A 64,532-nucleotide genomic window follows, 5' to 3' on the forward strand; every position below is an offset into this window, starting at 1 on the left:
GATGCAGCCAGTCCGTCGATGGTGCTATTTTGAAGTGAGACAAGGACTTTCTGCACCTGTTGCGGAGGCTTAGACATGAAAGGCTACCCGAACAGGCTTTCGTCAAATTTCCGCTAACCAACGAGCTATTGCAAACACAGCAACACTTCTGTTGCTGAGCCATGTTGCAACTAGATAGTCGGGAAAGTTGGTCAAATCTTTGTCGGCCGGTTAGGTCTCTAAGTTTAAGGAAAGCCTTCTTAAAAGTGTCGTAAGGCCCCCCGATATCGCTTGTAAATATAATAGGTGTGAATTATCTGTTAAAATCTCGCGGTAGTGTCTCCATTACTGCTATGAATTGTTCACGCGTATCTGCACCGCCGTGCTCGTGGGAGTCGGCCTTTGTGTAGCAAAACCAGGATTCTATATTGTCGAGCAAGAGCGGCATGAGTTAGATAGTGGGAAACGAAAGAGTTTCAATCACAAATAGCTTACGTGCCTGTTCCTTCATGGTGAGAACAAATATCTGAGAAAATGAGAACAATACCAATATATATGTAAAATGAAAACCAAAAATTATATATAATGTTCCAACAGGGAGCAGACTAACAGTTTATTGTTTGGTGTACAAGAACACGTAGAGATCACCACTAAATATGCCACAGGTATTCGGAGTTTATCAAAGCTTTTACACATAACGCCTCTATGATCAAAGGATACCAACAGTCATACTAAATGTCAGGGACGAAGGGGGTTCGAAGATGTTTTAGGAAAGTTGTCAATATATATCGAGGAGCGTTTGGTCTTAGCTGGTCAGTAGTTGTAAGGAGTGCGCAGCACGACGTACCCACTTGTGACCCGGTGTAGATGCGTGACCGAGCACTTTCAGCTTCTGTGTGCCCAGTGAAACAAATGAAGTCAGCACTGATGTCGAGGACTTAGAGAACTATTTAATTAAGGATTCATTTACCGCCACACCTTTGTAAGATTGGGCTTCGGAATGTAATCACGTGTTTTCTGATTTTTTCTTAAAAATAAACGTAACCGATGTTACTTTTACCCTCTTATGGATAAGTTCTGACGAAATGAATAGAATAATCCACTGAACAATATGGCATGCTGTCCAAACGCCTTAATATTGTTTGTTTAAGTATTTGGATTTAGAGGGTATTTGGTATTTTGTGAACATTAAGAAAAGTTGGTGGTAACACTTGTCTGCTCCATATTGAATGGTTTTGGATACTTTTATACCCCACATTTTTGCATTAATTTCTTGACTGCTGGAAATTCTCGGATTATTCACTGAAACAACACTATAATCTAGTAATCTTGAAATGGGTGTGTATGGCATCTACGAACAAATGTAAATTATAGTCCTTTTCTATAAGAATCAGTAGCAATTGCATTTTTCAAACCTTTGACTGTTGAGTAGTGTTACTATCCAGCTCCCGAAATTAGTAGATGTCATCATGCCTTATTTGAATGGTGAACCTTTCGTTAAACGACAGCCACCAAGTGATCTTTCGTTGGACGAAGAGTTATTTTTTCTTCCCACTACATTGGAAGTTTTCCGTGACTACGAGTAAGTTGATATCTCCTGTGCATTATTTCATTAAACCCCAGTGTTTTGAAGAGCATTAGTATTGTTACTTTCGTGTCTTGTATTTTTTAATGCATCTCACAGGATTTGTATGCAGTATTTAAAACGAATAATTAGAAATAAGTACCTAAGCATTTAACCACTCCAGTTGTAACCAATAATAGTATGTGCATTTAGGTGTTTAGAATATTCTAAGTCTCATTCTCAGTTAGCAGTATTTATTATTACATTATTATTATTGTTATTATTATTATTATTGAGTCAGTCAGTCAGCTACAACGTAGGACCAGGCACATATATTCATCGGTCCAAGTTTCCATACCTCATTAGCACAAGATGAATACCGAATTCATTGTAGTTAATTTAGTGGTGGCAATGTATAAAAGAAATATTGTATATGAGGATATAGTACAGGAAGGAAGACAGATATAAAGCAATCTTAATCTCACTGTTTAAGGGAAGATAAAGAGTGTGTACACCTGCGCCATTGTGATTGATTCCGAGCCATGTCACCTAGAGTCTCCAACCATTGGTTACGATAGTCACGCGGATCTCAACCAGGTAGTCTGTATCTACCGACATGACTCAAACTAGAAGTTAGTGACTTCAAGCACTGATGCCATGTTTTGGTTTGGCGGCCCTAACTCTTTTCCAACCATCCCCTACATTAGTCAGCATAGCGCATCGTGGTAATCGGTGTTCAGGCATACGTAACACGTGGCCCAACCATCTCAGTTGATGAAGATTCATCACCTCGCCAACTGATTTACCATCATTCCCTAATACCCTGCGTCTAACCTCGCTATTACTTACCCGGTTATCCCAGCAGATGCGAGCAATATTTCTAAGGCATCTGTGGTCAAATACTAGTAACAACCTTCGAGTATCTTCTACTCTTAATAGTCACGTTTCTCAGCCGTAAAGTAGAACAGAGCGAACTGCTGTGCAGTATACTCGTCCTTTTGTTGATAGACGGATATCTCGTTTTCTCCAAAGGTGACGTAAGTTGGCAAAAGTCAAACGAGCTTTTTGAATCTGTGCAATGATTTCGTCAGACACCAACCTATCGGGGTTGACCAGACTTCCAAGATAAGTGAAGTTGTCGACGCGTTCGACTACTTCACTTCCTATCCTTAGTTCAGGTGTTGACGCAGGCCAGTCCTGGAGCAACAACTTGCATTTAGAGGGGGAGAAGCGCATCCCAAACATCCTTGCATTGTTACTCAGTGCTACCAAAAGACTCCTCATTTTATCAGCGTCTTCAATTATTGAGTAGCTACAGTAGTTAGTGTCAATTCAAAATATTCATTCGTCTCGTTTTACTGTGCCGGATGTGATTTCGTGTGTGTGACTGTTTGTCTAACATTCGAGGTATTTCGAATGTTTCTGAGATTAATTAGGTTTTTGAACACGAAGCGTTTTACTACGATTCGACTCTTTTTAAAAAATGGATTTGGTCATGTATTAGAGGACGTGATTACGATTACTATTTAGAATCCGACGTGTGTGGAGTTTTAACGAGCCTCTTGCAAATCTGTTAGGTGATGTCTTACAACTTCTTATCCACGAAAGGCTGTTCGTTACTCATTATGACTCCATCAATCAGGTATTCTGTGAACTACTGGACCGTTAGCTCAAACCTCTCCATACTAACCATATACGTCGAGATAGTGTCATTTAGAAGTCCTTAGAAGCACTGAAGTAGTCCTAGAAGGGTGTATAAAGGGTATTAGCCCCCTATCAGGTTTACTAATAGGATACTATGAACTCGTCCGAGGTTGCTTTCTAATTAGCCAGTTCACAAGTTGGTTTGAGTGTTTTGGGCTTTCTGTTACGGCTTACATAGTCCTGGTTATTTGATTAACAGCATAGTGTCTCAAATCCAAATAAGCTTTTACTTGGTGGGAGTCCTATTGAAACTAAACCACAATATTGAGTGTCGTGTAATGATGTTATATTCTATCCTCAATGCTTTTAAACTGCTCTTAAACATGTAGCTTATTGATAATTATACGGCACTCACCAAGTATAGGTTTGTGTACTTGGCTTTGAACCACTTCGATGAGGGCTAGTTATTCTAAACGGATGCCTATACTGAAGAAGGGGCGGGGCTCGGGCTTGCAGCCCGTTGGATAAAACCTGAGCCCTTTATCCATTAAACCACTTCTCTGGAGGAGGTTTCTAGTGTTTTGTTCCTTGAACTGGATAGTGTAGTCGTTACCCAGAAAGGCAGTGAAAGTTTCACAATTGGGCCACCTAGCTCATAGAACATATCACCTTTCTACTTGTCTTGTTAGAGCTTACCGTTTTGGCTTTTGATTTTCGTAAAACTACTTTTTATCTTTAATTCTGCTGTCTTCTCATAGTATGATATTCTATTACACCTATAAATTGATATGTAGACCTTATCTAGTTTGAATAAATATGAATTTGGAAATTTTTATAGAGTAGTAATATTAATAAGTTAATGGTTACTATTTGTTTACATTGGTTATGACCTTTATTCAGTGATTATGACTACTATTTGGATTTATCAGTCTATGTTTGAAATTTCGAACTTTTCAGTGACTACTTCGAACGTACAATTCTTGTAAATAGTCTAACATGGACTTGTTCAGTGTGTAATAGAGGACCTTCCACTTACAAAGAAGCATTAGCATGTGAGCGTGGAGACTATCGGCAATTGAGCGCTTTTGATAATGCTCTGGCTTCTGCATTGCTGTATATTATCGGAGGTGCACGGAAACGGAGGCTCCCAGAACTTGTTGAACTAATATGTGGATTTGCAAGTAGTCGATTTTTTGTTGGTGAAGAGATTGAATTTCAGACTGCAGATTCAAAGTAAGTTTTATGGTGTCTATGGATACTTCGTAATATGCCCAATATTTTTCTCAGGATTTTTGAATGTAGCAGCAATCATTCGAAACTTTAAAGGTAGAGCGAACGATCCCAATATCATGTTTGATCCCTTGTCTAATATAACACACATCTAGATGTACTTTAGATGGTGATTTATAGCTCAAGGGGACGACTTCAATAGTGTTTAATTCTCTCATATATATAGTACAAATATTGAAATATTTATACCATCTGCTCGAGATCCGACAGCAAAATGACTGAGTCCTTATTCGTGTTTTATTGATCAGCTGTCTACATTAATGCATTAAAATTTTGTGGTTCATGTCATACTTCCACTCAGTTTTTTACTGAGGATAGACAACCTATAACAACTCACCAAATATGTGGCCTACAACCACATAACGCCTATATTAGTCAGTTTTCGGTTTTAGAGGTCAGAGACAGGTTCCTCGTTTATTAACTCTCACTTATTGTGTCATGTTACTTAATTTAGCATATGATTAGTTATCAGTCAGTCAGTTACAACGTAGAACTTCGTACGTACGTACATCAGTTCGAGTTGCCATACCACATTAGCACAGAGATGAAGTTGTCGATTCAAATACCATATTGGTAGAAGTAGTAAGAGTATAAGTATTATGTGAAAGATAAGGGTTTGAAGATGTTATTGAAAAAGTATAATACTGTGAAATAAATTTGGAAAAAGAGAAAAAGGATAGGGACATGATGAATTCAGAAGATTAGAATTTGGTAGAACACAAAGAGTGTATGCACCTTCGCCATTGCAAACGATTTTGAGCCATGTCATTCAAGGTCTCTAACCATCGGTTGCTATCATCTCGCGAATCCCAACCAGGTAGTCTACACGTTCCAACACGGCCCAGTCCACTTGTCAGCGACTTCATAGATTTATGCCATGTTGTGGTCTGGCCGCCCCTAGCTTTCTTCCAACCTGCTCCTACACCATAAAACATTGCACGTCGGGGCAGTCGGTGGTTGGGCATACGTAACACATGTCCCAGCCATCTCAACTGATGAAGTTTCACTACTTCATCAATCGATTTGCCATCCCTACCTAGTACCCGTTTCCTAACATCTGCATTACTTACCCGGTGGTCCCAGGATATACGAGCAATGAGTCGAAGACATCTATGATCGAACACTAGTAGCCTACGAATATCCTCTACTCTTATCGGCCATGTTTCACTGCCATAAAGTAGGATGGAACGAACTGCTGCACAGTAAACCCGTCCTTTTGTTGCTAGACGGATATCTCGCCTACGCCATAAATGGCGCAAGTTGGCGAAAGCTAGACGAGCCTTTTGTATCCGTGCTGAGATTTCGTCATACACCAGACCACAAGGGTTGATGAGACTCCCAAGATAAGTGAAACAGCCAACACGCTCAACTACTTCACTCCCTATCATTAGTTCAGGTGTCGATGCAACCCAATCCTGAAGTAACATTTTGCACTTCGAGGGAGAGAATCACATCCCGAACATGCCTGTATTGTTGCTTATGGTGGTCAGAAGACTCTGCATTTTGTCAGCGTCTTCACCAAATAAAACTATGTCGTCGGCGTATTCTAAGTCAACAAGTGAGCCTCCTGGTAAAAGTTCAACTCCTGGAGATTGAGATGATGAAAGTGTTATCTCCAAAAGCATGTCGACGACAAAGTTAAACGAGAATGGGGAGAGTGGACAGCCCTGACGAACACCACTTGAGGTAACCAATTCTGATGACAGTTCGCCATAGGCTCTAACTCGACCAGTTGTGTTCGAGTAGAGAGCCTTTATGAAGTTAATGTACTTCTTTGGTACGCCTTTGACTGACAAACACTGCCATAGAACCTAACGATCAACTGAGTCAAATGCCGCCTTAAGGTCAAGAAATACTACTATTGTGGGACGTATGAATGTATGTCTATGTCCTAGGACCTGACGTAGAGTGAATATCTGGTCTATGCAACCACGTCCAGGTCGGAAACCAGCCTGGTTTTCTCTAGTCTGCTCTTCGCGAGCTTTGGTTAGGCGTCGAAGTATTATTGAAGCTAATATTTTAGACACTATATTAGTCAAACTGATTCCTCTGTGATTGTCACAGGAGGACTTTTGTCCTTTCTTATAGACTGGCACAATCAATGATTGGGACCAGTCAGATGGAATTACGTCCAGTTCCCAGATTCTACCTAAGACCTCAGTCAATCTCGTTGCTAGTACTGGACCACCATCCTTAAAAATCTCAGGGGTAAACCTGTCAGGGCCTGCGGCTCTCCCTCGCTTTAGATTTCTTATAGCTTTTTCAACCTCGTAGAGAGTTGGAGGACTTACCTCAATTTGCCATTCAGGACGACTGGGGATCGTGGGTAACTGAAGTGTGGCTGAAGGCCAGTTGAACTGATCCCTAAAGTGTTCTGCCCATCGATCCAATTTCCTGGATTGAGAATGAATGATATGCTCATCTTTATCTGACATAGTTTCACTGATACTTGGGTTCGTAATACTGGTTTCTTTAATAAGTCTGAATAGCTGTCTGCTGTTACCTATTGCCGCTGCCTTTTCCATCTTTCTTGCTTTCGCTACCCACCACTGTTCACGATCATTGCGTAGGCTTCTTACTAGCCTTCGCTTAAGCTGACTCCGCTCTTCGTTATGTTCAGAGCCAGGTGGGATGAGTTTTCGAGCATCTATCAGTGCGGTAGATGCTGCTGAGATCCATTGTTTCTCCCTAACCTTATGGCTTATCTTACTAGCGGATATCACTGCTGTTTCCACAGCTTTTCGGATGTCATTCCACGCTGCTTCGGTGTGGGCACAACTTACATGTCTGTCTAACTGTTTTTCCAGTTGTTCCTGAAATATATTCTTAGTTTGCCTATCATTAAGTAGAACCCTAAGAGGTTTCCTTGCAGTGTCTTTCCTACGTCCAGTAAGACGCAAACAGATACGTGCTCGCATTAGAGCATGATCTGAGTCTAAACATGTGCCCCAGAATGATCGACAGTCTTCTATCGAGCCCCTCCATCGGTGGCTGATAGCGATGTGATCTAATTGAGTCCAACGTTGGAACGAATTCGGGGGTCGCCATGTCAAAAGATGTTTTTCCTTATGCTTAAAGTTAGTATTTGCAAGAAATAGGCGGTTATCTGAGCACAGCTGCAACAGACGGTCGCCATTATCTGTTCTTTTAGCCACGACACCATAAGATCCTCCCAGGTGTCTTTCCCTTTCACTTAGTTTACCTACTTGAGCATTAAAGTCACCAGCCATTATTACTACATCAGAACGCCTAGCTTTTCGGAGGTCAGAAAGTTTCCTGTAGAACTCATCTTTTATATCGTCTGAGCTGCAGTCAGTGGGAGAGTAGGCAGAGACGACGAAGAGGCAACGACGAGTTTCCCTATCTTTCCGAGTCCTTACTGATCCGTTTAGTCGGACAGCGCATAGACGACTGTCTACTGGGATCCAGTCTAAAAGAGCTAGTTCTGCCTTACGACTTAATGCTATACCTACTCCAGCGAGGCCACGGGAAGCAGCATCAGGGCTTCCAGATACACGAAGCGTGTATCGAGATGGTTCTTTATTTTGATTAGGTGAGGTCAAATGAATGACGCTACTCGGATCTTGTATGCGCGTTTCGGAGACGCAGCACACATCGATGGTGTAAGATTCTAGAGTCCTAGCTAAGGAAGCCTGTAGTCCTATTTGGCACAATGTTCGGACATTAAAAGTTCCTATATGTATTTTAGAGCGTGGTTTCAGGAGACTAGGAATAACGTTCCGTGTACTTGAATCGTTTGCCCTAGCGGTGCGAGGTGATAAAAGGACGTGGGAAGGGTTAGTCGTGGAGATAAGAGAGTTATTAGGAGGTGTAGGAAGGATTTGAAAGTGACCAACTTGGTCTCGTGTGCAGTTACGGGTATGAGGGCTAATATCACTTCCCGGTTGCCCACACCGTGGAAGGGTATTTCTTGAGGGACCTGAAAAAGAAGTTGGATTAGTGTTGGTCTGAACGACCTGGGAGCGTGACCGCAGTGCCCAAGGGACAACTGCTTGAGGCCGGTCACGCACGGCCTATTTGTGGGGAATTTTTGACGTGTTAGCTCCGTTCTTCAAAGGACCTTACCGCCGGAGACGGAAATCCGTGGGATAAGGCGAGGTGTGCATTTTTAGGGTCGACCTTTTCTAACCCCACCCCTCCTTGTGGGAAGGCAGCATCGCTGTCATGCTGGTTGTCTGAAGGAAACACCTTACTGCCGTCACACCTCTGTACAGTCGGCAGTACGACTTCGCCTTCGAACCTTGAGATTGCTGCTTTTAGTCTTACCGCTCTTCAACCGACCTATCTGGCATGGTAGGACCTCGAGGAACGATTGTTCCAGCCAGCATAGCTCGATTGCTTCATCACGATAGGCAAGCCCGACTACCACGTCAAGGTAGCAGCAACGGTCGGGTGATTAGTTATCATGCAAGATTTTGATATGCATTATGCCATTTTGTGTTAATAATACCCTAGATTTCCACTTTATTTGTCCACCAGGCTCACCAGGTTTAGTATTATATACATGGATGTCTATCTTCAGTACAAAATTATTCATATTTAAATATAGTAAATGTGATATTTTGATTTTGCAGTATTCGATCTCTTGGTATTATTGATCGTGTGGTCGTGTCACAGAAAAAAACCCAGTTTGAGCATGTAAGTAATCTTTTCAAAAGGATAACTTAATACAGACTTTACTTTTTCGATACTTTGATAGTGAAATGGAAATTGACTATAATTTGTATTTAGTCTGCTTTACAAACGTTTTCCAGTAAATTCATAGATTCACACTCGTTCTGTGGGTCACCAAGTTGTACAGTTCATAATATTTCCTTACTTTCTTAAAGCCCAATTTTCACGTAAGACTGAAGAATACCTCTATTTAAGATCGAAATATCTCGATTGAGTATCGTTTTCGATCCAGCTTGAAATTTTTACTGTCTTTGTAAATGGCGAAGTTTTTTTTAATAATATACGTGACAGCCGTTTAGATATTTGACTTTCATCTAACTAGTTGTGGCTGTAAATCATTCTCTTCCCGCTGATGTTTAGACCATAAGGTAGATATGGTCATCAGTTAAGTATGCATTTTGGTAACAAGTCAAACTATTCATTGATATCGAAGTCAAGTAAAATTGGCACTCAAAGGTCATTAGAATCAAATATAACAAATTAAGTTTCATTTTAACTGTGACACACTTCAAACGTCATTTAAATACAGTGCAATAGATATAAATATAATCAAGGTGGTGAAAACATCCCTTTAATAGTGACTATTTCTTCGAGGAAATTCGCAGAATGTACAACAAGAATTCAGGTTGGTTAAATTAAACCAAAAAAGGTAAGTTGATGACCCAACTAGAAGAGTTCGACTAAGTGAAACAATACCGTTAGAACAGGAATTCTACTTACTTAGTGCACACCCGTTTGTAAAAGACTAAAATAATAGTAACAGTTTATAAATACAATAAAAATGACAAAGCTTTAGAATAATGTCAGTGATAGGTTGAGATAAAGGGACATCACTTGACTACTAATATAACAGAAAGGTACTATCATTTTATCAAGTCAGCTTGTAAGTAAAATATTTTTACACACTAAATAAGTCTACATGATGGGTGCTTCGTACATAATCAACAAGTGTCTTGTGTTCTTTTATACCTCGTACTTTATTGATATCACTAATCTTATTTAATGGGACTAATCTGTATCGAAAGGATGATATTCTGCTCTTATTTTAACTCTTGTATTTAAGAAAACTCGTAATTCAGCAACTCCTGAATCTAAGTAGGATTTCTCAACTGAAAAGACTATACTCAGTAATAATTTTCATTTTGTCTCTTGTGCTTTCTATGGTAATGCACGCTTAGTCATGAATAATCGTATTTATCTAGTTGTAATAAATATATCTTTACTGCCTACATATCTGCTTTTTCTAACAGAGTGGATTGTTGATGGGTCCAGATGTCCAGAAGCCTGCTTTTCCTGATGCATTGAAACTTCATTATTGTGTAAGGGAGCATAAAAAGTCTGATAGTATAAACCGTGTTGCCTCAAGTGTTTTGGTACCTGGATCTATTATTAATCGTCGCAGTCGTAATATACTGGCTAGGGATCACATTAAGTTCTTCATTCGTCATACGTGCGAATTAAGAAACGGTGTTTTCACACCCAAAGTAAGTTTTTAGATCTTTACTGATTTATTCTCTTAGTTGTAAGTTTCAGGTGCTGGTGGTTTCAATTATTTTTATAGATGTCATGTTTCGTTTTCTGTATAATCACTACTGATATTTGACTATACCGGATAGATTCGTTACGATTAATGTATAGATTGCGATTCTACGAAAAAGTTCTTATAAAATAAGAGGGGTAACTGGTGGGACACCAAGTGTGGTCATACAAAGGCTTCCGGTTCTTTCATTTAAAATCTTGGGGCAGTTAGTTGACCCTATGTTAATACTTTGATTAGTAATTCATCAAATAAGAACGGTAGTCATTAAGATACCCACTGTCATCTAAGTTTTCCATACTTTCATGTTTTACATTTTTACGCTTATGTTTTGCAATAAGGTTTACTATCTAACTGAACAATTCAGCTGTTTCGTTTACTGTTATTTTTAGGTCTTTCTGGAATCATTTTAGGAATTCTCTTATCTTTATTACTCCTATTCAATAATTGTCACTGTTCTACTTTGATATTTTGGATAACACTGAAACCATATACTATCCTATTTATTTATTTGGTGAACTATAATTTATGGACGAACTAACCACATTTAACAAAGCGGCTGTTAAATTTTCGCGCGAAATTCATGCACCGATATAGTTTAATAGCATTTGGACAGTGTAGGTGATATCAGTTCTTGATGAAAACTCTTACTCCAATTCCCAACCCTCACTCCTAACTTAAGCTCTAAATCTTGATTCCTCATACTAATTCATAGCCGTAGTGGTCGGAGTATTTCAAGCCACTTTAGTATCTCGGGAAGGTCGTTCATAGATTATAGTCTCGTCTATTTATTCCGTTTCGTGTTTTACAGGACAAATTTTCACACCTTTAAATGTGTTTGTAACTGTTATATAATAAGTGGAATATGGTAAATTCAATGTTTATAGATTCATCATTGAGTTAAAGTCTTAATTTGTTAATGGGCGATAGTATAACATTTAATCATGCATTAATCTTGTGATGTACAAAATATATAGTCCATATTTGTTTTATATAGTCTTGAGTACTACCGTTACGGATCTTGGTAGCTCACCTGAATTTGCCATTTTCATTTTAACATTTCCTATTTATATGCTGCACAATTATAGTGGCAAATTCTTTCTGGTAAAAGAAATATCTACATACACGGGATCTAATTAAAGAAAATTACTAAAAGTTTGTTGAAATTCTCAGTTGCATTTTGAAACGTAACTGGTCAATCACTTCCACCATGTCCAGACTAGGAACTGACCATATCGGCCTGCTCACTCAATAGTCATGCTTTGTAAAAACCGTTGTAAGCATCTATCAAGCTAGTCGTGTTGTTTATTTATTTCAAAAAAAAAACGTGAGTCTACTGCTTCATTTGATTATCATGATGGGAATACAACTGACTGTTTCATCTGATATAAAAATACTTATGGCGTAATAATAAATGTAAGTTATTAGGCCTTCAGATGCACTCGCACGAAGGATCGGGAGGGTCGGGTTTCTTTCTCGAAATCTTTCCATACAACCACTCGTTTTTAGCATCTGCTGGGGAAGTCTTACTATCTTCATACAGTAAGGTCTGTAAGAAACTATAACTTATAAAATGCCACAAGTTATTAGGTGCAAACGACATACTCCCGGCTCTTTTTAAAGATGGTAGTGAGCTTACGGTTGGGAAACTAACTGATCTGTCTGGAAGTGTTTAGGAAGGATAAAGTTCACTTCGGAATAGACAAGAATACTTCTCTTGATGCACCATAAATATACAGGCCTATTTTCAAATATAATTTTTATTGTTCTATAATGATAGTGCAAGCAGTATTATTTGTTTACTTTAGAACTTCGAGTCCTGTAGTTCTAGTAGTTCCTTAGTTCTCAGTTTCGAATGATTTGGTTACATAACTTTCTTATCGAAATAGATTAACTAGTGATTATGTAATTACACTTGTTTTACAATACTAATTCCGAATATTTAGGTTTCGATTATGCAACGTTATAAGTTACATCCGTATGGACCTGTGACATGGGCTAAATTATTTCTGCCACCAGAACCTTGTTGGTCTGAACTGACGCCTGCTCCTCCATGTGAGTTTTAAGGTAGTTTTTTTCTTGACGTACTGCGTTAATAGGATATAGTTGGTTTACCGATTACTTTTCATGGTGGTGCTATTTGATCGGTTAGTCAACAAAGTTTCTTAAAAAATATTCTGTAAACCAGCTTTTGTCATCGCAATAACTGCAAATCAACTTATTCACGCAATATTTAAGGTACCGATAAATTAATTTTAGAAAGTTAATTAACATTCACTGTTATTTGTGACCCAGTTTTATATCTGTAATATGGTTATTCAGACAAGAGATTATAATCCTTTAGTTATTTTTATGTTTACTTTCCTCAAATCATTGGTACTATTAAGTTTCGGGCTTACGAATATTTATATTACGTTTCATTTAATTTATGGTCAGCAGAGTTTAAGGTTCATGTAAACATTATGACCATCAGACGCTTCATTGTCTTATTTGATGTTTAATTTTGCATACAATTTAAAGTATTTTTGGTGATGTAACTGTTAGCTTATACGTGATTGGCTTGTCCATAAATTATAGTCTCGCCTGTATTTCCAGTTTGAATATTTGTGTCAGTAACTTCTTTATAGGTGGTTTTTCTTTTTGTTTTTGTCACTATCAATTGGAGGAGACACCCTTTTGCTTTGTAAGATCCATAATACAATAGAAAAAAACAAATTTCTTATTTTGTTGACAAATATACGAAGTCAAAAGTTGTTATTATGACATTTTCCCCTCCACTCTTTTTAGTTGAGATTTTAAATCCTTCAAATGATACTTTTTTGTTACATGAAATTTAGATTGTATTCTTAATTATCAGTACACTTTTCTTATTAGCTCTCGAAATATTTACATGATGTTCATCTTTATTTTCTTGTAGCTTCAATAATTCGAACTGTGAGCAATCTATCGAAGGAATCCAGTCGCCCTATATGCCAAGGTTTTAAAGTTATCGATACTTATACGGATGAATGGTCCAGTCGAGGTCAGGCGAAACCGTCTCCAAACGTTCCATGTTCCATTGCCATTAACCATAACATGGCGTCATCAGGAGGAACTACCCGTGTACAGTATTTTGAGCCCCTCAGTTTTCAATCGCAAAAAGTTCTTTATCAACAAAAACATACACTAATGGGTGGTACACACACAATGAATGGTCCCTATAGTGAGTGTTTTACTTAAAGCATTTAGTGGTTTACCAATACTAATCCATATCCAATTTTATAATATGTCTCATTCTCAAGCTTCCATTCGATTGACAGTTTTATATATGAACTTTTTAAACCTTTTGTTTTTCGCATTTATTAAAGTTTGTTTTCCTTTCTTTCTAGTATTCTCACAAAATGGAAAGGAGAATCAATGCTATCAGTTATTTTCCAATAGTCATGTAACTAGTTATGTAATTAAGCGTATTGTCATTATTATGGTGATACCTCAAACAACATCTTATCTCCATTCATTGGTTTCACGAGGTATTCTGTATTTAAGTTCGGTTGTGAAGCTTGTGTAATTATGTTGTTCTGAGTTCTCTACAAAGAATTATTGATTTCATTAGTTGGATTAGATGACATTGAGTAGTGTGTCCAAAATCATTACAAGTGATTACTCTTTTGTCACTACACTAACATATCTCCACATAGTATTTGCGAGATTTTTTAGTTGGGTAGGCATTTTTCTGAAATTAGTATATCTGCATTAGTAAATAATATTTTAATGATGCAATTCATTCGTCAACTACATATTCATGTATTTGCCTTCAAGTTACACTTTGTATGAGGGCGAATATTACTACTGTGGTGTATGCCACTTATGTCGGCAGACGTAAGTAGTATGTAACGTCACTCAGAAGTGGAATGCCTGGCAACAGAGGGCTAAAAAGATCGAGTTGAAGAAAAATGAAAATGAAATAGAAAGGAATTGTGAAGTGGAAAAACCATACAGAATGTGAAGAGCACTTGATGAAAGTATCTAGTGTATGGTTCTCATATTTTATGAAGATATTCTGTAATTTTGTATTAAAAAGTAAATTGGTTGCTCCCACCTGAGTTGTCGTTCTCTACACTACTACCTCCCGACTGCTCAAATCAAGTTAAAAGAGGATTGTGAACCTACGACCCAGTAATTGAAAATCGATTACTTCAACCATTAAGTCACTGACTTAATAGCAGTCAACATAGCCACTTTTTTGATAAGGAAAATGATAAAATTATATGCATGTGTTTACTAATATATTCATATTTATATTACCTTTCTCCTAGATCAGTCATTACCACAACCAGTTTATGATGTTTCTCGTTCTTTAAAAGTTGAAAAAACTGAATTAGAAAAGGAGTGGAGTATGGTGCGTCGTCGTGAAGATTTGGAATTATCGGATTTAGTGCCGTTACCGGAATTCGCTAAGGTAAACTATTCGTACTTTTTGGAAGTATTATACTTATTCCAATCAGGTGGAGTTAATATTCACCTGACCATTTCGCCCATATTATTTCGTATCTTGTTTGTAAACAGAATTTGCTTCTGCTGACCCTGTTTTCATATATTTTTATCTCACTGTTATCATTTTAGTTTCCTTCTTCACTTTCTCCGGATGATATTGGCTCAGCTCTACAGTTACTAGAGTTTCTTCATGTATTTGGTCCACACATTGGACTTATCCCACAAATAGGTAAATATACAGAAGTGATTGGTACGAATTTATCCCGTTCTACTTCTTCACTTACATTATCTACTTTGGAAAGTAGCCTTTTGGAATCGGATCCTTGTGGTCCTTTAGCCGATTTCTTTATAAGTATGCTGTCTACTATACGTAGGCTAGAAGTAAGTTTTCTCACTCTTAATTCATATTACTAACATTTATTTTCTATTACGTATAGCTTTATGAAGTAATATGGTTTAGTAAAATAAAATAACGTCAAACTAGTTATCATATAAAGAATTTATTATTCTTCAACATACTTTTTATCGAGAAATAGAATAAGGTTACAATACGATTTCTATGAGTTTCGTTTCTTATTCATATTTGACTGTAAGTCATCTTCAAGTCACATAATTTTTAGTACTTTTAAACTGGGATGGTAACCTAGAACAACGATTTATTGTTTTACGGTATTAAGCCATCTGATCGTTTCCTCATTTCCTGCATTTCAAAAATTGAAAAAAAGTGTATTAATGTAGGTATGTACGTCACTGAGTTATACTTAGAACGTGTCCAAGTAACTAAAACTGCTGTGCATTTGTTAATAGTTTGATAAAACAAACTCCAATTATTGTTGCTTGCATTCAATAAAAGGTAGTGGCTTGATCTCAATGTGTCGTAGTAACCAGAAGATCGACAAATTCAGCCTGGAAATGATCTGCGTTTCTTCGTTTGTAGTGGAGTAATTTTATATTCCTCTCTTGTTTAATGCTTTAATATTTCCTTGACTGGTCGGTTTGTAAACGTACACACTAGTCGACTGTATAATTCTCTGCAACCTTCAAAATGTTATAGTGGCTAAATAAAAAGCGAATGGATATTGATCACGATAAGACTATAAAATTTAATAGTTTTTGTTGGATTTTAAACCTTTAAAGTTTGCATTTAGTCGACTAATCTAACGCAAATTAAATTACAACTACTTTTATTATCCAGCTGGACGCCAATTCTCGTCAACCAACTCCGAATGCTTCGGCAGCAACAATCGCTGCAGCTTCGGCTGTTGCTGCCGCTGAAGCTGGTTTTTCTGTGAATACACAAGTCTCCCATGTTTCTGGGATTGGAGTAGAAAATAATTCATTTTACGATGAGGATGCAGCCGGTCCTGAAGACAGTGCTGTCTTCCGAGTACTACGAGATGCTGGAGCTTCAACTCGTTTATGTGAACTTATTGGTATACCAACCCAAGCAGCCACCATTGCTGCCGGTAAAGCTGCTGTGGCTGCTTCTGTTGCGTTAAATACAACAGGTGGAACTGTTGCAAAAGAGGATTCATCAGGGATTTCATCTTCAGTATTTCCAAATGCAATTAACCGAAGTTCTGTCACACGTGCTGCAACAACGGCAGTTATTGCTGGGGCTACATCTTTGCCACCTCTGGATCGTGCTGGTCTTTCTGAAGCACTATGGTTACACATAACTAGTGCAGCTGCAAAAGGTGGAGGTTGGCGTGGTCAAATTTGGGGAGGTACTAGACTTCTGGATGACCCTTCCGTTATGCTGGCCAGAAACAATTCAGCTTTAGTTGAAAAGCTTAAAAAAGGTGGATAATGTTTGTTTCTGTGATAATTGTCTCTAGTATAATAAAACTAAATTATATATATTCATTTATAACTTTTAGTTGTGTCATTCCAGAAAACTTTTGTGTAACATTTCTTCTATAGTCAATTATCATAAGTGGATTGTTTGCAAATTATTATAGTATTGAAATATACAGCTTCTGAAAAGTACTATTGAGGTGAATATTCTCTCTGCTAATATAATTATATTACAATTCTGAAATTTAATGTTCCACTAAGTGCAAAAGGTACAGCTTAACTCGCCATCGGTAGCTAACTATGGAAATATCGAATCTGGTATAAAATTCTCCATATTTATGCGACGAGTTTAAATAAATGTGACCGGATCTATTTTACTTTAAGTAGGCTAGTTCACTGTCACATAATGTAGATAGTTTACAGCTCAGGATAGGAGATAATACGTTACATCATTTTGCATCTCTTTTAATTGATCTCCCTTGGATTTGCTGTGTAATTTGATTTTTTATATCGTAGATTGATCTTTTTATTTGGTCCTAAATAGCTTCAAGTTCTCACTTAATTAGTATCTGAGTAAATTGAGTTTATTCTCGCGAATGTCTCATTCGATAATTCGCTTATGCAGTCCAAATAGTCAAGGTTGTAACTAGGATTTGTAGGGATTCACAGCATTTCTTTGATTATTGTCCTCTGATTTGTCGTAAAATCTATTCTTTTTCTCTATGTATGTATGTATGTGTGAAGGTCGCCGACAAAACAGTCGACAGTATTAGTTGTTGTTTAGAATGATCTTTTAATCAATCCACACGTTGTTAATTGCTTTTAAGCATAAAATCAAATATTTGAAAATGTTGACTCAAGCAGATGGACTTTATGGTAAATTAATGAAATGCTAAATAAACCCTAAATTAGTCATATTGGCTTATTATAATGTCGACTCATGCCTAGTTTGGAAAAAGCATCTATTTGTAAATTTGTTATTATTTTTTACAACAGTTACATCATTTTAAATAGTCTAAAAGTGACACTTTTGGAAGAGCGACATAAAATATTTTTAGTTCACTTTTGTGAATTTATATTTGGACTCATTTGTCTTTGAACTGATCAAAAAATTCCAGTTATTGTTTTTCTTGGTTGTGATTAAACTAAAGATATAAAGTAAAACTCAATGAATATTATTGTCAGATGAAATTTACTACTTATCTGCATTCTTAGTTAATTATAAAGTACAACATTAAGTCAGTGTTGATAGACTGGGACAAATACTATTCTTTGCTTAGTTTAGCATTCAGGGCTAACCCAATATTTGTCTCTTTGATCATACATCGCTTCATCAATATGATCTGTCAGCAAGTAGGATCTGTTCTACAATTTCATTTCTCATTGTCCATTAAGTTTGCTTTCATTCAAGCTTTATTCTTTTTTTTAATTTCCTTATTTCATGCCCTCTACATAGATGTCTCAATTTTGATCTTAAACTATTTTTCATTCTAGTGTCGGTTTATGAACTAACTCCACATGAAAAGTTGATCTTGCTTACCACCTTGATGGATGAGCTCTTGCTTCAACCTCAAATTCGAGAACGTATGGAAGATCAATACGAACGTGTGCGTTTGTTACGCAATCAGTTGCGCACTGTACAAGCTGATAGAACTGTATTGATTAACTCTGGTACTGGAATTGAGGAAGAACAAGATATTTTGACACATATGAAGAAAATAAACTCCACAAATGATGGCCGTGTTCATTTCGCTCCTGTTGGTCTTAAAGGACGCTTGGGCAGAGGAAGAGGTCGTCCAGTGGGTTCTGGTCGTACACTAAGCCGCAAAAATACGCAACTAGATTCGACAGCCGCTCCTTTGGAGAAATTTTTGTCAGAGTAATTAATTTTCATTAATCATTTAGTAACAAAATATCTCAATTTTTTTGATTGTAAATACTGGCTTTAACTAGTAATTCGTTTGATATGAAGTTATACATAACTTATTATGATTGTATAAGTGTTCTATTCTGTGGATCATTATAACGAATTTTACACCATGTGTTTTTTCTATCTAACCTTAGTTAACTTTACGTTATTTTTCTGCTTACTGTCATCAGTTTTTACACAACTTTTACAAGTGGGTTAGTGGATTGGTAAAGAATAACCCAAGAAACTGGACACTCATAATCTTGAAAGACATGTCATTGAATATATGGATTTGACATATTTTTAAGTTTGATATTTGAGTTAGTTGGTTCAAGTTTGATTTCTCTGAACAGCACACTGAAATGTCTTTATATATTTTTGATGATTTTTTTTGTAGTGAGGATTATAAGTTAATCAATCGAAAGGAACATCGACCCAATTCAGATACTGGAACAACAGCTTCTTGTATCTCTTCCTCATCTACAACTAATATATATGAAAAATTGACAGATTCGTTATTAGAGGAACAAAAGTTACTAGACTCTATTACTCAGGTTTCGCGTGGTTGCTCAATGATACCTCTTGGTCAGGACAGATTTTATCGGTAAGTTACTAATTTTGTCGTGTTTATCTATAAACTATAAACGTGCTTAAATTCCCAGTTAACCAGACTCTAAGGGATTAAGACTCTTCGAAATTGGATTTAGAGCTTTTAACAAAAATTCCGATTTTCCGAACAATTTTTTCTTTTATTCATAAGATTAAATTGGCTTTTTGTGTCTGTCAAATTATTGCAAGAATTTGTAGGTTCTGAATCACTCATGAAATTAAATAAAGTGCAAGTCGGTATTCTGTGTTGATAGATGGATACACATCAAGTCTTTACATGGTGTTGTATGAAGTTTTCTGTTTCGAAATTTAGGAGTAATGTATAGCAAGTAGAACTACATTTAGATTCATTTACTCGGTTGTTTGGATATATTACTTATTAACTTGGACACGACATTTTATCTGGAGATTATAATTTCGTATTCTGCTTTGCTTACTATATTTGTTATTTTTCAAACGATGCATGGTACATAGCCTATTACACTATAGTAATTAACTGTTATTGGTATACGCGGGATGTAGGTAGCTTCTCCGGGCTGACAGGCTCACAAATTCCAGTTACTACTTATTAACGAATACTAGATCATATAAAACCGATAACTGGCTTTGTTGAACATATCACTTCAGACTATACAGAAGACAGACAAGATACAAGATCCCGTACTCTGGAAGACGCAAATATAAACATGAAGATGTCTGTTTAAATGTTTCCCTTAAATGACCACTGGCTGCGAGATTTGGTGTGGAAAAGTCACTTTCATTCTCATTGATCATAAGTTAGCAGATTAAAACAAACATCTAACATAATTAAACATTAGTGATGTAAAATTCAGTCAAGTATCAGTTTGATGTTAGTTTTTGTAAGAATTTAATATCAGCTGAAGTACTATTAAAAACTAGGGGGCATTCGAATAGAACTATTCTCCTCAAACCATTTAACCAAACACCAATTATCGATTCTTGGTCCCTACATTTATATAGCTATACCAATCAATCAACTGTTATTTTTTCCTTTGTACCAGTTAAATTATAATATTTGGCTACTAAATTGTCACACACCATAGTCACTTACACTTAAATAAAACACTGTTACCAAAATTAAATTCAGTAAAGTGACCGTAATACTGAAATTTATTACTAAATCAAAACTTTACTGATTAAAATCAATGGGTTATTATAGGAGTATTTGAGTAGTATAATGTAATTATGCATATCTTTATTTATTCTTCTTTTTAAAAAAAACTTTACTACATTCTAACTATTGTTAATCGTTGAAATAGTTTTTTACGTTTTTCATAAATATTTAATTCTGAAAAAACCTATTTCTAAATTTTATATTCTTACTTTATTGTACATACTTGTGCTTCTATTCAATGAATTTATTTTACATTACAGACAATATTGGCTAGTAATGTCTGTACCATGCATACTGATTGAAGATTGCCGATGTGTTGATAAAAATCCTTATTATAATAATGCTACAATTCGAAATCATCAAGTTGTATATACGTATCCTGAACTTGCTAAACAAATGGGTCTTAATAGCTCTGAAGACGCTGGTAGACATTTACGGGAAATAATCAATTCTATTAAAGATAATGAATTGTTAGATAGAGAAGAAATAACATTTCGTGTTGCTGCTTATCTACCACATCAATCTTTATCATCATCATCATCGTCATCATCATTATTATCAGGAGGTTTATCAGTTGAACAACTACGAACTCTTGTTAAACCGGTAAGTTTGATTAAAGACTCTCATGCATCATACTTTAAACACGCCTATGTAATTAACTTATGTTAGTCATAGATGATGATCAGGCCATAAGATCCTTTTAGAACTGAAAAAAATTCAAATTGAACTTTTTGATGAAAAAGTTTTATTGCACGTATTTATAAATTTTCGTGTGCATATGTATAAAAAAATGAATTTCATTTTTATTCTTCATTACTTTTCTACCACAGGAACGTGTCAGTGCCCATGACTCTTCTTTGCATAATGCCTGTCCTGCGGTCAACCAATTAGCTAAACTACGATGTTATCCTGAGAAGTCATCACTGTCCACAACTGTCTGGTCGATTCTTATACCCGATAAGTACAGGGAATTGTACCAAAAAAAGATGCTTGATTCAAATAATCATACTATCGTTTCTGATTCAAATACAGAAGTTGTTTCATCTTCCTCCACACGTGATTGTTCTGATATCCCTGTAAAATTAGAAGAGTGTTGTAATAACATCAATAACAATCCTATTGATGATAATGAATCGAAGACAGATGTTTCTAACGATAACAAAATTTCGTCTTTGACAAATGATGAAGTTGATTTAATGGTTGAACAAGCCAAATGGACTATTGATTGCCTAGAAGCTTCATTAAACCCTCGCGGTATCCGTGAGTCTCGTCTTCGCAAAACAATTGGCCAATTACGACCTTTACTTATTAAAGTACTTACCATGTGTCCACCGGAAATAATTTGTGCAACGAACGATAACTGTTCAACAGTAGTCGACAAGGTCAGTTTTGTATTTACAAATTGTCTTATTGTGTAGTCTTTGTTGTATTTGACCAACCAGTCGATAAGCTAGTTTAGTAATGTCTGCATTATGAGATTCACTCCTAAGATTAACGATTTTTTTCGGACTTTTTGTGGTTACTAATTTCGTTTATAAATAATTTCCACATTTTTCAATATTTAACATGATCACATTGTTAAGATCTCCGTAGAAGTTTATGTATGAAAGTTCGTTGTTGAAACCCTGGAGACCTCCATGTTGCTTACAGTAACAATAAGATTCTTTTCATCCTGAATACTTTTTTACTTATCGATTATAATGTCATTAGGTAGTTGGAATTTTATAACCGAATTTTTAAGAGCATAACTCCTATCAAAGTTATTGGTATCCCAGATAATAAACATATACCAGGGTTTCTTACTGACTCCATTCAATCACAAAACGCGTGATTTGGTTTTGCAAACAGTTCATCCGTTCGAATCACAATGGCGCAAATTTTCATTGTTTTTTTCTCACTTCAATGGTGTCTAGAAATTACTGATAGGTTTTGACTCACAGTTAACATCTGAAGTGTGAATATAGGAAAGTGGTAATTGTTTTGTGTTCGTGAACTCAAGCGTTCACTTCGTACGTTACTGATTAAATAAGCTATGAATAGCTAAAGTAGTTCTAATTGAAGTATAGATTATTGATCATTTTAATAAAAAAGCTCTATCAATGAGTTTTGTTCATTATATTTTGAAGACCATATCAAGAAACACTAGGAAGAAATAACCTGATGCATTTATTTGTTATTTGTCTAATTAACATTTTCCTTAATTAAAATAAATTATACACCAGCTTGACCCTGTTTTTAACCCCCTAGACAGCAATTAATACTCGAATTACATCTGGATCACTCGAACATGTTACTATCAATCCAGAAAAATGTAATCATTCAGGTGGTAATTCAACTCATGCAGTCATGTGTTCGTGGTTGGAAATCGCACTTGTTGGTATAGGATATCGTCTTGGTCGTTTGGATTTGATTAAACGTCTTTTGTTCAATAAGAGCGATAGTTTCACGGAAAATCCATCAAACACTGAAACCGAAGTATGTAAGCAAGATCTTAAAGAATCTCTTCAAAACAAGTAAGTTTCTATCAATTACTTTTTCAAATTGTTGAGATTCACTGCACTTAATTTTTAGTGATATTTTCAATATCAGTAGACGTACTATTCATATATGTGTGAGTAGTTTAAATCTTAGTGATAAAATTTCACTTCTATGTTTATTCTACTAGTTCATTATGTTTCATCCTGAAAAAGATGTCGTTAGTTAGTCTGAGGAGGTAAGCGATATGTCGTGAAATAATTGATGGGATCAATAAGGTGGCGATTTAGAAGTTAATGGGAATATTTCAGTAAAAGAAATTCATATGAAGACTTTTTAGTTATTTGTTGAAAGCTTATCGAAGTTGTTCTCAATACAAAACATTTGCCGAATACAAGTTTAATTGCCTGAATCGAAACAGCGTATTTTTTTAAAGAGCTAATAGTTTTATTTAGATGAGCGGACCAAAGGAGACAAAACGGAATTCCCTTCAAACTCACATAGTATTTATCAAATGTATCTTTGGAATCTACAGCTGTTTTAATCACTCAGTCATAGAACCATATTTAGAGTACAAATGTCTTCCTAGCATGATATCCATATTTCAGCAGACACCTAATCCACTTATTCTCGAAGCCAATTCTTAGCGAAATTCAGTACTGTATTTTATACCGTCTGTTTCCTTCCGTATATCAAACCTGTTAGTCAGTAATCTGCGCCTAGAATGTATTCATTCTTTTGTTTGACGCCACTTTTTAAAAACCTTGTATTTCAAACATTATAGGGGTTTCAGTGAAGTGGAGAATGATGATACTGTCTCTGTAGCAGCTGAAGATTGTCCTGACAGTTCTGTTAAACATTCTGAGGCCTTAAAAACTCCACTAAGTTGTAGTTCTATTAATCCAGATGTAAAGCGTCTTTCAAAAATAATTTTATCACTGGGCCATGATGTTAGTCCAAAAGGAGTTGCTGGACCACTGGGTGAGCTATTTAGTGTATTGAGATATATATTTATCCTTTAAAATTTTTATTAATGACGTGGATGTATTTATCTTTGACAGTATTTTGATAGTTTGTTTTAGCATCATTTACCTGCAAATACTGGTCAATAAATTTATGGCTTAAATCTATGTTTCATAGTCCAATGCGCGCATTAATGTGTTTTTACACTCTTTTCTGAAAATGAAATATTAAACTAGCTACCTAATGTAAAAAAACAGAATATCTGTTAGTCCTTTTTAATAGATTAAATTTAGAATGAATTATCATTATAACCAGTGGCTTTTTTTAGCTAGTTGTTCATTGGATTAGAAGCTTGCTTCCATGAAGTCTCTTAGATAATAGAAATAGTTATATACTACCTTGAATAAAACAAATCGACACAACTTTCGTGGCACACACATATTCAGTACTTGTCTTATTTTGTACTTATTCATTTTTCTTTTGTTCATGTTAGTTTTCCAATTCTCTACTCTTTCCATATTGAACAGGATATATTAACACTTTTTTGTAGGCTATGTCATAGTTTTTTTGAGAAGACTAGGATTTCTAAAAAGAATTTCAAAGTTATGGATTAAATAGTATTAATCACAAATACCTACTAAACCTTTCTTAACGTCTAAGCTCTACAAGTCGGGCTTTTGTTTTTTATAGACTTCTGGTTCTGTAAGTATTGGGTGATGAACTCAAATGATAACTGAACACAATTGTTTGCTGATATTCACGGTACTATTTAAACATAAATACAAGTATAAATATACAAAATACCCTAATTACTCCCATTTCTATGCTATACAGCCATTAATTTGTACTGAAGAATTTGTAAAATTTAATTTGTAACTCATCAAATGACTACGTTTTTAAAGAACGCAAAATTAATTGTTTATCGAAGAGAAGAAGCGTACCTGACATATAAAGACGGTGATTCTGTTCACAAATGATCAAACAAATCAATCAACTCATGTGTAGACAACCAAACACGGGAAATAAATATAGTAAATTGCCAAGATACCGTTTTGATTGAAAAAAAGACTAATTAGTTAATAAAGCATCATGTGATGGCTGAAATACGGTTGAAAAACCAAAATTGTAGACAAAAAAAGAGTAACAATAATCTCATTTGGAGCAAAAATAAATGTGATACACATGAATGAAAGGATTGAAACAAGTGATATCACATCTAGGGTAGAACAAAGAATTATTGTCACATGGATTACATACGTTAGGGATTTTCGTACACACATAAACAAAGGACATCACATTAATCTTTCCTTACTGAACGTTTTAAACTACTCAACATTTTTAATTTTATATCTGATTCATTGTCTAGCATATGCCTGTTAGTCTGAGCAAAATGGAATTTCGCAAATCATCGTAATTTCCTATAATATAGGATAACGTATTCTAAAAATAAATACATATCGTACGTAATCTGAAAATTACCAAGCTTCTACTTATCTTATTGTGAATTATTTTTTTGAATTCTATTTACCGTTTGCGTACAACTGTCACACCCATCACAAACAGTCTTGTCAATAAAGAGTCGTTAACTATCTAAAATCATTTATTGTTTTTTCTTTGTAACTTTTCCAGCGAACGATGAAAGGACTTTGCGTAGTGAACCTATTAATATGTCCGTCAACAAACAACCAACTGATTTAGAAAATATATTTTCTGAAAATACTGTACCATCTGAAATACATGATTCAAATGTAACAGCTAATTCTAATATGATTCAATCGTTTCGAACTACTGGCTGGCAAAGATGGTGTGTTAATGTTGAACAGGCTAGTTCTACTGCACAATTACACTTGTTAGCACGTGCTCTTGAACGTGGGGCTCATCGTGCTACCTTAGGCGGTCGAGGTGTGTCGTCTGCAATTGCTAATTATGTCTCACAACATCCTTTACCCGCTCTAAAATGTACTTCATGTCGGTACGTGTTATTATTATGATTACTATCATTGAATTTAATTCGTTTTGTCCTATTATTGTTGTTTTATTTTAGAGAATTGAATTACGCCCGTTACCACTCGTAGAGGGGTTTCTTACTTCTAAATTAGCTATCAGTTACTGAATTCTAAGCCCCGAGTGTCCTGATTTCTGTCTCTACCTTAGTGTTTTTAGTTGGCAAATTTGTCATTCCAATCGATCATTTTGTTCACTACTTAAAAACCTTATTTTTCACACTAAAATATTTACAAATTTCAAAAATTTCTGAATATTTTCATTATAGGGGTCCTCCAAATGTTTTGACTTTACCAACTGCATCCGGCAATCTGTCTGCATTTTCCGTTTGTTCTGGTTGTGCTTGCCCCTATCACCTGGATTGTCTTCTTTCTTCAAGCACCCGACGAACTAGTACCCGACGATCTCGAACTAAACAATTTGGCATTTCAAGTTCAAATAGTCCTAATAACATTGATTCATCGTATACTGGGTTTCTGAGCAATTTTTCCTCTTTATCCAGTGTTACATCTGCTCGTTTTGAAGTGTTAGGTGGTAGTCTTATATTGTGTGCATTTTGTCTTCGTTCAGCTGAGGTGTTATTGTCAGGAGCAGATAATCCCACAGGGCTGTTACAAACGAACAATGAAGCATTTGAATTATCTAATACATTAGTATATACAAGCGAAGATTATCTGGGTACTAATGAAAATATTTCAATCCAAAAGGTAATAAGATTTATGATTACAGGTTTATTTAATCTTCATACCTGAATAACCAAAATTCATAATTAGTACTAATATTTCACCGTTCATTTAGTGAAATCATTTTTCTCTGATTAATTTTGATCTATTTGTGAAGGTTTTTGGATTTTTCTTTTTTGCTTTCTGTGGCAGTATTGGAATAGTAAATGATTTATTCATTATACGGGTTTGTTAATTCCTGAAGGTTAGCAATTTGTGAAATACACATACTGCAAGTGTTAATCTATTAAATTAAAAAAACAAATTCCTAGAACTTTATAATTCAGTAAGAGTTTGTATCCTAGTTCTTTTGACGTTATACGTAATGGTAAATTGATTATACTATAACGTTTTCCTAATCCAAGTCTAGACTCGCAACTTCACTGTTAATATTCGACTGCTGTAACTAGTAAACCATTATTGCTATACAGATCATGATCTGATGAATGTAAGTCCTTTACTTAATCAAATAACAGGTTGTACTGTCATATCAACTCAAGTGTAAATACTTTTCATTGATATCATTCTCATTTACTGTAATTGTTATAGTTTGTAGTGACTTATCACTTGAATAATTTCAAGGGAATAATCTGTCTTGTGTCGTTATAAGATTACTTACTAGCTTGCCAGTAGAATTTCTTTGTGAAATTAATTTATGTAAGGCGATCTTTAACCCATATTCTTGGTAGGCACGCTATTCTGATTAAAATGTCATGTACGGAGATAAATTGTGAGTAAGGTATTCATGGAATATTTTGCAAATCCAGTCAATAACTGTGCAGAAAAATAGTTCTTATTTAATTGGTCGTCTATTATGATTGGATGTGTACTTCGCTGAAGGAAGATACACCACCAGTTCAAAAGATACTAGTTACTAGGATGAATGAAAACGTAATTCGTTTAGAAATTACAAATAATCTGACATTTTCTCAGTGACTGTATTAAATAATCAAAACAACTGTTTATTTATATGGTTGAGATTACAAATAAATAAATATTTTTAGAACCATTATTAGGTTTTTCGTGTTATTTTAAGGTAGCTGTTTTTAATTTTTGAACCCACTATAATTTATTTAGAATCATAAAAGATTTAGTGAAAATACTGTTCAAGTCAAATTGATTTTGATTGGTCGTTTATTATTTGAAGATTCGTTGATAATACTCCAAGTCTTTGTAATGGAAGAGTGTGACATAATAAGAACCTCATAAAAACTTATATTTCAAGTTACTAGCCACATTAGTTGTTTAAGGTTTACTTGACTTTCGAAGTCAGGTTAGTAGGTGAAAGTTGATTGTCTAGACAGAAAAGCCACAACGAATCTACAACAATTTCTCAGCGCCAGGTTCAGTCAGTCACAACGTAGAACTTCGTACGTACGTACATCAATTCGAGTTGCCATACCACATTAACACAGAGATGCAGTTGTCGATTCAAATACCATAGTGGTAGAAGTAGTGAGAGTATAAGCAGTAATCGGAAAGATTAGGATTTGAAGATGTTATTGAAGGAGTATAATCCAGTGAAATAAATTTGGAAAGGGAAAAAAGAAAGGGACATAGAGAATTCAGAAGATTAGAATTTGGGAGAACACAAAGAGGTATAGACCGTGTGAAGTCGATTGCCAGTTTTCCTTCCTGGCCGTTTATGGATCAGCAAATCGCATATTTTGTGAACCGCTGTGTTAGTTGTCAACAAGCTGCAAAACTCAACAGTTGAGCGCCGCCAGTTTCATGCCCATTACTTAAAGATCTATAGTGCAGAGTCCACATAAACTTTGGAGAAGCAATCAATGAGATAACGTGTTTAGTTTTCGTTGATGCATTCCCGAATTGGCCTGAGAATCTCGAAATGGTTCCACTAATAGCAACTTAAGCCATCCAGATTCTGATAGATCTTTTCTCTCAGCGGATTACTAGATACTACGGTGTCAGTTAATGGATCGCAATTTACTTCAGGACATTTTCGAGAGTTCTACCGCAGACAATCCACCACACATTCGCTCACCATCATACAATCCTAAATTAAACGGACATGGAGAGCGGTTTGTGGTCATTTTAAAAAGATTATTACTCAAATAAAAGGGACAGGGTATGCTAATTGATATATTACACCAAACGACGCACTACCAAACTAGAGATCAGCGGAAGTTTTCATGTGTTGTGGATTGAGAGCAACTCACCTCCCGATATTACCCAATGGGGATTATTTTAAAAAAAAAAGGTACCCGTACCAACCTTAGCATTTGTCACGGGACCGTACAAAAAACAAGCAACTTGCCTCTGAAAATTCTGGTGAACATGTACTCCATGATCCTTAGGGAACAAATGGCGTATGGACTTATTGTTGGTCACTGAGTACCATCAGACTGCATCTCCTGACGTTGCTCCATTACCTTGTGTTAGACCTTTAGGTCTTGAGGATTGGCTCCCTAATAAAACCACTTCAGTTTGGGCTCTCAGGAAGCATTCCAGTCCTCACACAAGTCATTTAATTTGTGTGGCGCATATTTATTTGGTGCCCTTTTGTACAAATGTCTATCTGTTTAAATAAATAAATAGATCATTGTATTGAAGTCGGGGTAATGAAGTTATTAGCACAGTGCACGAACGTATCAGAATCTAAGTAGAGTTTTGCGCAGATCGTTAAGAAAACAACGATTTTTCGTATGATTTATACCTGAAATATTAATTTAATTTAATTTATTAGATACAGTATCTATAGGTTTTAAAAATTATGTAACCCAGCACTATTTTTATTGTTCTCTATTTAGAAGGCAAATCGAGTTGGAAGAAAACGTCGTTCTTTTGTTTGTGATGAGTCTGATGATCCCATGTCTTACGATGGGAATTCAGACGAGAAAACTGATAATCCCCTTGAGAATATAGAGGAGCTAGATCCTGATAAATCGAGTGGAAATCATCATATGGAAACCGAAGGTACAAATAATGTACATGTAACTAGACGTCGTGGTAGACCTGCTCGACTTCATCGTGTATATAGTCGTCGTGGTCGTCGTCCAACGAAATTTATGTCAGAGAAAGTTAGTCATTGTGATAGAACTGTTGAACCTAGCTTAGAAGCTACTTATGCATCTCCCGCATCGGTAGATATGTCATCGATCAGTAAATTGTGTGTTACTGTGGATGTTCATTATGATGATGAAGTCGAACAGTTGCTTAGTCCTTTAAATCATCAAAGTAAAAAACCCAAAGGAGACTCCGGGTCTGTGAATTCATCTTTAACAAAAAGTAAATCATGTCCAACTGTTGAATCTGAAAGAAATTGTCGCTGTAAGTTCTTATTTCAGCAGTTGTTTCATTGATAGTTTTTATTATTAGTACTAAAATAGTTGATTTTTTTATTACTTATACTAAGTGCGGATTGACTGTTACAATATAGCTCTGGAAGCTTTTGATACACCTTATTTGTTATACATTTAAGAATGAAATAACTAAAAACATTAACTCAATTCATTCCATCTAACTCTTGTTATCTTTTAGTAGTAGTAACATTTTCACAGTAACACTTTTGCTTTCCGTTTGATCTGTTTCTATGTACTGAATTTTCACGGATTTCTTTGTCCGGTGTTTAATGAGATTGAGTTTCGAAAAAGCTTTTGTTTGTCCAAACCAAGATACTACATTTGTTCATTCAGTCATTTTGTGTTATTCTAATTTCTTTATCGAGGTGTGTAATTCATAGTCATGTTTTACAGTACAGCTAGAATCGAAGTTTGTAGACTAGATGAGGAATAACTCAAAGTTGATCGAATTGACATAAATGTATTCGTTTTTTAATTTTTCCCAAAAGTTTTTAATTATATATCTTGTTACATCGTTATTCCGTTTCACTCGTTGGCATTGGTAGTACATGAATATCACATTTTACACTGTAACACTTTGAATTCTTATCACTCATAGCCATTGTATATACTGTAATTTCACTAGATCGTTTGGTTACTTCTTATTATTCTATTTATTAGAATTTATCTCGTAACTTGTAATCACAGAACTGCTTCTATTTTCCTTTTTATTTAGTGAAACGTGCATCTATTATTTTAGATAATTGTGTTTCACAAATCACGACTGCCAATGATAGAGGACGTCGTTCTAACCGTGGTCGTCCTCGAAAATCTGACGTTACACTACCCAACCCCTCACCTGAAAATCCTGATTCAGTCAATCCTTTATCATGTAGTCGAGAGGAGTTTGATCAAGCTACTGCTGAATGTTTCCTATCAGAATTATGTACGATCAGTTCAGCACGTCCACTTCTCCGATGTGGACTTGGTCGAACCTTAGCTTTGAATGAATTAAATCAAGCTAACGGTAGTTCAGATGATAGTTTCGTCGTTAATGCCCTATCTGAACGCCCTCGAGCAAGTCATCGAACACGTTCAACAACGTCGGGTCATTCTTCTGAGGATCGTAAACTATATGCTCTAGATTTGGTCGGGTTACAAGAGATTTTAGCTCGTGGAGAATTACCTCAGGGACCAGGACAAGTAATCTCTCAGCTGAGGTTAGTTGCTTTACTGTATAGAATTGCGATCTTGCTTCGTAATTTTTTTTTTACAGATAATCATATCATACGCCATATAAACCAGCTTTTTTGTGTGTCCCAGTTCCATTTTACTGACTTATAAGTGTCATATAATTATTTTATCCTAAACAAAAGACCATTCGTTTTTGAACTAATCACCTATGCGTTTGGAATATTGGAGAATGAAATTTCATTCATCATGGCATTTTGGAAATGTCATCTATCTAGTTACCGTTTAGAAAGACTCATCAGTGATATGGTGGTGGTCATACACTCACCCTAACAAGATAACAGTCACTAGTTGTTCCATTATTGAATACATTATGTACTACTGTGGTACTTATGCTGACTGATATAAGTAGTAAGTAGTTGCAGTCTGAAGTGGAATGCCTGACAGCATAAGATTGGATTGAAGAGAACGAGAAGGGAAACAGAGAGCAATTGTGATAAGAGTAGAATTGAAATAATCATGAAGTATGTAAAGGACAAATGAAGGGAGATGTGGAAATGATGTATTGAATGTACGATTTTCATATTTTACGAAGGAAGTGTGTAATTTTGCATGAAACAATAAATTGGTTTATCCTATCTGAGTTTCGTGCATTATACCACAACTTTCGTAACCGATTGATGCATGCAATTATATACCATTTGGATTTACTAAGCATACCAAATGGTCACTTGTCTGGTTGTCAACAATTTAAAATTGTATTATGATATTGTACAAAACATAGTTCGTTGGTTACCAATAAAATAGCGTTAAACTTATCTAGCTTCTATAACTGATCAATATGAGTCGACAGCGACCAATGCATTCAATTTGAGGATATTTAAAGTACACTTATACTGATTTCATAATTGATACGTGTTGTCGACTTCATGTTGTGTCTCTCATCTGAAATACATTTGGCGTTAAAACCTACGATAGCGAAATCTAGCTTATACAAGTGGGAACATAGTAGCACTGTTTTAGTATTTGTCTTTATATTCGTTAATGTAGTGTTGTGTTCTTGAAGGCGTTACTCTTAAATTCAGGAGTCAGTTCTTACATTTTTTTAAAATCGGAAAACATTTTTTTATTATCTCATCACATTATCTTAATGGTAGTAATACCTTAAGGTTATGTAGTTTTTGTTAGTGATTGGTAATTTATTTTCTGTAACAGTGACCTATAAGACATCTTTTCCAATCCATACTTCAGCATGACATTTTTGTTTTCTGATTGATTGTGACCATATTTAGTTGGCTAATTTTTCTGTGCCCTAGGGTCACTTTTCTTGTGTGTTGGATTTCAATTTCCTTTGTACCTCTACTTTTTGTTTGTGTAGAACAGAGCGAACTGCTGCGCAGTATACTCGTCCTTTTGTTGATAGACGGATATCTCGTTTTCTCCATAGGTGACGTAAGTTGACAAAAGTCAAACGAGCTTTTTGAATCTGTGCAAAGATTTCGTCAGACACCAACCTATCGGGGTTGATCAGACTTCCAAGATAAGTGAAGTTGTCGACGCGTTCGACTACTTCACTCCCTATCCTTAGTTCAGGTGTTGACGCAGGCCAGTCCTGAGCAACAAATTTCATTTAGATGGGGAGAAGCGCATCCCAAACATCCTTGCATTGTTACTCAGTGCTACCAAAAGACTCCTCATTTTATCAGCGTCTTCACCAAACAGAACTATGTCATCTGTGTATTTTAAGTCGATAAGTAGACCTCCTTGTAAGAGATCAATTCCTGAAAATTTAATCGACGAGAATGTTATTTTCAGCAGTAGGTCTATCATGAAATTAAACAAAAATGGAGATAGTCGACAGCCTTGTCGGACACCACTTGAGGTTGTAAAATCAGATGACAGTTAGCTATAAGCCCTGACTCGACTGGTAGTGTTCGAGTAAAGAGCCTTCACAAGGTTTATGTACTTCTGAGGTACACATTTCAATGACAAACACTGCCACAGAGCCTCTCGGTCTACAGAGTCAAATGCTGCTTTTAAGTAAAAAAAAACTATCATTGTCGGACACCGTTAAACATATCTGTGCTCTAAAACCTGACGAATGGTGAATATGTGGTCGATACAGCCAGGGCCGGGCATGAAGTCAGACTGATTTTCTCGTGTTCGCAGTTCATGAGTCTTAGTTAGGCTTCCGACAATTATCGAGGCTAGTATTTTAGATGCTATATTAGTCAAACTAGTCCCTCTATGGTTATCACAGGATGATTTGGACCCCTTCTTATATATTGGGACAATAAGTGATTACGATCAGTCAGATAGGATTACGTCCAACTCCCAGATTTTAGCTAAAATGTTAGTCAACCTAACCGCTAACATTGAACCACCATATTTAAAGACTTCTGGAGCCATTTTATCTGGACCAGATGCCTTTCCTTGTTTCAGATTAGCTATAGCCTTTCGAACTTCAACTAGAGTCGGGGGACCCACTTCAACGTTCCATTCAGACTGGGAATGGTGGGTAACTGTAGAGTAGTTGAAGGTCAGCTAAACTGTTCTTTGAAGTGTTCCGCCCATCGTTTTTAGCGTCTGGGCTGAAGGCAGATAAGAGTTTCGTCTTTTTCCGAGATTGTCTTGCTTACACTTGACTTCTTAATCCCAGTTTCTTTTATTAGTCTGAAGAGTTGTCTGGTGTTGCCTACAGCCACTGCTTTCTCCATTTCCTTTGCTTTCGTTTCCCACCACTGCTCACGATCGTTCCTTAGACTTTTGGTTAATCTAGATCTGATTTGCTTTCTCTCTTCGTCGTGTTCAGAGCCTGATGGGATGAGTTTACGCGAATCCATCAGTGCAATAGACCTAGAAGAAATCCATTGGATTGTAACCCTTTGGTTTATATATCTTTCCAAGCAACATCTGGGCCAGCCTCGTTTTCAGAACTGCCTAAATGTAAACTCAGTTGTTCCTGGAGTCTACTTTTGGCTTCGTTGTCACTGAGTTCAACTCTAATGGGTTTTCTTAGTATGGTTTTTCTGCGTCCAGTGAGGCGCAAACAAATGTGTGCTCGTATTAGAGCATGATCAGAGTCTAAACATGTATTCCAGTAGGAGCGACAATCTTCTATCAAGCCTCTCCAACGATGACTGACGGGAATATGCTCTCTTTGAGTCTATCGTTGGTTTGGTGCAGGTGGTCTCCTTGTTAGACGGTGTCTCTTCTTTATGCTTTAAATTAGTGTTTGCTAAACATAAACGATTGTCTGAGCATAGTTGCAACAGACGATCACCATTGTCTTTTCGTTAAGTTGGGATACCAAAAATACCCACGTTAATGTCTTTCTGTTTGGTTTAAGCTACCTAATTGGGCATTAAAGTCACCCGCTACGACTACTATGTCTGAGCGCTTAGCTTTTTGAAGATGTTCAGAGAGCTTTCTGTAAAAGTCATCTTTCACTTCATCCGGGCTGCAGTCCGTGGGAGTGTGGGCAGAAATGACGAAGAGGCAACAACGTGTGTCCCTATCTCTCAGAGTTCTTACGGATCCGTGTAGCCGGACAGCACACAGGCGATTGGTAATGGGGATCCATTCTAATAGAGATTGTTCTGCCCTCTTACTAAGTGCTATGCGTACACCTGCAAGTTCACGAGAACAAGCCATCAGATCGCCAGATACATGGAGGGTGTATTTCGTTGGCTGTCCATTTTGGCGAGGTGAGGTCAAGTGAATGTCCACACTGGGATCCTGTATGCGTGTTTCGGAGACACAGCATACATCAATCGTGCGAGATTCCAGGGTCTTAGCCAAGGAGGCCTGCTAGTCGATTTGACATAGGGTATGTACGTTAAATGCCATAATGTGTAGTTTGGAGAGAGGTTTTAGTAGACCTGGGACAGTATTTTGCGCACTAGAATCGTTGGATATGGTGACACTTGAGAAGGAAGCCGAAGGAGGAAGTTTAGTGTTAAAAGTCGAGGGAGGATTGATAGGAATTGAAGAAGGAGATTGATTATGAATACAGTGGTCTTAAGTGCTGTTAGAGGTATAAGGGCAGTTATCACTTCCCGGTTGCCCACACCGTGGAAGGGTTCTTCTGGAGGTACCTTGGAAGAAATTTGGATTAGAAGTGGTCTTAATGTTAGCTATGTACTTGTTGGGACTTACCGCCAGAGACAGATATCTGTGGAATAAGGCGAGGTGTACATTTTTAGGGTCGACCTTTTCTAACCCCACCCCTCCTTGTGGGAAGGCAGCATCGCTGTTATGCTGGTTGTCTGAAGGAAACACCTTACTGCCGTCACACGTCTGTGTAGTGAGCAATACGACTTTGCCCTCAGACCTTGGGTTTGCTGCTTTTAGTCTTACCGCTCTTTAACCGACTTGACTGGCATGGTAGGACCTTGAGGAACGATTGTTCCAGTCAGTATAGCTCGGTTGGTCCATGGCGACAGGCAAGCCCGACCACCACGTCAAGGTAGCAGCAACGGTTGAAAGGCTTCCGACCAGGGAACTTCAGTCAACTATTCTGGGCTATTCTTTCAAATTGCTATCACGTGCTATTTATGATCTTGATGTCTGTGTCCAATACCCGATTGTATGTGTTATTTTGTCCGTCTCTTTCTTCTTTCACCTTGAAGATTTCAAGTTAGGCCTTGTCTTGTGTGGCTCAGTTTGATGGTTTCCACACAACGTGTCCTGTCCACCTTCAGTGTCCTTAATTTCCTACTCAACTGGTTTGTTTTCTGCTATAGTAGTTTTTAGCTGATCGTTTTAGCACATTAGTATGTTACGTAGACAACTGTTTATAAGTTAGTGTACCTTTTCGATGATGATGGTGATATTCTTCCAAGTTTCAGCTCGTTACATTAGCACTGATTTAACGTTAATGTTGAAAATCCTGACTTCTGCATTGGATGACAGTTGTTTTGAGTTCCATATATTCTTCATTTGTATGACACAACGGAATCTCAATTCATATTCATTTTTTACAAGATTTAGTACTTGAACATGTACTCAACTCTATGTGTTCACTATCTATTAGGAATTCGAAATTGCTCTTTCGACAAGCAAAATGAATTTATACTTTTTTTTTCTCATCTAAAATTTAATGTTTAATTTGGTTTTTCTAGACTACTCCTATCTCATTGGCTGCGTAGCAATCGTCCTGGTAGTCGTTTGCATCAATGCGCTTCAGATTTACTAGAACAGATGAATAAAAAGTTGAAAGCATTACAACAATTGAATATCCCCACTGTTAATGATAATATCATTAATAGTAGCAATAGTAACAATAATAATACTATTATTAATTCCTTAAATAACAGTAATAATATTGACAGTGAAAATTTAAGTCCTGTCAATCACCAACAATCACAACCATTATTTTCAACTAGTCATTATGGAAAACGCAAACGATAATGATGATGATTTTATATGAATTGAAATTTGCGATTCTACATTTATTGTGTATATTTATTATTGCCTTTCTTAATCTTCCCTATTTATTTCTGTACAGTAAAATCAGACATATATATATATATATATATATATATATATATATATAATGAATAGACAATGAGTGTTTTCACTATCCCTTTCCGTTTTCGCTCTTTATAATAAGTCCCGTTTTGATAAACTTATGTTGTTATTACTTTTCTAATTCTCCTGTTTGAACCACTTTTGAAAATAATGTCAATTGATGACCTCTTTCTTTTTGTTTTGGATTTGTATATGTTGAACATTTGTTTTCTCTTTGTGCGTGTATGTATGGTTTTGTTTCTTATTATTATGTGCATACTATTATTGAAATTGTAATAAAATATAGAAATAAATCAGTTATTAATACATGTAATTTCTTTTTTTACTTTTAATCTATTAGTTCAGTCATTTTAATATGATATTCTTATCAATCGTAATATTTATAAAGGATAACAAGATATATGTTTTTGATTGTTTTGAAAGAGCTAAAGTTTAGTTGGACTTACTGTTTTATAGCTTATTAAATTTTTAATCTAGTAAATATTGAAAGATCTTTAAAAGCTTTTTCAAGTACTGGAGTAAATTATATTATTATTTTCTATCGTTCAATGAACGTCACTTGGAATTTTTATTTACTCTTCAAGTTGGTGAATTTATAGCTCGATGAGATAGTATTGTGAATAAATTCACTTAGTATTGTTTGTTTGAATCTTCCCATTGATGTTTAGGACTATAATTAATCGGTCTCTTATTTGCATGTGTGCGTTTGAAGCGAAAAGTACTGGGTTCGAGTCCCAGAGTGAACATCTACTCTGAGATGCAGGTACATCCAGCTGACGAGTCCCAAATAGGACGAAACGCGCGTCCTGTATTCCACTGCTAGCGTGAATATTTTAGAACATTTTGTATGTAAATTCTTCCCATATTATCCTACAAAGATGTGCGTAGAATTCATTGTCAAGTTGAATCTGAATTACTGATCCTTATTGATAACCTCAGATTTTAGAAAAAATTATTGAAACAACTGGCTAGAAAAATTGAGGTTTTCATTACAGTTGTTTCTGAGTAGGTTGTATTTTTACTCAGCACCAAGAATGTGAATTCCATCCGTACTGAATATATATTATCAGTTTTGTTCATTGATTACCATTTACAATTTGAAGTATTCTATAGAAACTAATAATTTTTAGATTTTTATTGGAAACTTGATAATACGAAATATGGTCATCTGTTAATTATTTTTATTTAGTTTTATCTTTATATTCCATTTGTAAGAGTTTGGATCTTACCAATACTAATGTAAGACACTGCAGTTGTCCAGTCCATTTTTGTCACATCGCCATCTTCATATTGTCGCATAATCATAAGCATCTTCGCCTTTCCATATGATTATCATACTACCTAAAAATAGTAAGTAGCCTGAGTTATGTTCAAATATTTTACATGAGTATCATGACGTAGTATTCCTTTGTCAAATCGGTTGATTTTTCCTATCCGTTTTATCTAAACTCTGACTTTATTGTATTTGGTTCATCATTACAGTGTCAACCATGTTTCTTTTACCTTTAAATCTTCTAAACGACTACCTGTGTAAAAAGGTAATTGGAAATTTCCATATCTTATCTTCAGTAGTGTTGTGTGGAATGCTATTCCGTAAGAGTTCGATGAATTCAAAACATGAATATATTATTACATAAATTATGCTACATAAAAATAGTGTTTATAAGCCATAATTGGTTTTCAATAGTATCAATCTATCGGTTGTTCATTGTCTATAATTTGACCAATATTTTGAGAATGTGATTTTCAAAGTTCTGTTAAATAATCTGTATTAATACATATATGGGAAATCTTTAGTTTTATTGTATTTAGGGTTATCAAGGATGAGAATCTCAAGGTTAACCTCGATGACCTCAATAGTTAAACTGTTGGTGATTCAATTAGAGGATAGCATATTTATTTGGCAAAAGTCTAATAATAAGTGAGAATTATATATATTGTACGGAGATTTTTCAGTTCTGTGATTATTTTGTCTGGCTAAAACCAGACAACTTTCAAAAGCTCAATAACTATAGATTGTTGGTTTGTCCTAGTATGAGGCTAATTAGTCTGTTAAATCAGTGTCCACAAATATGAATAACAACATAGATGTCTCAACCAAAGTAAAGGAAAGTTATGTAACTAATTGAAATAATTCCGAATACAATCAATCGTATATTTTCTCTCCTTTGAATATAGATTTCATTGTGGATAGTTTCTGTCAGTTATTAACATAAGCTAGTTAGTCAGTGAATACGAAGAAAACACACGTTTACAATTTCACCGTACAGTAGACCTAATATATTGAAATGAGAAAACAATCAAAAATATCAGATTTCGTTATCTTTAAACCATTAATTCGTAATCTTATGATACTGAACGAAAAAAGAACTTGAATAATTTACTTCTCGTAAACATCTACAAGTCATGTGAGAATATTTAATCCTGGAAGAAACGTTTTGTTGGTAATATGAATGATTTAATAACCTTTGTTGTTGTACAAACCGCGAAAACATTTACCTTCATAATGAAACGACAATTAAAAATAGTCATGAAACTATGTGTATTTTTGTAAACATAATAATGACATTAATGATTATTATCATTCTTATGGTTACAAGTAATAACTATTGCCAAGTAGATGGTGAAATTTATTATATCGTAGCAAATTTTCCGGGATTATTTACCTGTCAAGAACCAAGAATACGATAGATTCTACTCGTTATATAATCTTTGTTATGTAAATTATTTTTTGAGACCTTTTAGGTTATAATTATTAATGAGACAACTCAGTACAGTTATAGTATACACTATTATATTTGTATTGTAGAAATTTGCTTCATTTTGGTTAACTCTAGACTATTGGTTAAAAGTAAACTATCCAATGAATTTAAAATTGTAACTACCAATCACATTGTACTCGAAATGTACAACTCAAGTCTTTAATAAGCCAATAATGATGAAAAGTAAGTGTTATTAATGTTAATAATACAATATTACAAAATCAAACAAATTCAAAGATCTATAATCATATTAGCACAAATTAACATTTCAAAACTCACTGATGTGCTTATTTCCTAAAGTACGTAAATGTATCATCGTTACAAATCATTCACCAATTACAACAGTTTGACTAGAAATCAGTCGTTTAAGTCATTTTCTTCGGTCATATTTAAACCAAAAAACTGAACCATCAAACCTACATGTTAATGTAGTCAGATGTGACCTGCTTCAGCTTGGGCACCTAGGCAGTATCACAGCCCTCACACAAATCAAATGAGATTTGTACGGCGCTTATATATCTGGTGCCTCTTTGTACCAATATTTATGTGTTTAAATAAATAAATAAGTCAGATGTGAGTGCTTCCTATTGTTTTCTAATAACTAAAAAAAAGTACTTCTCATCTGATCACTTCAAAGTGTAAGTTGGCTAGTTGACGCGTTCTTGTGACGTGGAAAAAAAAGTTCAAAAAGGTGATATCTGATCTGTAATGATCATTAAAATCTAATACCGTATAGATTATAAACGTTTTACTTTAACACAGTATTCGTTCACAGTAAATCATATGGCAAAAAAATACATTAACACTACTATACGCTTGTGTTCTTTTCATAGCTAACTTGTTTGTTATTTTAAATCAGGATGAATATATTTTTTTTAAGATCATAAAAATATTTTTGACTAAAGTAAGTACAAAGAAACGGAATAACATAAGTCTATTTGTTTCCAGAGTTCTCTACAGCTGCTTCCAGCCTAGAAATATTTAATTATTTAGAAAGTAATACAATGTGAGAAAAAACAGATTAAAATTAGTTTTGGGATGTAAATGTTGATTAATAGAAGACAGTAATTGTGAAAAAAATTAAAAGGTTTATTAAAATAATTGTCTGTTTCTAGGTTGAATATTTTGGCTACTGGTTAATAATATTAAATCACAGAATAATAGACTAATATAATGGGCAATGGTCTTAATTGATTAGAATTCAAACGACCTATGGACTTGATTTCCTCTCATTAGTTATGATATGTATTTACATTTCAAGAAGTAGTAACTATAAGACATATTCAATTAGTTATATATATATATATAATGTTTATAGCTGTTTAACTCTTTGATGACGTAACTTCACGTTCATAAGGTAATCTTTAATCAAATAATGTTAAGTATAACTCAGTTAACTGTTTGTCATTCTAGCTATTAGGTTGTGTAAATTACAATCTCTTGTAGCCTGTACCAGTTTCACCCAAGTGATATCATAGGCAAAAGTCTTAAAAATCAAATAACTTGGGTTGGGTTAAAAATCAATCAATTTAAAAATCAATCAATTTACAACTAGGTTATGTAAATGAATGTTCATACAAGTTTGATAAAAATATATTTCAGTGTTATTGCAATACGCTCTAGTGTAAAGGTCATGGGCACTCAGTGTTGTTTAAGCGTTAAAATTAGAACAGAATAACTTTGTGATTTTCCATACCTCCATACTTAATATCATTCAGTAATGAAAATAATTCCATATATATTGCGCAATCTCAGTTATTGTTATTAGTCATAAAGTTGGATAAACGACATCATCAAGTTTTATTAACAGGTTTATGACAGTATGATAAAATACAGCATGTTTTGGGTTGTATATTATATTAGTGCAATAGTAAAATTGCTTATTTTGATGTTTATAATCAACATTAAGATCCTTATCTGTGTCATACTGTACTCTATGTTTTTAATATTGTTAATATCTCATACTCAGTATATTGATAAAGAGTTAAAACTTACTTAAGTAAGGAATCGATATTAATTGAAGAAAAATTAAGTAACCAAAACAGCTGCAGTCAGTGTTTTTACTTTGTTCTTCTCTTCTCACATGTAAACATAATCATTAGTTACTGAACTGAATGACATTAAATGACAGATGAAAATTCCAACACTCATTCATGTTAACAGATACATATTGTAAACCGAAATTTAGCAAGCTAACAACTTTTAAATATATCCTTAATTTGTTTCGTATTGTTTGTTTGAATCGTTCCGTTGACGTTTAGGACTACAATCGATCAGTCTCTTATTGGAATATGTGCACCCTGTGCAGATTGTCTCGATATTGCTTTAAGTCACAAGCATTATATGCAGAGATGGATGGTGACTAACAGTGGAATCCAAGACGCGCGTTTCGTCCTATTTAGAACTCATCAGCCTGATGTACATGCATCTCAGAGTTGATGTTCACTCCGGGACTCGATATCCTTATTTATTTTCATTTAATCTGTAACGATGGCTCGTTGGTAAACTCAAGGAAGCCTCAAGAAACCCAGAAAGAGCCGAAGACATTCCATCCAATCACTGCGAGGGGAACATTCTAGAATGTCAACGTGTAGCTTTCCTATTAGATGAATAAGAGGGACCCCCATGTGCCTATTGGCTGTCCGAAATGATGATTTACTTTCATCAAAAAACTTTAAATGCATGAGATATTTGTACTATATTTGACACTGTTTTCAGGAATAAAATTCCTACCTTCTAGCCTTCTGTCTTCTCTCTTGCGACGTTGCGGGTTCGATCGTCGAAGTAGTCTAGTAGTACGCAGTATAGCGAAAATCTAAAGCTCTAGATATAACATAATCATTAGTATGCTAAAATGTAAATGAAATTTATATATATTATGAATGTTGAAAATTATATTGTACAAATAATAAATTGGCTGAGTCAATTGCACGTACTATATTTCACGTTACAATCTTCTTTCTTTTTTTTAGAAGAGAATCTCTTTTGGTTTAATTAATAAATTATATTTGTTGTAGATTTACATAATATTGTTAGATCTACTGAAATCATTTTCACAGAAGAATGCTTTCATACTAATACTAGTTTTAAAATAAGCTATAATTCGTTCTCCACTTGCAATTTCCCTACTAAATAGTGTATAAGTAAGGTTTATAAATATCCAAAGTATCTTAGTATTCCTGACGTTTAATGATATACTTAGACAGTTTGAGAGTTGTACTTTGTGAACTCTGCGACAATCAATTGTTGGTCACCGGCTACCATGGGACTGCATTTCACGATGCTCCACTGCCTTGTGGATCAAAGATGTGGCCCCCTAAGTAGACCACCTGCTTCAGTTTGGGCACCTGGATAGTACCACAGCGCTCACACAAATCAAATAAGATTTGTACGGCGCATATATATCTGGTGCTTCCTTGTACCAATATTTATGTGTTTTAATAAATAAATAAAACTGACAATATTTTTATCTATTAGATTTTAGTTTTATTAAGAACCAATTACATATTTGTTAGGATTTCCTTGTGTAGTTGAAACAGAACTATACCTACGTCTAAACCTTGAGATATTTTCAAGTTCTTTTATTAAGTAATAAATTTTCTTATTGAGGATTTATTTTCATGTTATAAAGTAGAACTCATTATTCAAGTTTCAAAACTTTGTCATTTTTTTCGATAATCGACTAATCAAAAAAGAACTAAAACACAGAGCACATCGATATAGTCCAGCTTTTGTGGATTACTCAGTTTAATCATTATAACAGAATCAGCTATGGTTTTAATGATGTAAAAAAACATTTTAACATTAAATCATATTTTCGGTTCATGATAATTATCGGTTTTAGCCCTTTCTTATTGAACATTAATAAACGTATATACCATTCACATTCACAAAAGTACAAGACTGGACAAATCAATAACTTTTTATCAGTCAGTCAGTCACAACGTAGAACTTCATACGTACGTACATCAGTTCGAGTCGCCATACCACATTAGCACAGAGATGCAGTTGTCGATTCATATCCATTAGTGGTAGAAGTAGTAAGAGTATAAGCAGTAATCGGAAAGATTAGGATTTGAAGATGTTATTGAAGGAGTATAATCCAGTGAAATAAATTTGGAAAGAGAAAAAGGATAGGGACATGAAGAATTCAAAAGGTTAGAATATGGTAGAACATAAAGAGTGGATGCACCTTCGCCATTGCAAACGATTTTGAGCCATGTCATTCAAGGTCTCTAACCATCGGTTGCTATCATCTCGCGAATCCCAACCAGGTAGTCTACACGTTCCAACATGGCTCAGTCCAATTGTCAGTGACTTCATGGATTTGTGCCACGTTTTGGTCTGGCCGCCCCTACCTACTTCTACACCATAAAACATTGCACGTCGGGGCAGTTGGTGGTTGGGCATACGTAACACATGTCCCAGCCATCTCAACTGATGAAGTTTCACTACTTCATCAATCGATTTGCCATCCCTACCTAGTACCCGTTTCCTAACATCTGCATTACTTACCCGGTGGTCCCAGGATATACGAGCAATGAGTCGAAGACATCTATGATCGAACACTAGTAGCCTACGAATATCCTCTACTCTTATCGGCCATGTTTCACTGCCATAAAGTAGAACGGAACGAGCTGCTGCACAGTAAACCCGTCCTTTTGTTACTAGACGGATATCTCGCCTACGCCATAAATGGCGCAAGTTGGCGAAAGCTAGACGAGCCTTTTGTATCCGTGCTGAGATTTCGTCATACACCAGACCACAAGGGTTGATGAGACTCCCAAGATAAGTGAAACAGTCAACACGCTCAACTACTTCACTCCCTATCATTAGTTCAGGTGTCGATGCAACCCAATCCTGAAGTAACATTTTGCACTTCGAGGGAGAGAATCACATCCCGAACATGCCTGTATTGTTGCTTATGGTGGTCAGAAGACTGCATTTTTGTCAGCGTCTTCACCAAATAAAACTATGTCGTCGGCGTATTCTAAGTCAACAAGTGAGCCTCCTGGTAAAAGTTCAACTCCTGGAGATTGAGATGATGAAAGTGTTATCTCCAAAAGCATGTCGACGACAAAGTTAAACGAGAATGGGGAGAGTGGACAGCCCTGACGAACACCACTTGAGGTAACCAATTCTGATGACAGTTCGCCATAGGCTCTAACTCGACCAGTTGTGTTCGAGTAGAGAGCCTTTATGAGGTTAATGTACTTCTTCGGTACTTCTTTTGACTGACAAACACTGCCATAGAACCTCACGATCCACGGAGTCAAATGCCGCCTTAAGGTCAAGAAATACTACTATTGTGGGACGTCTGAATGTATGTCTATGTCCTAGGACCTGACGTAGAGTGAATATCTGGTCTATGCAACCACGTCCAGGTCGGAAACCAGCCTGGTTTTCTCTAGTCTGCTCTTCGCGAGCTTTGGTTAGGCGTCGAAGTATTATTGAAGCTAATATTTTAGACACTATATTAGTCAAACTGATTCCTCTGTGATTGTCACAGGAGGACTTTTGTCCTTTCTTATAGACTGGCACAATCAATGATTGGGACCAGTCAGATGGAATTACGTCCAGTTCCCAGATTCTACCTAAGACCTCAGTCAATCTCGTTGCTAGTACTGGACCACCATCCTTAAAAATCTCAGGGGTAAACCTGTCAGGGCCTGCGGCTCTCCCTCGCTTTAGATTTCTTATAGCTTTTTCAACCTCGTAGAGAGTTGGAGGACTTACCTCAATTTGCCATTCAGGACGACTGGGGATCGTGGGTAACTGAAGTGTGGCTGAAGGCCAGTTGAACTGATCCCTAAAGTGTTCTGCCCATCGATCCAATTTCCTGGATTGAGAATGAATGATATGCCCATCTTTGTCTGAGATAGTTTCGCTAATAGTTGGGTTCGTAATACTGGTTTCTTTAATAAGTCTGAATAGCTGTCTGCTGTTACCTATTGCCGCTGCCTTTTCCATCTTTCTTGCTTTCGCTACCCACCACTGTTCACGATCATTGCGTAGGCTTCTTACTAGCCTTCGCTTAAGCTGACTCCGCTCTTCGTTATGTTCAGAGCCAGGTGGGATGAGTTTGTAGTATCGTTTTATATGTTAAGCCCATATACTTTATTCTAGCTACTGGCCAAGCCAATTCACCTATACATTGAGTCATCTTTTGATCTTGTTAATCATTCGCTTATTAACCTTGAGTACTTTTTATATGAGCGTATATGTGTGCACACTTCGTATCTTACTCAACATATGTCTGTCATTCATTTTTGTCTGATTATAAATATTGAGTAATGCTTGCTCATAGCGTGTTGGCTTCCCCGCCAATCTCCACTATGTTTCATCTTTGCTTCGCTCGCTTACACTTGCTCATGTGCCCACAGCTTTCTGGTCTGCATCATTCATCAATAAAAATGTAGTTGCCGCTTCCTTTTGCCTTCCGATTTTATACACCGTTAAGATTGGTATCGAAGCGATCAATTAAGGAAGCACGCCTCTACAGAATTGGATGCCTCGCCGAACGAAGACGGACCAGAATCGACAACCTCTACGTACGAACTCACTACATAATTGGCAACCGCAACGAGCTAACACAAATAAAAAATGGAACCGCCGACGACATAATCCGTTATGATCTGAATAATCATCATATGCTCATTATTACAATAATGTCATATCATCATCTAACGTGGAATTATTATTTTTGTTCACATTGACATTAAACTATGACATTTACGCAGTCATATCACTAATCGAACGAATCATAATCATATAGACATTACACGTTATGATATTCGAAACTCACTGGATTATTTTTGTTATCCAATGACGTAAAATTTTCCTGATTCAAGTGGGTTCGTTCCAATTTTTTTTCATGTCATTTTCGGTTTAATATTATACTATCATAGACATAAGTTTGGAGTCACACTTCCGATAATAGGAACTTATGTTCTCGATACAACTAATGTTCATTCATCTCATCGGTACGTAGCGATCGTCGTTTCCTACATTTTCAGCGACAAGCTAAACCGAACTTCCGCAATTTTGTTTCACGATGATCCCTAGTTTAATGTCTATACACAAATCAAGTATTCGACGCCGCATTACCAGCCGATTAGTAATGATTATGTTCATATTATCTATTCATTCACATGTATAACTGAATGCTGCATCATCCGTTACCCATAAATACTATTCGATTACTGCTATTAATATTCTATTCCCATAGCACTGTACACCAGAACATGGAGTTTAGAGCTGGTCTCTCAAAGATACACTCTTGTTCATCACATTCAAGTCAGTCTCACTCGCCGTCATCGATAATCATATGTATTGGTATTTTGATTATGTCTTAATACGCTTTCATTACAAACGAGGTTGAGCTCATATCTCTCTAACTACACAAACCACGCTAGGCTGCATGACCATAAAGGAATACAACTCCGCATATCTCGTCTCAGCAGTCACTATCTTGTTCCTCTGGTCATTCTACTAATACATATTTAACGATAACTCAACACACTTGTTTTCCCTGTGTGCTTGCTATCTGTACGCTTGCGGATTTTACCGAGCTTCAACAATAAACTATATAACTGGTGTTCAGGTTTTTGAATAATCTCGAGTAAACCCGTAATTCTACTAGGAAATTTAGCCTGCAGTAAATATTCAGTTAGCGGGATATTATTTATTTATTGGAGTCAGATATAGAGGAATTAATCCTCTACAAGTTTTCGATCATCTATCAGTGCGGTAGATGCTGCTGAGATCCATTGTTTCTCTCTAACCTTATGGTTTACCTTATTAGCGGATATCACTGCTGTTTCCACAGCTTTTCGGATGTCATTCCACGCTGCCTCGGGATGGGCACAACTTACATAGCTGCCTAACTGTTTTTCCAGTTGTTCCTGAAATATATTCTTAGCTTGCCTATCATTAAGTGGAACCCTAAGAGGCTTCCCTGCAGTGTCTTTCCTACGTCCAGTAAGACGCAGACAGATACGAGCTCGCATTAGAGCATGATGTGAATCTAAACACGTGCCCCAGAATGATCGACAGTCTTCTATCGAGCCCTTCCATCGGTGGCTGATAGCGATGTGATCTAATTGAGTCCAACGTTGGAACGAATTCGGAGGTCACCATGTCAAAAGATGTTTTTCCTTATGCTTAAAGTTAGTATTTGCAAAAAATAGGCGGTTATCTGAGCATAGCTGCAACAGACGGTCGCCATTATCTGTTCTTTTAGCCACGACACCATAAGATCCACCCAGGTGTCTTTCCCTTTCACTTAATTTACCTACTTGAGCATTAAAGTCACCAGCCACTATTACTACATCAGAACGCCTAGCTTTTCGGAAAAGGTCAGAAAGTTTCCTGTAGAACTCATCTTTTATATCGTCTGAGCTGCAGTCAGTGGGAGAGTAGGCAGAGACGACGAAGAGGCAACGACGAGTTTCCCTATCTTTCCGAGTCCTTACTGATCCGTTTAGTCGGACAGCGCATAGACGACTGTCTACTGGGATCCAGTCTAAAAGAGCTAGTTCCGCCCTAGGACTTAATGCCATACCTACTCCAGCGAGGCCACGGGAAGCAGCATCAGGGCTTCCAGATACACGAAGCGTGTATCGAGATGAATCTTTATTTTGATTAGGTGAGGTCAAATGAATGACGCTACTCGGATCTTGTATGCGCGTTTCGGAGACGCAGCACACATCGATGGTGTGAGATTCTAAAGTCCTAGCTAAGGAAGCCTGTAGTCCTATTTGGCACAATGTACGGACATTAAAAGTTCCTACATGTAGTTTAGAGCGTGGTTTCAGGAGACCAGGAATAACGTTCCGTGTACTTGAATCGTTTGCCCTAGCGGTGCGAGGTGATAAAAGGACGTGGGAAGGGTTAGTCGTGGAGATAAGAGAGTTATTAGGAGGTGTAGGAAGGATTTGAAAGTGACCAACTTGGTCTCGTGTGCAGTTACGGGTATGAGGGCTAATATCACTTCCCGGTTGCCCACACCGTGGAAGGGTATTTCTTGAGGGACCTGAAAAAGAAGTTGGATTAGTGTTGGTCTGAACGACCTGGGAGCGTGACCGCAGTGCCCAAGGGACAACTGCTTGAGGCTGGTCACGCACGGCCTATTTGTGGGGAATTTTTGACGTGTTAGCTCCGTTCTTCAAAGGACCTTACCGCCGGAGACGGAAATCCGTGGGATAAGGCGAGGTGTGCATTTTTAGGGTCGACCTTTTCTAACCCCACCCCTCCTTGTGGGAAGGCAGCATCGCTGTCATGCTGGTTGTCTGAAGGAAACACCTTACTGCCGTCACACGTCTGTGTAGTGAGCAGTACGACTTTGCCTTCAGACCTTGGGTTTGCTGCTTTTAGTCTTACCTCTCTTTAACCGACTTGACTAGCATGGTAGGACCTTGAGGAACGATTGTTCCAGTCAGTATAGCTCGGTTGGTCCATGGCGACAGGCAAGCTCGACCATCACGTCAGGTTAGCAGCAACGGTCGGGAATGGAAACAGTAATATTTGGATTAATAAATATATCGAGTAATAAAATTCAACCGTTAACTCCAATGCCGTTGGTATCTGTGGGTAAAAATTATACATCACTTTATAAAAATATTATTCAATTGGCCACGTTGTTTGTGTATTCAATTATTCAATATAAAGCAGAATTATATAGTAGAAATAAGTCAGGTGTCTGTGTAGAATAAAAGGTAGATTTGCAAATGTGTCAAATTCTCAGGATGTTATTCTTGCATCAGTTGTTATTTAAAATACTATGATCGCTATCTTCGAGATAGTGAATGACTAACTGATGAACGGAAAAAATTGACATTCTGGCAGTAATTTGATGTATTGTTTTTCGGAAAGCGATAGTAATAATAGTCTCATTCAATCTTTCATTAAGATTAAGTGAAGATAATCAATTTCAACTATCATCTCTTCTTGAAAGCCTAAAAACCATGGATATTTACTATTCATTGAAAGATACTATTTTTGGTTTGAATCTTTACGCAGATGATATTATTGAATCGATTTTATTTTATACGAATATTCTTTAATGCTTGAATGAATTGTTTGTCAGAAATCGGACGCCAAGTATACGGGAAACATTGTTTCTGGAAGTTATATTTGAAATAATCTCAAATTGAAATTTGAATAATTCCATAGTTTCGTTCGGCAAACATGTGCACACTTTTTCAGGGAAGTAATCGAAATCAAAACTATCAAAGAATATTTGATGTTTAGCGATCAAATCTACATTGAATACTTATCCAAATTCAGAAAATTGACCTTAGTAAATAGGATAACATAAGTCAGTACGACGTGATGCATGTGAAAGGTTTATAATGTAAACAAGAAATGAATGGACGTGTGTATGTGTGTAACTCTATGTTATTAATAGTCGGTATTCAGTAAATGAATGTTAATCATTTATTATAAATAAAAATGGAAATGCATATTGAAAATGCTTTTGAAGACTTCGCAGTGTGTGTAGACTGACAACCGCCAGATACAACATTGTGATATTTAAACCTCCAAAATAGTTTCTGTTGGGAAAAAGATTATATGTGATATAAACAGGGTGGATAGAGATAAGACTCGAACTACTTGTTAATAAGTGATAGGTGGTGGTTGGTTAGTTGAACTCTATCTTTTCTGTTAAGGCTGTTTTGATCAGCGCTTCAAAAAATCTTCCTTGACACTTGAAGAACACTCTGAAGTATTTTTGTCTCTATAAAGTTGATCTTCTGTTTTACTTCTAACTCAAAGAACGCTATTGTCGATCTATTCTCGAGTTTCTTGTTCACATTGTGAACTTATCACATTCATCACAAATTTAGTGGCCCTTAATTTGACTCCAAGTGGATTGTGTAAATGATTGTTATTGAAATATTGATGTCGCCTATCCTCGTATATAATCATCGACCTTATTCGCGTTAGTGAATAACGGAATTAGAGAAGTCAAATACTAGAATGAAATTTGAATATGTATATTTCATGCAATTGTTGATTCAGACAAACGAAGGGAGAAACATAGCGAAGAGAAGAAAGCGAAGCGAAATGATGCGCAGTGGAGAAGGCGATTGAGCCAGCTCGATTTAGTCATGCGTTAATCGATATTTAGTGTCGGATAGATGTAAGTTACCGACATATGATGAATAGAACGAGAATTGCACATGTACGCTTACATAAAAACAGTCAAGGTTGATAGCTGAATAATTGACAAGGTCAAAATGTGACTCAAGAAGAATGAATAGATTGGCTTGTCAATTTCTGAATTTGATTGGATAAGTATTAAATATAGATTTGATCGTCAAGCGTCATATATTCTTTGATAAATTTGATTTCCATTATTTCACTGAAGAAGTGTGGACATGTTTGCCAGACGAAACTACGGAATTATTCGAATTTCATTGTGAGATTATTCCAAATATACCTTTTATTGCTACTTTATTGCTAGACTGGAGAAGTACTCAGAAATGCGATATATATATCTGAATGAAAACAAAGTGATACATTCATTTTCAATATATTATAATTATCAATTTACTAGTTTCGGTTCAAAAATAAAGTGTTATACTGCTTAAACACTTTGTAAGTGTATAAGTCTTCATGTATTTTATATTAAATAGTACATATTTCAAGGAGTATATACAAAAACGTTTGTAATTTCTCTTGGCAGAACGTTTACTGGGTACATTTTATTCTCTTATGGATCGACTCTGTACTCTCTGCATTTCATTTATCAACCTTTCTAATTTAGTTATTTGAACATATGAACATTTGTACAAGGGGGCACAAAATACATATGAGCCACAGAATTACGATGAGGCCATTAGCAGCTACCATTGGGTTGTGCCAGGGATGGAATACAGCCCGGGAGCCCAAACCGAAGTAGGTGGTTTCCTCAGAGAGCCACACCCGGAGCTTTTGGCCTGAAGGTCTAGTCCACAAGGCAGTGGAGCATCGTGAGGAGATGCAGTTCCATGGTAGCCGGTGATCAACGATTGATTCATACGCCATTTGTTCCTTCAGGATACTGGAGCCCATGTGCACCATTGGTTTGGAATGAGGGTTTACCAACTCCCCTAGGTAGACTCTCCGTGTCCACCGACCTGGCTAAAGCGCCGGACATTCTCTTATCGTCCTCTCAATTTTGTAAACAACACTTCCACGTGCGAGAGGCAATGAGTAGGACTTCCCTGGTAGTGGTTGTATACGCGTGGCCATGTGAGAGCATTTTGAGAGGGACAGTGAACTCATCCCATCCTCGGCCGTACCAGGGCATTTGGAGGTTACATTTCCAATGTAGTTTGCGTTTATTTGTGTAGGTGCAAAGTATTTAAAATAAAAAAATACTAGATAAATTTGTGAGTTTCATCTAAGTAAATTTAAGAAAATGTTGTTTTCTAGTAATACTACTTCAACCTTTTCGTTACATATTATTCTTTACTTTAGCACATTAACTTGTGTTACACTTGCTTGCTATATATTTGAATGAAGCTAGAATAAAGTCATAAGTTGCAATTTTAACTTAATAGCACCAAAAAAAGAGAAGTTTTTTAATTGTATCTTTTCTAATTTTGAATGTTGAGATGTTCATTTATTCTGTCGTAATATCTTCGTTACCTAAATTCTAACTATTAATATTAACACACTGGTCATAACACTAATGTTTTTTTATTGATTATTACTTGTGTATCGTTCATTTTTGATTGACAAATCGCTTTGGATAGTCGAAATCTATACGTATTTACGTATATACAGTTGAACTAAAAAAAATATTTTGGTTCATACATTTTCTTCAAATTTAGATTTGTAGAAACATGTAGTCACCGGTGACCTAGTTTCTGAATTTCATTTGGACGTTTGGATGGATAGAATTCAACTACGTTGATAGTGAAACTGATGTCATAGATGGTAGGAAATGGTCGTTATGATGTTCCATATATTGTTTGAAATGTGAAGCAATGGATCAGTGATCTAAGTGTAACAGGTTTATCTTATAACCTTAAGGTTTGAAGTTCAATCTTTTATGATGTAATGTTTGAACTCTATCGATATATGTCCAAAACTAATACAAAACTGCTATTTATCAGTGTTTCTGAGTTTTTTAATAATTCACTCACTGAATTTATTCATTGACCAATATCATTATAGATCAAAAATGATCAGACGATTGCATAATCCTATTCAGCTTATCTTTTTTGATAACCAAATTTGATCAAGCAAATAATTCATTATTGTATTTCTCCAGATACCTTATTATCATGATACAAAATTGTTTGTAAACTGTTAATCACAATTTTGGTGCACATGGGTCCAGAATCCTGAGGGAAAAAATGGTGTATGAATCAATCGTTGGTCACCGGCTACCATGGGACTGCATCTCCTTAAGATGCTCCACTGCCTTGTGAGTTAGACCTTTAGGTCAAAGGCTCCTGGTGTTGCCCCCTAAGGAAACCACCTGTTTCGGTTTGGGCACCAGGGCAGTATCACAGCTCTCACACAAATCAAATGAGATTTATGCGGCGCATATATATCTGGTGCTTCCTTGTACCAATATTTATATGTTTAAATAAATAAAACAAATAAAACAATTTCGTTTGTTGTTACTAAATAAAGTTGATAAAATTTCTTATTTTATCAACTTTATAAGCAAAACAATGAAACATTGTCATAAAAAAGTATTTTAGAAGTGTACAGTTTACTTATAAGTAGTTAGATGGTATAAATAATATTTGTTTATTTATTGTTTTTTATTCAATGTTAACAAGGTACTTGTAAATAAATATAAATGTATATACATTTTTAAAAAAAAAATTCGAAAAGATCTTCATATAGTACTTAAATCCAGTTTATTTTCAGCATATCACTTGAGATCAGTAAAAACTAACTGTAGAATGATAATGTAATATATCCATATATATTCATTCATGTATTGTTTACAAAAGATAATGATCATCTTACATAAAACAAATAGATGACGTCATCACAAAAAAGAAATATTATAACAATCAAACATTGACAAATAAGTTAGTGGGTGTAAATTAGGATTGATATTGGAGTGAGACTAATAAAAAAAATTGAAAATTAAAAATAATGGTTTCGTTTACATTTATCTTATAAGTAGTATTTTGGATAAAACTTATCAAATATTTTATTGGTAATTATCACATATATTGAACAAAACTATCTATTTTTAGTCGTTTAAGACTTTAGTTTGGTAAAAAGAACGTTCAAGGACTCTTTTTTTTATTGTGAAGGAAACAAAGCACTTTTATTCATTTTATATTGTTTATTTGAATCTTCTTATTGATGTTTAGGACTGCATTTGATCAGTCTCTTTTTGACATATGTCATACTGTGCATATTGCCTCGATATAACCTTAACTCACAAGCATTATAAGCAAAAATTGATATTGGCTAGCAATGGATTTAGTTTGACGCACGTTCCGTCCTATTTGGGACTCGTCAGCTGGATGTACCTGCATCTCAGAGTTGATGTTCACTCCGGGACTCGTATCCAGTACCATTTGAGTCCCAGTGTGAGATGCAGGTACATCTAACTGATGAGTTCCAAATAGGACAAAACGCGCGTCTTGGATTCCACTGCTAGCCACTATCCATCTTTGCTTATAAAGTATTTTTATATTTTAAGATGATAGTTAAGTTCAACTTTGAAATGTTTCTATGATGAATAAATAAGAAGGCTGGAAACTTGTTAAAACTTATAATTTCGAATTCGTTAACGTACAGAGGTTAAAATGTTTATTTGAGCAGTTTGAGTTTATTGAAAAATCTTGCGAACATATCAGTTTTGGAATAGTGGTTTACAAATGCAATTAAATGAATTTAAAAAGAGTTGTAACATTTGACTGATTTGTCTAGAATATTTTAAGTTTCTTGGATTGCTTAAGGTTTACAGTCTATATTTATTGTGATGTCATTTTTATGAATGAATCATATTGCTGATTCTATCTTTGTTAGTGTTATATCCACGTCGATTATTACTTATAATTGAAAGAACGAGGAACCACTACTATTCAATTGACGTGAAGTAAGAACATCAAGGCTGATAGGAGTGAAAATTTATTAAACCTAAAATACAACGATGACTTTAGTCGAAAATTTACTCATTTATATTTCGATTTGTATACACATTTGGTCATTATTAAAAAAAAGTTATCTATATGAAATTACAGCAAAATCGCACGCTGTATATCATGCTAAACATAATTTACATTATATAGTTCAAATCATGAGTCAATTGAAGCTAGACCATCATGGAAATTCTGGAAGCACTGAACGGCCGTCCAGTCTTATTCGGTTGAAATGTTTGGGATAACTGTTCTTTAAAAATGGTGCATTAAAACTGCCTATACTTAACGTTTTTGAACTGATTTATTCCTAATGTTAATTGTATGTACTGATTCACAACTATCTAAGGGTTAGAGATTATAACAAAAGTTAGTTTTGGAAAATTAAAATTGAAATTCTGAAATTCTTGGCATATTTCCAAATTTTATTTATCTTTTTATAAAAGCAAACAATGAATGGACAAAAATAATGATAGCGGCTGAATTGACTATAAAAGCATTATTGATTAAATATTCATGGAAGGTACTGACTGTTTAGATCATTTTTTAAAATTTGTTCGAAATAATTCTAGTTTGAATAAATATGTGAGAGATATTTCTTACAATATTGTATAACTTGTGTTGGAGGCCTTTTACTGTTCCAAAATTTACCGTATTGAATAAAGCTATCATCAATACACTTCAATGGTAAAATATATTTTAAGTAATAAAGTTCTTCAAATACCAACAATTGCATAAGCGGATCACTGTCTAACTCATAAAACAGGTTCATATTATATCATGTGAATAGGAGTTAATGTTTATTAAATGATAGAGAGAGAGAGGAGATAGCATATTATTCATTGTTACAAAAGAATTCATGAATATAATGAAACACCATTTTCTTCCCTTAAAATTTTCTCATACTAAGAGATTTTTCATATTAGTAATTTTAGCTATTAAACAAATATCTATATGGAGATTTGTAGAGATTGTAGTATTTTAACAAAGGTTGAGCTTTTATACACCAGATTGAAGGTCCTGAGTTCGAATCCAATATACAGGATTGTGTATGTGTACTGCTGAGTAGTCACATACTTGGACAAAAAGATCATCCAGGTTTTCACTGGTGGTCTAGCTTAGATTGACTTATGAATTCAACTGTTCAAATAAATATTTTTTTGTAAAAGGTAAAAGTATTTAGAAATTCACTAGTTTGTCTGTTTAATTATTGTTATAAACAATAATTGAACTTTCGCACGTAGAGAAAAAAGTGAAACAGCTGTACATTAGTATATTATCGGTTTAAATAAACAAACCTGAATTGTAATGTATGTAGCTAAATATCATGACTATCATTAAATAATATAAGATGAAGTTTAGTTTGTTCAGTTAAGCAGTAGGCGATTTTCTAGTCAAAATGTTACTGTTGTTTACAGTTATAAGAAGATCAATTATATAATTGATAGACTGTAATGATGCCAAAGCAAATCAATCCTTTTAAAATTGGATAACTATTGAGATAGTAAAATCATTTTTATGTTTCATGAATTTTGAATAAGATATTTAAAAGCTTGATTTTGATAGTGTAATCTTGTACATAAGTAAATGTTTACGATGTAAAACAAATACATTTTAGTGATAATATTGAATTGATCAGTACAAAAGCAGAATATGTGAGATGTATACAAAAAAATTATAGAAATCATGTAGTCATTAATACAAAGGAATGACTGGTAGAGTTCAACCAACTCGTTACTTACTTACGCCTGTTACCCCTCGTGGAGGAGCATAGGCCGCTCACCAGCATTCTCCATCTAACTCTGTCCTGAGCCTTCCTTTCCAGTTCCTTCCAGTTGTTATTCATCCTTTTCATATCTGCTTCTATTTCCCGACGTAATGTGTTCTTTGGCCTTCCTCTTTTCCGCTTCCCTTCGGGATTCCACGTTAGCGATTGCCTCGTGATGCAGTTTGGTGATTTCTTCAATGTATGTCCCATCCACTTCCAACGTCTTTTCCTAATTTCCTCTTCAGCTGGAAGCTGGTTTATCCTCTCCCATAAAACGCCGTTGCTGATAGTATCCGGCCAATGGATGTTGAGTATTTTGCGTAGACAACTGTTTATAAATACCTGTACCTTCCTGATGATGGTCGTAGTAGTTCTCCACGTTTCGGCTCCGTACAGTAGGACTGTCTGTAGCGCCTCCGGGGGCTACTGCCGGTCCCAAGCCCGGGTAAAGGAGGAAGGTTGGGCATGGGGTTAGCGACCCCATCTCGTAGAAAACCAACTCGCTAAAAAAACGCTAACCAGAAAACATTATTCAACCAACTCGTGAATGAGGTATATATGACAGATGCCATTGAACCATGATTGTCCTCTATCGGAACTTGGCATTTTTATCATTGAACTTTGGTTCAATGTCATGAATGTAATGTGCTCTTTTCAATAGTCAATATATATACGTTTGATCCTATGGTGTGTAATTCCTGAGGTGTCTGAAATTAGTATAAAACAGCAATGCATATTTGAATATTTGATTGACAAAAGAATTTTATTATCTTTTACTCATTTCATATAACCTAAATGGGAACCCGATGTTAATTCCTCTTTTCCTGAAAGCTGTTTTCAAATTTAGTTACATAATCTTAGTTTGAATGAACACTAAAAAGTGTTCAAAACATTTCTCTTCAATCGCTTCTCGGATAATCTTAGTTCTAACTTTATTATATTTTATAAGGACATTCGTTTGAATCTGGATGAATATAAACAAATTTTACTTGGGGATTGAATAGCAGACACTAGAAAATGATATATTTGTAAAAGTCTTAACCATTGAAATTCATATAACTTCGTTATTTCTCTAGGTATTCGGGTTCAAGTGTCTTTATATATACCTCTCCAAATGATTTGTATCTACACTATTACCGAATTTCACATTGAACATTATTAACCGAATTTGACAATTTGTTCAGTACATAGTAAATTTGTGAACTTTGTATTTTTTCATACTTTTTATTCAACAATGCTGATATGTAATTTATATTTCTTGAAGAAGCTCTGAGCAAACTATTAATTGAAATATTAAAATAGTTTAAATTTTAATTATTATCAGAAGGGGTTTTGTGGATATTATAGTATTATAGTTGAGATCATGAATCAATTAGAGGTAGACCACCATGGAAAACCTGGAAGCACTAGACGGCCGTTTCGTCCTAATGTGTGATTCCTCAGTGCGCAGTGCGTATCCACGATCCCGCTTCGCGGGATTCGAACCTAGGACCTATCAGTTTCGCGGGCGATCACTTAACCGATAGATCACGTAATATTCGTAGGAAAAGCAAGTTGATGAAAAAGTCCAGAAGTGATATCATTTTCTTCAAAAAGGAGGTCGACAGTTGGTTTTTATCTGTTTATGAGTATCGTTACTCATAATGCATGAATACTAAGCTGACATGAAGAAAAATATCAGCTTCTGAGTACCAAAGACAAGATCAAATCGTCTCGAAATGACAACTGTAATCAAATATTACTATGTAAACATTTTAGTTACGTGTTCTTCAGCTAACCCGACTCAGGAGTCTAGCGACTAGTCCGCTTGGGCCCGAAACTGATAGGTCCTGGGTCCGAATCCCGCGAGGCGGGATTGTGGATACGCACTGCGCACTGAGGAGTCACACAATAGGATGAAACGGCCGTCCAGTGCTTCCAGCTTTTTGATGGTGGTCTATCTTCAACAGATTCATGATCTCAACTATAAATTGTAATTCCCCGGAGTTTTTTTTAAAAACAGTTTTCTATGAAATTCTTGACAATATCCCTATTATGTTTATAGTTTTTTAAAAGTTATTACTTATTATTGCTTAATTAATATTTAAAATTTATCATATTTCAAAAGAACAAATAAATAGAATTAATAAGAACTCTATAATTTAATGTCTAGTTTACCTATCTACATTATTTCAGTGAACAATTCGTATATATAAATCGTTCCATTTTTTTTGCAATAATAATTATTAGTTACTATGGGGAAAAACATGAAAAAAAATCCTGAGGAAAAGTTAATTAATTATTAGTTATTATGATTATTATATTATTTTTCTTTATGAAGTTACATTTTTTTTTCAAAAGAAGACAATTGAGCTACAATTATTCCATTTAGTAAACAGATTATACACACACACCCACACATACATAAACACTGTTAAATGTGATTCTCATCATTATATTTTTTTGTACATTTTGTATCCGATTATTTTGTGCAAAATAATTCTGATTTTAACAAATAATGAATAGTCGAATTAACATAATTATAAATAATAATAAAATAACATACTATTTTTTTTGCTAAAAAGAAACTTTCCCCCCTTCCCCCCAAAAAAACGAATTCATTACCGCAAAGTGTTTTTCACTTTAAAAAAAATAGGACTCATTATTGGATTTGAAGAGGTAAGAAATAAAAAGTTTCATCCTTACAATGTGGTAATTAACAAACCAATTGTATTGTAAAGATAAAATTAATAGACAAACTATTAAATATAATGAGTATTATTCAATCATAAATTATGGTATGAGTGACTGTTTAGTAGGTAATTAATTGCTAAGGCGGTTATAAGAATAGTTAGATTTTATTAAAGATTTAAGATCTCTTCTGGAACGATAACCGCTCGCATACTTTCTGCTAATTTGATTTTTTGCGTGACTTTTGTCTTCTGGTTGGTCTTTTAGTTCACTAAATTTCTGCACGCTCGAAGGTCATTTTCTGCTACTATAGTAACAACTTTTGTACGAATTTCGTTTGAGTTTCTTGTTCTACTACATGTATCAAGTTACCTGAAATTACGTCTTCTTCCTGTCATAGCCGTTCAGGCTTGATGTGTTGAGTATAATTGATGATTGTCAGTCATGAGGAGAACCTATAGTATTAGAGAAGCTGAATAGTTTTCTTTCCAAAATCCGTAACATCGTAGGCCATACTAAACTCTAATAACAAAACAAAATATGAGTTCAGGGTATTCATTTTATTATGCATTACGAATACTCAGCATATTTGTTTTTTTATACATAAAATGAATAATAGTCATAATTAATTGAATTCGAAACACAAACTATATCAGCTGTAAACATTTTGTTATAGTAAATACCTGTTACATTAAAAATCAATAATATTTCAAACTATACGAACTAATGATATAACAGTCAACCTTTCGAGCACTGATTATTAATATAACCAATGGTAATGAGACAATGTGAGTGAACTTTACTCTTTTCATTACCAATCGACTACATAGTGAATAATGAGGAAGAATGTATTTGTAAAATATAAGTTAATGAATTTGAATTAAATCCAACGGTTCATCTGACAATTTGGTTTGAACTTTTTCAAGGAAATATAATCAAACATCAAAATTATCATATTCGTTAATTTTGATGTTTGATTATATTTCCTTTAAAAAGCTTAAACCAAGTTGTCAGGTGAAATGTTGGATTTACTTAGAATTCAACTGCTGAAATTTAACAAATACATTCTTCCTTCTTAATGTCTTACATTAACTCGGCGCACAAATACTTAGAAATTATTCAATCATATTCGGATAAAAGTTTTTATACATTGTCATTATTTCTTGAAGATCTTGTACGTTTTGTTTTTAACTAGAGTTTTAATCCTTGTTTAAGAAATTAATAAATTCGATTGTAAATAGTAAGATTCTTATTATCTACATCTTATTTCTGGTATGAAGTTAAACTATTTCATTAGTTAAATCTTATAGATTACGTTAGACTATATCGAACATATAGGGTATAATTACCTTGTTCGAATTAAAATGATTGTCTGCATTTTACATCACTGTAAAATGAAATTGTAGACTATTTAAACGATATAATCATATCAGATACAGGATAGGTTTTGCTTAGTTTTACTTGTTAGCCTTCTATTGGTTGTCCTTACATAATCATGATCTTTATATTTAATGTTAAGGAAAATGACAAATTTTGATTTCAACAGATTGTTTGTTTTCAATCTTTCATCTTTATCAATGAATTTCCCGAAATAAACTAATATCATCTGTAATAATTTACCATTTATTAGATCTTCCAGTTTGTCAGTAGTACATATTATGTTTATTATATGGACTAATAACTTAATCAGTGGTATTCTTTAAGCTGACAAGAAAAAATGAACTCATATTATTCTTACTCCGATGATTGTTTTCATAAATTATGAATCAATAATAAGAGCTATCTATGTATGTATTGTTTTCATTAATGATGCAAAACAGCTTACAAACGGATACTGTTCATTATACACAGTTAAATTTGTGAAGGATAATTTAAAAAAAAGAACATATCCAATGAAAATAGGTATGTTGAGTATTTTTTGTATGATTTTTTATACGTGTGAAGTTACTGATTACAAAGATGGGCACGTACTACTGAGGAGTCACACAATAGGACGAAACGGCCGTCCAGTGCTACCAGGTTTCCCATGGTGGTCGAGCTTTAATCAACTTATAAATTAAACAAGTAAAAATTATAATAATTGACTAGAAATTATTTTAGTGCATAGAAAAATTTATAAGATCAATCAAATTCAACCTTGTACTTATTTGGGGTAAATGAAAATTATGTTTAGGATATGCTTACTTACCTACTTACGCCTGTTACCCCTCGTGGAGGAGCATAGGCCGCACACCAGCATTCTCCGTCCAACTCTGTCCTAGGCAATTCTTTCCAGTTGCTATTCATCCTTTTCATATCTACTTTTATTTCCCGACGTAATGTGTTCTTTGGCCTTCCTCTTTTCCGCTTCCCTTCGGGATTCCAAGTTAGAAATTGCCTTGTGATTCTTTAAGATATATGATATTTAAATTTGAAAATAAAATCAACGTTGTTCAAGATGAAACTATACAAATAATCCTAAGTGATTAGAAACATTTACAGCTCTTGATTATAATGCTAAACACTTTGCTGTTTAATATGAATTAATCGAGTTTCGGATAGGGATTTGAATGTACTTTAGGTTTTAATACATTTTACTATCTTATAATCAATATTGGCTTGTCAACCATTCATAGATTTTTAAACAAATCATTATCTATAAGAGGTGGTACGATTCGGATTTGTCTTAATTTAATTTGCCTTATAAATTCATCATAATTTTAAAAGAAAAAACATTTTAAGATTGAAAGCAAAGATGGATAGTGGCTAGCAGTGGGATACAGGACGCGCGTTTCGTCGTATTTTGGAGTCGTCAGCTAGATGTGCCTGCATCTCAGAGTTGATGTTCACTCTGGGACTCGAACCCAGTACCTTTCGCTTCAAACACCATCGCGCTATCCACTCAGCTACTGAGTCCTGATAGCCACTTGCTTGTGCGATGGGGTGAAGTTTAAATTCATTCAGTATTGTTTGTTTGAATCTTCCCATCGATGTGTTAGAGACTGACCAGTTGCAGTCCTAACACATCGATGGGAAGATTCAAACAGACAATACTGAATGAATTTTAAGATTGAATTTCATAAATTACTCCAAACGAACGAATACTAAAACAATGGTTAAAAATTTTAGTTCCAAGACAAACGGTATACTTTGTACTTCACATGTTACAGACATTATGTCACGTAAAAATGGTTGTTCACATATGATGTCTTTTTTGTTTGGAGGTCAAACAAAACCTTTAAAGGTTTATTTTTTATAAGGTTATTTAATGTGAAGGGTACTTTTATTTTTGTTTTATTCTAAATTTTGGGCTGCGCTATATGACACGTCCCGAGCTAAGTATACTAAGCTTGGTCATGGTAACGGTTATTGGATAAAATAATAGTAATAATAGTTACCAAGAATATTGATTTAGTATTCAGTGACTTGTGTTACTTTGTTTTTTAGTTATTTCAATAACACTTTCCACCTAGCGTTTTTATTCCATATAAAATGTCATGACTAAAAATTACCTCTTGAAAAAATCTGTTATTTAACTGATTTCAGATGAGGGGTGCAATTGATTTGACAAGATCACGACATGTAAGTTGTATCTCTACAGTTGGTTGGGTAGATTGTTTCTGATAGTTCATGACAAGCTTTATTCTTTGTTCAAACTAATTATCATTTAAAGAGAGATAAAATCTGGTTTGGTGTGATGTAAAATAATGTGGTTATGTAAACTGTTAATTATCTAGAAAGAAATGGTAACTAACATCTATGCATCGAGTTGACCAATGATGCCCTTATTTAATTTTTTATGTAAAAAACAGCCACATGAGTCTTCTGCTATAGAAAGCAATCAAATATCACCAGTATGTTTTAGATAATTTGAACACAGAAATGTATAAGGGGTCTCATTATTGTATATATAGATACTACAGATAGTCGTGCTAATCGATGTCAAGTGATGTTCATTTGATTAAAATATAACTGATAATGACAGGTGCAACAAAACCATGACTTTTGCCATGGATTATGTTAGTTGTTTCAGATCTACTGTAGAAATAACTCATTAAAAAGCTAAAACCATCTTATATGCACTTGACACTCACAAAATAGCATTGCGAAATAATACCAACATCAGTCTTGAAAATACGCACAAACAATGGAATGTTCAATTATATAAGAGCAACACATTTAAGTGAATTTAAAAGACTTATTTATTAGAGACTTTTAGAAGTCATAGGAAGGCAATAGACCTTCTAGAAGAGTTTCTGTAAAATGAATAGGCACTCAAGATAGATCTTTTCTTGTTAATTAGCTCCGGTAAGCAGTTATCATTCAAAAAAGATACTTGCATCTGTATTATTTAGAACAATCAGATTTTCATGCAACACATTGTGTTTCATTACCCTTTGGTACATACTCCAGAGAATGCACTAAAAAATCTAGTCTAGTTTAGCTAAACAGTTCTGAAATATTTGTTCTTTAATACTCATATAAATATATATATTCTCTAAACTCATTGAAACAGAGACTTGTTTAGTTCAATCAAGTCAATATTTTTATGAAAATTAATTGTCCAGAATAAAAGTGAACATATATTGTTATTTGCAATGGTTTGGATTATCCTGTATTTTTAAAATATTTTATTTGCGAAATTTTCAATAACTTTGTATAGCTGATGTGTATCTTGTGAAGATTGATCTGGTATACCCATTATATCAAAATTTTCTATAGAGCTGATGGAACATGGATAACAGCGGAATCCAGAGAGTAAGTTTCGTGGCAATTCAGAATTATCACCTGGGTGTGTTTAAATTCAAGTGTTGACATTTGAGCTAGTACTCAACCTTAATACCTTTATAAGCAGTCAGTCAGTCAGTCACAACGTAGAACTTCGTACGTACGTACATCAGTTCGAGTTGCCATACCACATTAGCACAGAGATGCAGTTGTCGATTCAAATCCCATAGTGGTAGAAGTAGTAGGAGTATAATCAGAAATCCAAAAGATTAGGGGTTTCAAGAAATTATTGAAGGAGTATAGTACAGTGAAATAAATTTGGAAAGAGAAAAAGATAAAGACATGAGGAATTCAGAAGATTAGAATTTGGTAGAACACAAAGAGTGGATGCATCTTCGCCATTGCAAACGATTTTGAGCCATGTCATTCAAGGTCTCTAACCATCGGTTGCTGTCATCTCGCGAATCCCAACCAGGTAGTCTACACCTACCAACATGGCCCAGTCCACTTGTCAGTGACTTCATTGATTTGTGCCACGTTTTGGTCTGGCCACCCCTAGCTTTCTTCCAACCTACTCCTACACCATGAAACATTGCACGTCGGGGCAGTCGGTGGTTGGGCATACGTAACACATGTCCCAGCCATCTCAACTGATGAAGTTTCACTACTTCATCAATCGATTTGCCATCCCTACCTA

General features: G+C 35.2%; 2 protein-coding genes across 2 annotated transcripts; both read left to right on the forward strand.

The window, feature by feature from the left end:
• Nucleotides 1-1,448: 1,448 nt before the first annotated feature.
• Nucleotides 1,449-16,992, forward strand: Smp_017670 (hypothetical protein; the record flags this gene model as incomplete). The annotated part of the gene is made up of 9 exons (XM_018799039.1): nt 1,449-1,561; nt 4,145-4,420; nt 9,073-9,136; nt 10,423-10,656; nt 12,656-12,764; nt 13,627-13,911; nt 15,005-15,147; nt 15,312-15,563; nt 16,378-16,992. 9 exons carry the CDS (start codon nt 1,449-1,451, stop codon nt 16,990-16,992), a joined length of 2,091 nt encoding a protein of 696 aa, XP_018650869.1.
• An 835-nt stretch (nt 16,993-17,827) lies between these two features.
• Smp_131880 (hypothetical protein) lies at nt 17,828-36,701 on the forward strand (the record flags this gene model as incomplete). The annotated part of the gene is made up of 12 exons (XM_018799040.1): nt 17,828-17,855; nt 18,474-18,858; nt 19,286-19,492; nt 20,893-21,130; nt 21,463-22,014; nt 22,880-23,145; nt 23,892-24,088; nt 25,700-26,042; nt 26,343-26,781; nt 29,568-30,087; nt 30,835-31,318; nt 36,608-36,701. The coding sequence occupies 12 exons, from the start codon at nt 17,828-17,830 to the stop codon at nt 36,699-36,701; spliced, it is 3,753 nt and encodes a 1,250-aa protein (XP_018650870.1).
• Between the last annotated feature and the right edge of the window lie 27,831 nt (nt 36,702-64,532).

The sequence above is a fragment of the Schistosoma mansoni genome, chromosome 3 (genome assembly GCF_000237925.1).
Source record: "Schistosoma mansoni strain Puerto Rico chromosome 3, complete genome".
NCBI lineage: Eukaryota > Metazoa > Platyhelminthes > Trematoda > Strigeidida > Schistosomatidae > Schistosoma > Schistosoma mansoni.